Genomic DNA, 72,089 nt, shown 5'->3' on the forward strand with positions numbered 1-72,089 from the left:
CTAGTAAGTCCCTAATATAGTGCACCATGTGTGTCCTGGGCCTAAAAATAGAATGTTACTAGTGAGCCTACAGCACTAATTGTGCCACCCCCATGAATAGCCCTGTAACATGTCTCAGACCTGCCACTGCAGTGTCTATGTGTGTAGTTTCGAACTGGCATTTCAACCTGACAAGTGTACCCACTTGCCAGGCCCAAGGCTTCCATTTACTACATGTAAGTCAACCATGAGGTAGGCCCAAGGAACCCCCATGGGCAGGGTACAGTATATTTGAAAGGTAGGATATGTAGTGGTGCATTTTACATGTCATGATAGCAAAACAATGCTAAATTTGGTTTTTACTCTTGTAATGCCTATCTCTGCAATAGGATAACATGGGTATAGCCTTGAAATATATTTTAAGTGTAATTTCCCATTGGGAGTCAATAGATGTATTGAGTTTGGGGTCTCTTACCTCACAATTTAAAAATACATCTTTTGGTGAAGTTGTTTTTTTCAAATTTTACATTTGAAAATGCAACTAATAGAAATTGGGCATTTTCTTGCTTAACTACTCACAAAAAGGGAGCTGAGGTCTGCCCTACATATCCTGATGGGTCTTCCTGGGCTAGAGTGATGGGAGGAGCTGACACTTGCACCTGTATACACAAAGCAGTCTCCAACATCCTGAAGTGTGTCTAGGCCAGGCCAGGAAAGACAGGGTCTTGTGCACTTCATATACTTTCCTGAGTAGTTTGCCTACTTCAAAAGCAGAAATGAGTGTACGTATTGTACGTATGAGACCACCACTTTAGAACACTTCTGGAGGTAGGGCATTCTACCAGGAAGAAGAGCTGGATGCCGCAGGAGGGACTGCCAATTTGTATGTTGTTTTTTTGTGCTAGCCTGCTGCTTCTGTCTTAGGAGTGAAAAGACTATACTTTGCTTTCTACATCCTGCTTTCCAAGGTTGTCCAACGTCCTGTCCTGTTAGAAGTCTCAGGAACATCAAAGACTTCATCTGTCTGTGCCTGGACTCTTTTCCTGAGAGTCCTGACTTGCCAAGTAGTGCCAAATCCAGTCCCTGGGACCTTGTAAATGAAAACCAGTGTCCTGAGGAAGAAAATCTACCCATTGACGCGTCATGACTGAAAATCGACAAAATTCCTGGCTTGCGGCTGATGAATTGACACAGCGCCTTTAGGACCGATGCAGCATCTGTTCCATCGCGGCACCATCATCACAGCACATCTGGATTTTCCCACCCATTGTCCCCGACCATCACTCTCTCATCAACCCCACATCACAGCAAAGAACCAAGAGTGCGTAATTAGAAAGTGACGCATCACCTCTGTTGCCAGGAGAGAATTGATGCATCACCTCCCCTGCCAGTAAGGAACCGACACATCACCTCCCCTGCAAGTAAGGAACCAATGCATTATTTTGTTATTCCGGCACCGCACGGAGTGCAGCTCCTCTGTAATAGCAGAGGAGCATCACCCCTCTTTTCTATCAGGTAGTGACAAATAATTAGGACATGGCATGGAGGAGGAGTGATGGGCCCTTGTAAGTGCGCATGTCAGCTTGGCTGAACATCTGAGGCCGGCCAAACTGACAAGAGCTCTTACATTTTTTCAACCCGGCTGTGTTACACAGCCAGGTTGAAGAAATGGCACAGGCTCCCTATGCTTGAGCAAGCGTTAAACCAGCCTGCTCAGGCCAATCCTTGCACTGCTTTTATGTTTCCTTTAGCATGAGAGATAAGCTTGACTGTTTGAGCCCAGCTACTAATGGGGTGAGCAAGGACTAGAGTGAGGGTCCCTACTTGGACAGGGTGCAAACTACTACTAACTAGAGTCCCCATTTCTAACACAGATTTTTAAGGCACCACTTGCTCTACCCAAACAAGCCTACAAGGGCATTCACACCTGCATTGGGTCCTGTGAAGGTAATAGAGGGTAAAGAGCAATAGGATTTCCATTTGATAGAAGCAAGAGCTAGTCACTGTTTAAAACTGATGTTCTAATGACAAGCCCTAATACAATTTAAGCTGCATGGCTTTTATTGTATTTAAAAAGGCAGAGCATATGTATAAGTATTTTGGTCAGTGGGTTGAAAAATGGATGTCCCCATATTCTCTCCTATCATTATGCTGATTTATTTTTATCACCTAAGCATGTTGCCTCCCTTCCTAAATCAGATATCATGCAAGCCATTCATAGGTATATTTGAAGTGACACCCTGGCCTCTCAGTAACACTTATGTGTCAAAGGCATACACACATACAGAAGTGGCAGTCATTATTGACGACACCTGAGCAATACTGCATGGTGAACTCTTTGCAGGGAACATTTTGGCTGTGCTATTTACTGTTTGTCTCTTTCTTAGAAGAATAGACCCAAGGCAAATCACTGCCCATATTTCAGCCAGCATGTAGGTAACCAATCAGTAAACCTAGTCAGGACACCTGTATGCATCATAGTGATCTAGAAGGATCAAGTCCACCAACAAACCACTGTGATCATTTCCCATATATGGTCATCCGATACCAGGAAGGTTCCATGGTTCATGGTTCATGATCCATGGGTATGAATCTATCCTGCAGGAAAAATCCTGCCAGGACAGTGCCAATACCGTAATGGGTTTAACCAACATCTATGGTAACTTTAGTTTACAACTTTTCTAGGACCGTACAGGGTACGGTAACACACTTTGCATGGCTGGGCATGGTTTAGTAAATACAAAGTGTTGCCTTGCATCACTTTGTGTTAGGTAGGTGTTACATGAGTGGAGCATGGATGTCCCCATTCATCCACCAATGTATTTTGACACAAACCCACATGTGCAGAGACTTGTAAACCCCGGTTTACGCAAAACAAAAATCATGACTTAACCCACAAAGGCATAACAAGGAGAAATATTGTAATTTCTCCTTGTTAATTTCTCTTGCCGTGTGTGCTGCATTGTGCAGAACTCATGGAACGAAGAATATTCCCCTAAGGCAGATTGTCATGGTCTAGGGTCAGCTTCTGAAAAATAGGAGTGATTAAAACTAGTTTAATACCTATTGGAGTCACTGCCATTTAAAGACAGAAGCGTTTGATATGCAAAAGAACAAAGCCAAAAAATAGGACGAGAGTATTTAAAACCTTGACCTGGCAAGGGTTTCAGGCTTTTCCTGATTTAAATGATCATGTATGAATCTCCAGCTGCTCTCTGAAGTGGAAAGAGTAAATACACTTTCCGTGTCAAATGATTTGAATTTATTCTGTATGATAACATTGCCTGTAAAATAACCAATATATCAATTAATGTGCGAAGTAATTATCTCACAACGAGACACTGGGATTCATGAAGATAATTCTTATATGGAGGCCATTTTCTCATCATCACCAGACTGATTTCAATCCTTGACTGTGTTGGATGAGATTGGTCCAAGGTTATTCTGATACGTGTTCTTTCAGTGTGTTTATATTTGTTGACGTATTGCATAATCTTTTATTTTAGTTTGTGTTTGCTATGTTAATTGCTCCTTGTAATTTATGTTGTGCAAACAAGCGTATTTATAGAACTTGGCAAGCCATCTTGTGTTTTGTTTGTACATCTGCAAGTTGTTACTTGGGCAACAAAGGCCTGCTTAGAAATGCAGTAAATAAATACAAATATACATGGTGGTAACATTTTACCTTTGTTGTACATTCTGACGTTTCTCTTTTAAATCATATGACAGGTTGTGAGTCTTGCGAAGAAATATTTATTTCAATAATGTTTACACAGTGTTTCTCATCATTAGGAGACTGCTATAAAAGAAATGGTTCTTTAGTTTTCTTTATATTGGTTTGCCATTTCTGCCTCATACTCCAGTCATTTACATCTGTGTTTCTTCTCGTGATTTGTTTGTGTTGCAAAAACAGTGACCGTCCTTCTGCTCCAAACTTGATTGTATCCAACCTTCTCCTTTGCCCACGCACATAAACAGGCGACTGGTACACGGCAAGATGAGAAGCCTTCCCATCATGCATAGCTGTGCACAGCCATATACAAGGAGAGGCTGGCCTAGGTCTATCACAGACGTATTGCTATTGGCTCCTGGGGTAGAGAGAGTGGTTAAACACATTAAAAGTTACTTTATTCCACCCTCTGTGTACTGTTATTACTTCCTTTTCAGAACTGAAATTTTCAGCAGTACAGGCTCAAAACACAAAAGGTAAGGAACGTTAGGAGAGGAAAAGCTATTGGGTCTCAAAGAAGAAAGATGTTTGTTGAGGGAGCCTGACCCACTGCATAGGAAGTTCAAATCCTTGCAAGTCTTGGTCTGTCACCTGAGGCTAGTCATGATGACTTGTTCTCCAGACAGGCACCCCAATACTCTACAAATCCATGAGACAGAGCTGTGGGACCCAAACCTAAGGATACCGACATTCTTTAAAAGTCCTCTGAGAGATGTAGGAAATCTCAGGTCGAATTTGATTTTTCTTTCTTATATTTGATGCTATTTACGGGTGGGCAGAACCACACCCGACCAAGCATATATTTGATATGATCAAAGCCTAAGAGGCATATTTATACTTTTTGGTGCAAAACTCCACTAATGTAGTTTTCATCAAAAACCTTTGCACCGGCTTGCACCATTCTTAAGCGCCAGCCAGGCACCATATTTATGGAATGGTGCAAGCCGGTGCAAAGGGTAGGCTAGTGTAAAAAAAAATACAGTTAGCCGAGTGGGGCTGGCGGTATGGGAGAAGGGGGTTTTGCACCAACAAATGACGTTTGGCAGGTTAGAGTAAAGAAAAATGACTCTAACCAGCCTAGCATCATTTTCTGATGCAAAACCATCCATACCACATTAGTCCTGTCTTAGAAAAGACAGGAGTCATGCCCGCCACACCAAGGTCCCCTGGGCATGGCCATTGCACCCAGTGTCATGTAGGGGGCCCATTTCAGGGCCCCCAATGGCACTTAAAAAAATGCTTACATAACTTACCCAAGATGGTGGTCCCCCATCCTCCGCTGTCCCTCTGGTGTGGGCGGGGTGTCCCTAGGGCCTGGGGAGGGCACCTGTGGGCATATTCCATGGTGTTCCACCATGTAAATAGGCCCTTAGGTCCCCTAACGTCTGCCCTGACCAGGCGTTAAATAATGATGCAAAGCAAGCTTTGCTCCCCCAGTGCACTGGGGCTAAATATGGCGCTATGGCCGTAGAGTCATTTTTGCACTGGAACGCCTACCTTGCATCTTATTGACAAGGTAGGTTTCCATGTCCAAAAAATGACTTTAACTCCATAGGTTTGGTTCTAGACAGGTCTAGTGCCAAAGTATAAATATGCAGTTAGTTTTGCACTGAATTTGCGTCAGTAAAAATGACGCAAATTTGGTGCAAAACAAGTATAAATATGCCCCTAAATTCATGCACTGGATAAGGACTACCATTGGCTATGCTCTTACCCTATGGGGGATAGTCTTTCTTTTATGATGAAGCCACATTCAATTCATTAAAACAGATTGAAAGTCAGGCATGATTTGTGGAATTTTCACCTGAATTGCACTGAAAAGGGGGAAGAACTAGAAAGCAGTATAAAACATTGCAGATTGCTGGGTGTTGAGAAAGTACTGAAAAAGTTAAACACCTCGCAAAAAGCTAACCGGGACATCCTGTTTATCAAGAGCTGTACTTCCTGGATTGTATAACACAGGTTGAAAAGAAGACAGTTTACTAACCAGGATTTAGGACTACTGGCGTGTAGAAATATGGATCATTGTAAACTATAGGGAGACAGCCTTTACAACCCAGTCTTTTGTCACTCAATGTCTTTACCACAGGGGTAAGTACCACACAAGCTAGTATTTGTCCCTTCAACTGGAAGGTAAGTGATTGTTTTAAATAACAGAGATAACAGTTAAAGTGCAGGTAGGGAGAAAAGGAAGGTAAGGGCTATTTCAGGATTTAGTGGTAGGCAGTGATGAAGGGAGGAAAGGTTTATTTTAGGGTTATGGGGTGGGTAGTGGTAAAGGAAGGTCAGAAGTAAAATAAAAAATATAAATTAAGTTGTTTAAAAAATAAAATGATATATACTTACCTTACATAAAAGTAATTTTAGAGTTTAGGCCCGGGTTAAGGTAAAGGGACATAAGAGTAATTTTAGCATTTAGGAGAGGAAAGTGTAATTTTATAGGAAGTAATTTGGCAGGTAGGGGGTTAATTGTAAAGGGAGGTCACAAGTAAAATAGAAAATTTGGATGATTGGATAATTTAGGCTGTTTCAAAAATAAAAATTATATACACTTACCTCTAATATACTTACCATGCGTGGTAAAGGAATGGATGGTAATTGCTTTCATTGTAAAGTCATGCAAACTAAACCATGTAGTTTGCAGAGAAATGGAATTGCAAATTGCTTACCAGAACTGTTGCAAACTAAATTACAGTGGCCCGCTTTAAAAAATCATTACTTCCAACAATAAATGACAACTCATTTGATATGATCTTCATGCCGGGTATAGGGACTCATGGTACTGCAGTTATGCATTGTAACCAGAGGTTTGGAAGTATTGCTGGTATAAGGAAACTCTGTACAATGCGCACTGGGCAACATAAAATGGTACAGTAAGCCAAATATTTCCTGCATTAGTAGCTAAACAATTTCTGTTTGTGGTAAAGTATACAGGGGTGGCTCCTTTGTGATGGCCTCACCTGGAGCTGTATAATAAAACGATATGTAATGATTGTTTTATTTTACAGCTGCTGGCTCAGCCAGCAGCAAGTGCAGGGAGGGGTGGAGCTGGGCCACAGGATGGGGAGAGTGGAGGTGGAGTGGAGTCTGTGCACTTTAAGTGCGCATGTGTGTTTGGCTGGCTGTTTCAGGCTGGCCAAACTCGCATGTATACTTAGGTTTCTCTAACCTTGCTGTGTACAAAGCTGGGTTAGAGAAACTGCACAAACTCCCTTGCAGTGTCTGAGCATCAGGACAAGCCACTCAGGCCAATCCAATATTATTTGTTTAATTTCCTACCACCCCCCCAGCCCTCCTCTTGAGTTTTGTGGCCATCGCTGCTGTAAGTATACCGCATGACAGTGGAACTATCGTCATCCAAAAAGTATATTTCAGTGATAAGAGACAAAGAGGAAAATATCACAGAACATGGTCTGGGCTTTGTGAGCCAAAATATAATCAAAGTTTCCCCATGGTGGTGCTGGTTATAAGCTTGATCGTTTTTTTCAATTTCTTAAGCTTTTTTATTGAAGGACAATGGGGAATACATTATAAAAATCATACATGATGATTATATAAAGCTAGGACAGGAGGCAGATTAGCCATTATTGCATCAATCGAGAAAAATCACAATATATCAAAGTGGATTCTGTAAAACGGAAGGTACACCCTAAAGATAACAAAGGGAAAGAAACACACTAAAGCGTAGAAAAGGAACAGAGGCATCAAAGGAGAGTAGAAGAAAGGTGATATTCTGCTGTTGGTAATAAAAGCAAGGAAAAGAGAGGGTAATGACACCCGCAGATCTCATTGTTCACGGTAGTTTGATTTTTTTAGATAAAAGAGATGCAACGATTTGTTGCTGAAAGTACTGTTATACATTGTTACACCTGAATGCACACCAGGTACTCTGTGCTTGAAAGAGACATTTATTGCTTTTAAGAGACTAAAGACACTTTATATCATTTTTACCGTGATATCTCAACATATACTTATTGCATTTTAATTGTTTTGACCTGAATCTTATCAGATTAATATTATATATTTTTCTAAACACTGTGTGGTGTATTTTTGTGATGTTCTACTGTGTTATTGCATGATTTATTGCACAAATACTTTACACATTGCCTTCTAAGTTAAGCCTGACTGCTCAGTGCCAAGCTACCAGAGGGTGGGCACACGATAGTGTGAATTGTGTGTGACTTACCCTGACTAGAGTGAGAGTCCTTGTTTGGAAAGGGGGTAACCTGACTGCCTACCAAAGACCCCATTTCTAACATACGTAGGGCCTCATTACAACCTTTTGCCGATTGCACCGCCAACAGGCTGGCAGTGCAATCTTGGGAATTACAACCGTGGCAGAAGCGCCGCGGTCGCACCGCCGGGACCAGCGGTTATCCGCCACGTTGGTACTGGCGGATTCAATCCTCCAATGCAGCGCTGCTTGCAACACTGCTGAGGTGATTACGAGTCCCCCTCCTGCCAGCCTTTTCATGGCGGTTGGCTGGCGGAAAGGGGAGTCGCAGGGCCCCCTGGCACATCCCCATGAAGCTTTTCACTGTCTGCGTAGCAGACTGTGATAAGAGCAATGGGTGCAACTACACCCGTTGCACTGCCGCAACACCGCAGGCTCCATTTGGAGCCGGCTCCCATGTTGCAGCCGTCATCCCTGCTGGGCCGGCGGGCGGATACTCGGTTTCTGCCCTCTGGCCCAGCGGGGATGTCGAAATGGCCACTGCGCCCCGCCAAAGTTGTAATGAAGGCCATAATCTTGTAGGAGCTCCTAATAAAGCATACCCAAGCCCATTAAGTGCGATGTGAAATGTTGTTGTGATTTTTCCAGTTAGCTAAAATAGACTTGATCCCAATGGTGAGTAAGAGGTCCATAAGGTATAATTCCCAGGCATTCATAATTTGAGTAGATGTGCTGACAAATGGACTTAAGGAGACAATGTTATGGTTTAGTGTAATTACAATGTTAATTATTTTGTCATAGTCTCTTCTTTTTGCAACCAGAAGGTTTTGATGTATTTACAGAAAAAGAGTAAGTGATCCAAGTCACCTGGCGAGGTTCCATAATACTGGAAACAGTCTGAGTCTGTGTACCATAATTTGTATAGTCACATGAGTGATCAAAAGGACCTGTACAGTTCAATATTTACATTGGTATATAACAAGAGCTATTTTACATCTTAATAGTGAGTCCCGGATTTCATCCCAGGAATTTAGGGCAGTCTGCTGAATGGATCTGACAAAATTTCCTTATCTTCTAGAAGTTATAAAAGTCATATGGCTGTAGTCAGAATCTATCCATAAACATTCCGAAAGAGAGCAGGTTTTTATTATCACTAAGATCTCTAATATAGAGACTACTAAGTGCAGTCCAGACTTTCCAGAAGGTCTTGGTGAAATCAATTTTAAGGCGCGTGATGAACAGCAATGAAGCTAAGTCTGATCTCAGTATTTTATTGTTAAAGCTGGTATCCACATTTTTGATTGTTGATAGAGTGTCTTTAATAATCATAAAAGAGTGAGAAACTTTAGTATGATTTATTGTTAAAGTACTTATCAGGTAGAGGGGCTGACAAGGTGAACTTGAATGTAAACCCAGGAGAGGCAAGAAGGGGAGCCAGTGTTTAGCCACCAATTTGCTTGTCTAGCCAGGAAGACAGTTTGGTATCATGTAAAAATTGAGGAGGCCCAGGCATCCACCTTTCCTTGTTAAATTGTAGTCTATGTAATAAGATTCTCACATGTGTTTCTCTGAAAAAATAAAGGAAATGGTTATTAGGTTCACAGATTTGTGGAAAGTATCAAAGCATTTCAGCATTTCATAAGAAAAGTGCTTAGGATAAAATTAATTTGTGGAGCAATCATCTTGATCTTTATATTGACTAATAAGGTATCATCAGTGTTAGAAATGGGGTTTCTGGTTGGCTAGGGTATGCACCTCAGCCAGGCAGAACTTACCCACTCTAGTCAGGGCAAGGGAGTTACACGTCCAAGATAACCCCTGCTCACCCCCTTGGTAGCTTGGCACGAGCAGTCAGGCTTAACCCGGAGGCAATGCGTAAAGCGTTTGCACAACACACACATACATGTGACGCAATATTCCCACCACCAAGGAAACACAACACTAGATTATATGAAAATATCCTGTATTGTACACAACGTAATTATCAGACAAACATCACATAACAGTACTATCCTGCTACCTTAGCAGTTGTCAGAACGTTACACATTAGTTACTCTGCAAACTAGCAGTAGTCACACATAACACACAGGTTACTCAGTATTCTGCAACATAAGCAGTAGTCAGGAAACACGTTATCACATTAGCACACTTGTCATAAGAATATCATAAAACGCCCATAATAGGAACATTAGAAAATCTATGGCAAGTTAAGCAAACATATTAGCAAGTCATGCCCATAAAAGGAACATGTGCACACATATGTCAACACATCAAAGAACAGGTAGGCAATATAACAGAATGAATAAAGTCTGTAGAAAGAACTTTAAATTATCAGCATATTGGTCCATGTTAGACAGTACCTGTTCTGATGAAGCAGGCACCCTCCGTTCCTGAAGAAAAAGAAGAAAGGGGGGCCCCAGCGCTCCTCTGCGCAAAATGGGGGCCCCTGACAATGTGGGGAGCGAGGAGGGTAACACACACCTCCCCTTAACGAAAAACGGGCCCCTCGGGGGACCGTAAATGCTGGGGGCCCCCCCAGGCCTCCACCGGCCCTCTCGAGGGGGGCGCCCCGGTCAGGGAAACCTTTGAGGTTGGGAGGGGGGCGCCACGCACCCCCTCCGGTTGAGAAACGGGCCCCTCCGGGGACCCGCAAACTCCTGGGGTCTCCCGGGGCCTCCGTCGGCCCTTTCACCAAGGGAGACCCCTTTACTGAAAGGTTGGCCCTCGCAGGGGCCCTGAGGAATTCGGGGGCGCGGCGAGCCTTCGAGGAGGCTACTGCCCGCTCCCAAGACAACTGAAGCCGCCCGAGGCTTCTCCAGGGGAGGGAGAGGCGTCCTCCTCTCCTCTCACCCTCCGACGGCAACCGGCGACCGAAGCCTTCCGAGGCTTCTCCAGGGGAGGGAGAGGCGTCCTCCTCTCCTCTCGCCCTCCGGCTGCAACCGGCCCCAGGCAGGGCCTTCTGGTGCCCCGGGGGCGCTCCTCAGAGCGATCCCTACCCCGGGGGCACCGCTAGGAGCAGGTTTGCTCCTGATTCTTTCTTTGTGGATTTTCTCGTGCCCCGGGGGCACAGAGCTGAGCGCGATCCTCGCGCTCTGAAATAATAAAATAACCCGGCTGCGGCGGTGATCCGGGGGCTCCAAATAGAGCGCTTTTCACAGCGCTAGGAAAATTCTGCAGCCAGGGCTGCGGCGGTGATTCTTCCTTGGGCCAAAGAAAAGCGCTTTTCAAAGCGCTAGGAAACATTTAAAGCCTGGTGATTTCTCTGGGCAAAAGAAAAGATCGTTGCAGGGGTCAGGGGCCACAGCACCCTGCCCCTGGGAACAATAATCAAGGAAAAGGTACAGGGCTGGTGGGTCCAGCTACAGGCCAGCACAAGGGGTGCAGTTGGTGGCAGTTCCTCCTAGTGACCAGGCAGGTCACAGGTCAGCACAGCAGCAGCAGTCCATGGCGGTTTCCTGGTGAGTCCATTCATCAGCGTCCTGTGTCCAGTTTCAAGTTCCAAGAATGTTCAAATTGTGGGGAAAATTCCCCTGTACTTATAGTCAGTTCTTACAGTGTTTTACAGTGGTAGGGAGAGGAGGTTCTAGCCAGTTACAACTGGTTCTGGGAGTGCCCCCTCTCTCCTTTCAGCACAGGCTCCAAACATCAGTGGGGGGTTAACGACCCTATTGTGTGAGGCCAGGACACAGCCTTTACAAATGTAGGTGTGCCCCGCCTCTCCCTTCTCTCAGCCCAGGAAGACTATTCAGTATGTAGATGCACCTCAGTGACACCTCCACCCTCCCTGTGTACAGGCTGTCTGAAAAGTATGCACAAAGCCCCAACTGTCACTCTGCCCAGACGTGGATTGGAGTCAAGCTGCAAAACACCAGAATCATAAGCACAGATAAATGCGCACTTTCTAGAAGTGGCATTTCTGTGATAGTAATAAAAAATACACCCACACCAGTAAGCAGTATTTATTATCACCATCACAACCATACCAAACACGCCTACGCTAGCCCTCATAAATCAGACAATACCCCTACACATAAGGCAGGGCATTTCTAATGCAATCCTATGAGAAGGCAGCACTCACAGCAGTGAGACACCAAGTTAGGCTGTTTGTCACTACCAGGACAGGCCATGCAATATGGCACATGTCCTGCCTTTCTACATACATGGCACCCTGCCCACAGGGCGTACTTTAGGGGTGACTTACATGTAGTAAAAGGGGAGTTCTGGGCCTGGCAAGTAAATTTAGATGCCAGGTCCCTGTGGCAGAAAACTGCGCACACAGGCCCTGCGCTAGCAGGCCTGAGACAGGTTTGAAAGTCTACTTCAGTGGGTGGCGCAAGCAGCGCTGCAGGCCCACTAGTAGTATTTAATTTACAGGCCCTGGGTATAGAGATACCACTGTACAAGGGACTTATAGGTAAATTAAATATGCCAATCAGGTATAAGCCAATCATACCAACTTTAGATGGGAGAGCACCTGCACTTTAACACTGGTCAGCAGTGATAAAGTGCTCAGAGTCCTAGAGCCAACAGCGAAAGGTCAGAAAAACCAGGAGGAAGGAGGCAAAAAGACTAGGGATGACCATGCGTATGGCCAAAAGTCCAACACAACCCCCTACCAGCCAAAATCCAGGGGAGAACAATCAATACCTTGATGTACTTTCCTGATTGGGGCGATAGAACAAGGACCCAGGCCCACAACAGCAGGGGCATGTTCCAGTTCTACGCCTTCCTGACTCCACTGGGATCTCTCTGTCAATGCGTCCCAGGCAGCCTAGACCAACCCACGGGGATTCTCTAGCTGCCAATGGCCAGAACCAGGCCCCAGGCCATCTAGGAGCCTCTGGTCTCTGAAACCATAATGAGTGGGGGGCGGTAGCCCCAGGTGCAAAGCAACCTGTCTCCACTCCCTTTCCGATCAGTTCAGGGGCTCTACCCTGCCACTGATCCACCAACCTAGGGTCCGCACCCATAGGTTCTACAGGGGCTAGAGGCGAGGCTCTCCTCCCTCTACCCCTCCTTCTAGGATCCCGCCCTCCTCTCCTAGGAGGGGTATCACCAGAATCCACACTTGCCAGGGTGCTGGGTCCAGCAGCCCTGCACAACTTTCTCGCCAGCCCAGGATCACTACCTGGCGACTGACCACCCAACCTAGGGACGACACCCTTGAGTTGCATCGGGGTCCGGGGCGGGCTTCCCCCTCCCTGAACCCCACTTCCAGAGTCCTGCGTCTCCCCACCTCGGGAGAAGCCACCAGAAGTTTCACACAGGGAGGTGAGCGCACTAACCGCCCCCCCAACCAGGTCAGAGTTTACCCCCTGAACCTGTCTATCTAGTCCAGGGACGACACCCTTAGACTGGACCATTGCCCAGCGAACCAGGACTTCCTTGGGAGCACACCTACCCCCTACCAGATCAGAGCTTACCCCCTGAATCTGGCAATCCAACCCAGAGTCACTACCCTGCGGTTGAACCACTGCCTGGCGCACCAGGACTTCCTTGGGAGCACACGTACTCCCCATCAGGTCAGAGTTTACCCCCTGAACCTGATCATCCAACCCAGAGTCACCACCCTGCGGTTGAATCATTGCCTGGCGCACCAGGACTTCCTGGGGGGCACACCTACCCCCCATCAGGGAAACACTTTCCCCAAGGGCCACACAAGAGTCTGGCTGGCGCAGGTCTCCTGACCTCTGCCCATCGGACAGAGTCTGGATTCCTCCCAGCCCAGAAATGGTCTCACCAAGGTCATTCCTGGGGGGCTCTGCACTCAGAGCTGACCCCTGACCCTCCAGGTTCTCCACTGGGGCCCGCAGCCCCCTCTCAACCCTATGTCTGGATTTCCGCCTCCTCCGCTGTAGAGCGAGACTACCAGACACCAGGACCGGCGGAACGCTATCACCAGCCACCCGCCTAAATCCTAATGACAAAATGGGATCCTTCTGAACAGCTGGCCCTACGGCACAGGTTAGGCTCACCTCCTGGCGTTCACTCATGGAACCCCCCAGGACCTGGGACTGGAGCTCGGGTACCCTGGGCCTCAGCCCAACCCCATTCCCTCTCCTCTGAGACTGGACATGGGGTGCCTTACCCGCCCCAATACACTGGGACCTACCTGGGACACAAGCCTTTCCCACCACACCTGGTTGGGAAACACCTAGACCACTCTCATTAGGAACACCCCCTAATGTCACACCAGACCCTCTGGTACGCAACCAGAAGTCTGCCTCCTTTGCAAGCTCCCTGGGGTCAGAGAGCTCACACACTGACAAGTGTTGGCGTAACTCTGAAAAACAACAACGAAACAGGTGCTCTCTGAGAATCAGATTAAACAGCCCTTCAAAATTGTTTACTGTGCTACCCTTCACCCATCCATCTAGTGCAATGCAGCAAGCCTCCACAAACTCCTCCCAAGACTGGTGGGACAGTTTCTTACCACCCCTAAACCTTTTTCTGTATTCCTCAGGGGAGAAACCATACTTCACAATCAGTGCGTTCTTCACAGCGGAGTACCCCTCCCTGTCACTCTCTTCTAGAGTGAGTAGGGCATCCCTCCCCTCCTCAGGAATAAAACTCCCTAGGCCAGTTCCCCAATCCTTCTCAGGGATCCTGCGCTCTACCAGAGCCCTCTCATATTCCTTTAACCACTGACGTATGTCACCCCCCTCTTGGAACCTAGGTACCAGATCTATGGGTATGTGAGGAACCTCTTTGCCACAGCACTGTACATTGCTGCCACCACTGGACTCCACCTGCAACGCTGGTGAGTCCAGAACCTTCAGACTGCGCTCTAGAGCGAGTCTTTCTCTGGCAAAGGCCCTCTCTGCCTCTGCCATTCTCTCCTGTACTAAGGCCTTCTCTACCTCAGCCCTTCTCTCCTCAACAGCTAGGCGCGCTAACTGCAACTTCAGGTCCCTCTCTTCCCGCCTATCTCTTAGCTCATCAGGCGTCAAGGAATGAGAGGTAGCCCTGCTTCTTACACTGGACCCAGCAAGGGACTCCCTATCACTGGGGCCTTCCCTGTCAACTGGCGTCCCCAACCGGTCATTCTCACCCTCCTGATCAGTCTCTCTACCACTCTCTAGGGATGAGGTCTGGGAGCCCTCCCATTGGGAACCCTCGCTACACTCAGGATCCTCTGGGTACCCCCTACGCACACTCCCTCCCTGGGTAAATGTCACAAACCTTTCAAAGAAATTCAGAGATCTCCTGAGGTCCCCTTCTACAGGCAGCCCTCTCTCTCTACAGAACCCCTCTAATTCCCCCTGCGTGTAAAACGGCAGGTCCTCTAAATCAAAGGTAAGCCCCATCTTGAAAAGGTACAATTAACTCAACTGTGACAATCACAATACCCAAGCGTGAGAACTGAAAACAGGAAAAATGACCAAAGAGAGAAAGTTAAGAGAAGCCAAAGATGTGATGGTCTAAACGCAATCCTTGTAGTGAAATAATGAGTCACAATGGTATTGTGCAAGCGCAAGTCCTATCCTCACCGCTGACTTCCAATGTTAGAAATGGGGTTTCTGGTTGGCTAGGGTATGCACCTCAGCCAGGCAGAACTTACCCACTCTAGTCAGGGCAAGGGAGTTACACGTCCAAGATAACCCCTGCTCACCCCCTTGGTAGCTTGGCACGAGCAGTCAGGCTTAACCCGGAGGCAATGCGTAAAGCGTTTGCACAACACACACATACATGTGACGCAATATTCCCACCACCAAGGAAACACAACACTAGATTATATGAAAATATCCTGTATTGTACACAACGTAATTATCAGACAAACATCACATAACAGTACTATCCTGCTACCTTAGCAGTTGTCAGAACGTTACACATTAGTTACTCTGCAAACTAGCAGTAGTCACACATAACACACAGGTTACTCAGTATTCTGCAACATAAGCAGTAGTCAGGAAACACGTTATCACATTAGCACACTTGTCATAAGAATATCATAAAACGCCCATAATAGGAACATTAGAAAATCTATGGCAAGTTAAGCAAACATATTAGCAAGTCATGCCCATAAAAGGAACATGTGCACACTATGTCAACACATCAAAGAACAGGTAGGCAATATAACAGAATGAATAAAGTCTGTAGAAAGAACTTTAAATTATCAGCATATTGGTCCATGTTAGACAGTACCTGTTCTGATGAAGCAGGCACCCTCCGTTCCTGAAGAAAAAGAAGAAAGGGGGGCCCCAGCGCTCCTCTGCGCAAAATGGGGGCCCCTGACAATGTGGGGAGCGAGGAGGGTAACACACACCTCCCCTTAACGAAAAACGGGCCCCTCGGGGGACCGTAAATGCTGGGGGCCCCCCCAGGCCTCCACCGGCCCTCTCGAGGGGGGCGCCCCGGTCAGGGAAACCTTTGAGGTTGGGAGGGGGGCGCCACGCACCCCCTCCGGTTGAGAAACGGGCCCCTCCGGGGACCCGCAAACTCCTGGGGTCTCCCGGGGCCTCCGTCGGCCCTTTCACCAAGGGAGACCCCTTTACTGAAAGGTTGGCCCTCGCAGGGGCCCTGAGGAATTCGGGGGCGCGGCGAGCCTTCGAGGAGGCTACTGCCCGCTCCCAAGACAACTGAAGCCGCCCGAGGCTTCTCCAGGGGAGGGAGAGGCGTCCTCCTCTCCTCTCACCCTCCGACGGCAACCGGCGACCGAAGCCTTCCGAGGCTTCTCCAGGGGAGGGAGAGGCGTCCTCCTCTCCTCTCGCCCTCCGGCTGCAACCGGCCCCAGGCAGGGCCTTCTGGTGCCCCGGGGGCGCTCCTCGGAGCGATCCCTACCCCGGGGGCACCGCTAGGAGCAGGTTTGCTCCTGATTCTTTCTTTGTGGATTTTCTCGTGCCCCGGGGGCACAGAGCTGAGCGCGATCCTCGCGCTCTGAAATAATAAAATAACCCGGCTGCGGCGGTGATCCGGGGGCTCCAAATAGAGCGCTTTTCACAGCGCTAGGAAAATTCTGCAGCCAGGGCTGCGGCGGTGATTCTTCCTTGGGCCAAAGAAAAGCGCTTTTCAAAGCGCTAGGAAACATTTAAAGCCTGGTGATTTCTCTGGGCAAAAGAAAAGATCGTTGCAGGGGTCAGGGGCCACAGCACCATGCCCCTGGGAACAATAATCAAGGAAAAGGTACAGGGCTGGTGGGTCCAGCTACAGGCCAGCACAAGGGGTGCAGTTGGTGGCAGTTCCTCCTAGTGACCAGGCAGGTCACAGGTCAGCACAGCAGCAGCAGTCCATGGCGGTTTCCTGGTGAGTCCATTCATCAGCGTCCTGTGTCCAGTTTCAAGTTCCAAGAATGTTCAAATTGTGGGGAAAATTCCCCTGTACTTATAGTCAGTTCTTACAGTGTTTTACAGTGGTAGGGAGAGGAGGTTCCAGCCAGTTACAACTGGTTCTGGGAGTGCCCCCTCTCTCCTTTCAGCACAGGCTCCAAACATCAGTGGGGGGTTAACGACCCTATTGTGTGAGGCCAGGACACAGCCTTTACAAATGTAGGTGTGCCCCGCCTCTCCCTTCTCTCAGCCCAGGAAGACTATTCAGTATGTAGATGCACCTCAGTGACACCTCCACCCTCCCTGTGTACAGGCTGTCTGAAAAGTATGCACAAAGCCCCAACTGTCACTCTGCCCAGACGTGGATTGGAGTCAAGCTGCAAAACACCAGAATCATAAGCACAGATAAATGCGCACTTTCTAGAAGTGGCATTTCTGTGATAGTAATAAAAAATACACCCACACCAGTAAGCAGTATTTATTATCACCATCACAACCATACCAAACACGCCTACGCTAGCCCTCATAAATCAGACAATACCCCTACACATAAGGCAGGGCATTTCTAATGCAATCCTATGAGAAGGCAGCACTCACAGCAGTGAGACACCAAGTTAGGCTGTTTGTCACTACCAGGACAGGCCATGCAATATGGCACATGTCCTGCCTTTCTACATACATGGCACCCTGCCCACAGGGCGTACTTTAGGGGTGACTTACATGTAGTAAAAGGGGAGTTCTGGGCCTGGCAAGTAAATTTAGATGCCAGGTCCCTGTGGCAGAAAACTGCGCACACAGGCCCTGCGCTAGCAGGCCTGAGACAGGTTTGAAAGTCTACTTCAGTGGGTGGCGCAAGCAGCGCTGCAGGCCCACTAGTAGTATTTAATTTACAGGCCCTGGGTATAGAGATACCACTGTACAAGGGACTTATAGGTAAATTAAATATGCCAATCAGGTATAAGCCAATCATACCAACTTTAGATGGGAGAGCACCTGCACTTTAACACTGGTCAGCAGTGATAAAGTGCTCAGAGTCCTAGAGCCAACAGCGAAAGGTCAGAAAAACCAGGAGGAAGGAGGCAAAAAGACTAGGGATGACCATGCGTATGGCCAAAAGTCCAACAATCAGTAAGATTGCTGGTGTATTCAATCATAAATTCAATAATTTAGAATTTTAACTAGTGGACTGCTATTTTAGGTTGAATTGCGTGGTTATGTTTGAGAGACAAAGCATGTTGAGTAGAAAGATCTCAGTTTTTCCCTGTTTAGAGATTAGCCCGATAATGCGGCGCATTGACTGATTATTCAATTTTTTTAAATTGTATCAGCAACAAGACTTACAATAATATAAAAATGCACATCATAAAAGGCAAAAAATTCAAAATAGCCCAATAATCACAATTTAAAACATAATAGCAGCAATTCATAAAAAGTCACATATCCCCAAACAATTAAATATCAACAATTGATTTAAGAACGACTACCCCCATCCACATCTTGGGCGAGGGGCAGCCCTTTGTCAGTACCTGTCCTCTACTCGTGGGAGAACCCGGAGGCAAAGTGCTTGTGCTCACAGTATTTTATATTGGCAGTAATACCTCCCATAGCTACAGGGTCGTTTAGAGGGGAAAGAGGGGCCCTACCGTTAGCGCGGTGCAGACCATTATTGCATCATACCTCTATCGCCTAGGGCCCTATTAGATCTTGAAAAAATTTGAAAGTTTTAAAAATCAGCCACCCCTAGTTTGGCTGGCAATTCCCTTTGCCTGGGCCAAGTGGTCTATATGTATGAGGTGACCAGCCTTGCGCAAAGTGCGAGTGCAGTTTTGGTGGAAATTTCTCCACTAGCTTTAAAAAGAGGGAGAACTCACTGGTGGCTTGCCTCATCAAATTTCTTATAGGCCAGGGTGAAATGAGCCACATTATCCACCTCCCCAGGGGTGCAGTCACAAAGGTAGCCTCTTAAGGGCAGAACTTCCAGCCTGTATTTCACACAAAGAGTCAGCTTCAATTCTGGATGAAACATATGCAAGTAAGCCTGGGGAGCTGGGTCATAGACATGGGTAAAATAATAGTGCATGATTGAATCAGGACTGAGTTCCTAGTGCACCCTCATCTTACTGAGTTCCCGGTATCGATCGTTTATCAGGCCCACCGTGCCTTTGGTAGCTCTACTGAGATCCACCCATAAGTCCTTCAACCAAAGGTTCTCTAGAGTCTTTTAAACATAAGCTCCCCAGGAATACCCCCCAGAACCATCATACGAGATGACTTCCTCCAAAGTTTCTAAATACACTGCTGCCTTACGGTTGCGCACTACTTCGCCCAGTACAATATTGGCCTTATGGCTGCTAGTTCCGAAATCGGTGTCCAATTTAGTTCTGCATAGAGAGCTGTCATGGGGGTTCCTGGTCCCATCCCCACTAAAGTTCTCAGAAAGTTATTCTCAGCAGCCTGCAGCCCTCTAGCATTTAGAATCCCCAGAGTTCAGCTCCAAAGAGTCCAGCAGCCACTGCGTTTCTAGCATATATCTCCAGGATGATACTAACACTACGGCCTCCAGCCTTATACTTAAATCTCAATATTGTCCCAGTGGCTTGTTTAAGGGCTATGGCTGCCTTCCGAACTTGCCAGTCCCAACCTAAGTTCTCAGAGAACAGCACCCCTAGATAATCAAGGAGCTTGGTAACCCAATTGGGGCATGGTTAATCATAAGCTTCCTCCGTAGGCTAGGAGAGGGGCGCAAGGTAATTTCCAGGGTCATCATTGAATTATTGTTAATGATTTTCTGTTGCAGTATTTCACAAGGTGGGCAAGGAGCCTATGGACCACATTCTCAGTGCATGTCATAAGAACTGCATCATCCGCGAACAACAGTATTGGCACCCTCCTACCCTCAGTTGACTGATTATAGTAAAGACTTTAGGTAGAGCTGGGTTTACGTTGGTGAAAAAAATGAGGACATGTTCTGCATAGGCAGGCAATGTCTGGACTCTGCAGGCAAAGGGAATATCATTTATATAACTGTTGGTTCTTATAGCTTAGAGCAGTGTTTCTATTGCAAGAAAAAACAATAAAGGAGACAGCGGGCACTATTATCTTTTGCAAGAATAAATTCTTTGGACAATCGACCATTGAACTTAATGTGGCCTGAAGGGATAACAAAAGGACACTGCCATGTGGTGAAACCTTTCACCTAAGTTGAATTTTTGGAGCCTTATCAAACCACATATCTGTATCTAGGGCCACAGGGATGGAAAAGGGATCAGTTTTGCTTTTTATGGTGCATGGCAGAAAATAGGATATTATTTGCAACAAGTCTCCATTTTACAACACCAGTGTAGGAAGGGTGTATTTCTTATATTTATAAAATTTGGCATTGGCAGGGATACTGGGTGCATTAAAATCCTTAATTTTTGTCAAGTCTAAACAACGTGTCTGTTTCATTAAAAAAATATCATTTGAACAGGCTCTGAATACAGCTTCCTTTCTCCTTATTTGCCAATTTTTAACTCCCATACACTTTTTATGTCAATTGACTTCAGCCAATATTCATAGTGTTCTATAGCAAACTGGGAAACAAAGACATCAGAATAAATCACACTTCTGTATCAGTTAATAAGATATGTTGCATTTCCATAAAAACAATATGACTCAGCGTTTTTATCATTGTGCCCTGAAAAATATGCAAACGTTTCAGAATATGTTTTCGAACTCCCTGTTGGTGGATTTGGACATGTGACCCCATTGTGTGGAATTAAAAAATAGTCTTTGGGGTACTTGCTCTGTTAATGTAATGATGTCCATAATAATTGTAACAGAACATATCTTCATAATTGTCTTTAGATTGATAAACATATTCACTTTCAAATACAGTAAAATATTCCAATTCAGATATCATACAATCAACCATATTTACATCCCAATCATCAGAAACAACTCCAGGTGTTATTACATCATTCATGGAACGTTTAAATACATCTGGAATTTGAATAACCTCTGTAGGGCCATATCTATGAAAAGGCAGTTTATCCCAAACAATCCCATCAGGAATTGGTATGGCTGAAGTGTTCACTAGAGACAAGTCTCTTTAGACCTTATAGGAGGAAAAATGTGGTTTTAGGACTTCATCCACCAGATCAACAGTAGAGAGTTCAGGAAGGTAATAACCATGTATTAATAGGAAAAAGACGATGACAAATCCAATCCAAAGAAGGAAGTACAAATAATAAAAGCCACTAAGATAGTTAGTTCCATGGAAGAATGAAATATTTAATTTTGAGGCAATTTATCAGCTTACATGCTCTTGACAGTTTTGTTGTGGATGAGGCTGATGATTTGGAAAAAGTGCCATTGACATCAGCAAATATCCAGAAGCAGTTTGTGCAAAAACTGGAGCTGTGTTTGGCAGATGAGAACCAGCAGAACTCTCCCTTGGTGGTTCATAGTAGACTATTCCATCAATTTGAGTTGAATTTGAGTAAAAAAATCTCTCAAGATTGTTGCCATTGCTTGCTGTAGAAGAAGTTAATGGGACTAGTGAAAGATAATTTTCCACCCTCCCCAAGCTCGAAGAAGCTTTAGCATTGCTGCTCAAAACCCATGAAGGAACATCCTAGTCTGAACTGAAAGGGAGTAGGGGACTACCCAGAAGTCCCCTAGGTCTGCTGTGCATGATCAGCCATATGGTGTAGCTTGATATTGTCGATGGAGACAAAATGGTTTTCCTTAGAACCAGGCAGCGGTGGTAAAATAACAGTTCTTGCACTGTGTATTCCCTGGACTGGAACCGGGCATGATAGCAATCTTCACACACACTATACCAAGATCTGGAACATACATTTGTGCCTTGAACAGGCATTCATATGGATAATGCCCTCCCAGAGACCTTCTGGCCAGATTATTAAATGCTCTCTGTACTCCATACAGGTGATTAAGCCAACTACAACCTGTGCCTAATACTCTAGCTGTTGAGGATTCATTTAAATCCCGGTTTCTTCACTCCACAATACTGTTTACCTGTTTCACTGTTTCCCTCTGGATGATATGGAGACGAATAATACAGTTGGACCCTTAACAAAGCCATGGAGTCCCTGAATGCGCATGATGCGAAAGCAGGGCCCTGGACTGAGTGGAAAGGCGCAACTGCATATGTGCTGATAAAGACTTGCAAATCTTTAATAACAGTTCGAGCGTCAGGTTAGCGTTGTGGCCATACCCATAGAAATATGGAGTATGAGTTAATAGCGACTAGGATGTATTTGTATGCACCATCAGTTGTCAGGGGATGGCAATGGTCCAGGTACACATATTGTATTGGTTTGTTGGAAATTAAGAGGGGTATTGGCGGTGGGCGTTTGACAGTGGACCCTTTTATCAGCTGACAGATCTCACAGCGAAGGACATACTGCTTGGTCTGTTTGTATAGACCTATTCAGAAATAACATGCTTGTAATAGTGAAATAGTTGCTGCCACACCAGCATGGGCAGAAACAACTACCTCATGCACTGCTTTAATCAACTCAGGTCTTCGATTTTGGTTAGGAAACACACGATCACACACTCCTGGTATTGTTACTTTGGTAGTATTGAGGCTAAATATGAGGTAGGAATATTTGGTAGGAAATGCCTTCAGCTGAAGTTTTCACAGCATCCATTCTTTCATCATCCAATCTTGTCTGTGAACAAGTTGTTGCAGCAACAGAAGTCATAGACACTGCTGACTTGGCTGCTTCATCAGCCAAGGTATTGCCAGCAACCTTTATTTCAACACATTGATGTCCCACTGTATGAACTACTTGAACATTGGGTGGAGTTTCTCTCAGATCCGCTACTTTCCCCCACAGTAGTCTGTGTTTGATGGTGTTGCCTTTTCAATCTCTGAACCCATTCTGGCACCAGTAATGCAGATATTCATTGAAGGACTGGGCACAGTAGTTCGAATCACCGACGATTAATGTTTATTTTCCTGGATCATTGTGTTCCAGTGCCATCAACAGAGCCTTGATCTCTGCTAGTTGTGTAGTGCAGTGTGTTGTGGATGGAATTCACCATCGTTCATGTAACCACTCACGACCAAGCATCTGACAGATACCATTGTATTTTGTAAGTTTGCACCGATTTTGCATCAAAAAACAACGCAAATGTGGCACTAATAAAGTATAAATATGGGCCATAGTGCCTACTGCAGGTTGGGCTGAGCCATCATCATACTGACTTGTTTGATACTGTTCAATAGGCAATGTGTTTGCTGGAACTCGGTATTGTAGTTCATATTGTAGGAGTTCTTGAGTTTGTAACTTTAGGTCAAAAACATAGTCAATATCAGTAGCTGTCAGAGACATTGCCCATTGAATCCATCGTGGGTATAATGCCTTAGCATTAGGAATGCTGGCTTTAGAAACAGCCTCAAGGCCTGGGATTTGAGATACAACAATGATACGTTTCCCCAGAGCCAGAGGTCTCTCTTTAATGACAGCCGTCTGAAAAGCAGTCAGAATTATTTTCTGTGGGACCAAAGAGTTGTTCAGCTGTGGAATGCAAATGTGATTTGTATGCAATAGGGACGGTATCACCCTCATAGAACGTTACATAGGTGAAACCAATGGCACCAGCAATTACTCTGATGCCAAATGTATTTTGTTATCTCTTGTGGGGAAGTGTTTAGCTGCAAGTATGTCTTCTTACAATGCTCTGAGAATGCGTATGTGTTCGGCTGTCCAATAGTTACTTGAAAAGTCAAGACATATTAAATCATATAATGGTTTAATGCATAATCTTGTGGTACTGAAAATTCTGGACCCGTGTTATAAACATCGTCGTATCACAATGATTTTGGTATCAGCAGACCGAGAATGATTAGAATTGTATGCACAAGCATTGTATTCATATTCGGGTGACGAAATCACCCGAATATCAGAGTTTCCGTCCTGAACCCTCGGGTTCCATTTAAACGACAGCCATTTTGTGATTGCCCTCACATAGGCCAATGACTAATGCCGAAAACGAGTCTGACGGACACGTACATCTTTGCTGACTCCTCTGTGACCTGGGCAAGCTGACTCCACTGCCTGAAGCCAAACCTGTTCGGCCAGTTTCTTTCCCAGTGGCCGAATTAGATTAGTATCAAGGCACAACACATCATAAAGCCTTTCATCACACACAAACCATGCCTAATCTTACACGCACCTGTCCCTGTTTCTTTCTTTATGACTTGCTTTACAAGGAGGAGGTACCTGTTTATATTGGGGGTCCGTTGATATCTGATGAAAGTACTGAGCCTTGCCGGGTAATTGATTGAGGGCTGGACAAACTGAAATATGGGCTTGTCATCATAACCCTGCTATTTCTTTGTAGTGAAAATATGTGAATGGTCAACTGTAAAATAAGGAATGTTTGCCCAAAGCATAATATTTTGTTTAAAAGAGAAGGTTAGCTTTGCAAGAGGAGCAGTCTCCTAAGAATATACACTGTGTTGTACTTCTAGGATACCTGTTACTGGCTGCAGCCAATAAACAAGATCTTTGACTTCACCAAGAAGACTCTGTGTTTCTGTAGTCTGAAACAGGAAGTCCCAGGGTGTGTTCCCTGGCACCACTGGGTTCTGAAAAACCCAGTACTTCAGTTGGCGACCAGCGTGGGGCGATTTCAGCGGTACCAGTCCAAGCCAGAGGTTCGTGAGGAGCTTCGTGTGAAAATTCTGGAGGGAGGCCGCCACTTCATCGACCCCTGTATGTCTTTGCTGCGAGGTTCCCTGCTTCCCGACGGCTACGAAGGACTGCTGCCCTGACTATCGCCCTGTTTTGGACCCTTGATGATTTGGTAGAGCGAAACGATAAACGAGTCTTCTGGTGACGTCATCGATACCTCAGTTAAGTATAAGTGGAGCGTCTCCCAGTCCTTAGTTTGGTTCTTAGTTTGGTATCCCCTTGGGATCTTTGATTTTGAACTTGCAAGTACCAAAGCCGAGGGATTCGTGTATTCACGAGACTATCGTATTCGATAATCCTTTGAAGTTTGAAGCTAGACTAGAGAGCGAAGATGCCTGGTCTTAGCAGACATGGAAATTTGTTTTGTATTGGTTATAATAGGGATTCCCGATTGGAGGACTCGTGTCCAGTTCCTCCGATTGGAACTCCAAACTATGAACTATATGTGAAACATGGCATAGGCCCCCTCACATATAATGAAGTATGGATCCGATACACCAGGAAAGATGGTGTTTTAAAATGGCCCCAATATGGTAGTTTTGACACAGAGATTCTGAATAATCTGGAGGTTAAACTTTTCAAGAAGAAAGCCCGGCCGGCGATGTTTGACTGTTTCCGCCTATGGCGTAAGGAAGCCAAACAGAAGGAAATTAAATTAGCAAAGAGAAATAAGAGGGAAGAGGGTATCTCGATAATGCAAGCTGCCATGCAGTTTAAAGATGATGAAGAAGAACAGATGAATGAGCAGTTGCACAAGCAACGTAAATTGGTGACCGATAAATGTTATCCAGTTTTTCCGCTTCTTCAGCAAGATGCAGCAAAAGAAGTTGAGAAAGATCCTTTAATGTCTCACTTGTTGAGTTCGCCACCCCCTTATGCGCAGAATGCTACAGCACCTTCGCAACCTTTAGCTGTGCAACCTCCGGTTATTGTGCCTCAGGTTCTTCCACAGCCGCCAGCTCCTCTTCAGTTGGCTACTATTACTATGGCGCAGCCCCTTCAAGGGCTGCCGACTTCGCTACCTGCTCCATCTGTACCTCCTGCGACTTTATGTACTACATCGACTGCCTCTTCTGGTGTTCTTCCTGATACTGCCTCTGCGTCTGCTTCTGCGTCTGCCTTGCCTCCCTCTGTTTTTCCTCCTGTTCTTTCACCAACTTCTCCTTCTGTCCGACAGAGAATGACAGATACTGTTGCCAGCCTTATATTTCCTCTCTTTGGGTTGTCTGGTGTGACCCCAGCTTCGGAGCGTAAACAGTCGCGTAGTCAACTGCCTAATTCTCAAGAGAGAGAAATGTTTGACCGTATGGCGCGTAAATGGGTTGTTTACCCTTTAAGATACGATGTAGAGTCTGTTATGGATGTCTTCCGTCAATGGGGAGCACCGAAACAAAGATACGTTTTTGAGAAAATGTGTGCATTCCTTTGTGAGGAATTGGAGGTAATGATTTGGAAACAAATCCGCCTGATTTGTGCCGTGTACGGTTTGAGTTTGAAAAAGGCACGATTGTGGGTCCCGATGTTGAGAAAGCAGTTGCGACGTTGTTGTCCTTTAGGAATAAGGATCCTTCTCAGTCATTGTTCCAACATGACTCCTCTGTTAAAAAAAAAGGTGCGACAGTACCCAATGAGAGAAGTCCCTCCGGTATGGAAGGACGCCATTGCGGCTGATGTTGCTAATCAAATTGATGCTGTCTCAGCTCATTTTCAGCATGTTTGGGTACATGTTCCGTGGAAGCGAGCTGAAGTTTTAGCCCTTAAGCAGACTTTGCCTGATCCCCGTAAAAACCCTGCAGGGTATTATAAGGAATTATCACAGACTGCAGACTCATGCATTAGGAATTTAGCCGACATAGACATGTTATTTGGGAATGTTGTTCCACAGCCTTTGTGGGGATTGATTCGCCATACAGATCATGCACAAGAGTTAGGTGACTCATGGGCTAATATTAGTGCTGCAAATGATAGACAAGTTGGTGGTGCCAAGCCTGTGCCTTTGGTAGCAGAACTGCCTGCTAGGATCATTACTTACATGAAGACTTTAATGCCTGCGATGCGTGTGAATTGGGATAAATTGTCTGCGTGTAAGCAGAAGAAAGATGAAACAGTGTCTGATTTCTTCACCAGGTTTGAGGAAACGTTTATCGACCACAGTGGTCAAGATATGAGTACAGAAGGTGGTCAACGGTTGTTCGTCGACAAGTTTGTGCACAATTTGCTTGCCGAGCTGTATAAGAAATTGAAGGATTCAGAGAGTTCTTGGGCCGTTTCCTCTTCAGCACAAATATTGGCTACTGCACAGTACTACGAAAATAGGGATAAAGATGAGAAGGATAGAGCAGACAAGAAAACTAAAGAATTAAAGACGAAGGTTCTTTTACAACAGGCGTATCCGCCACGTGGTGGTCAGAGTAACTATCAGCAACCTCAACAGTTCCAGAGAAACTCACAAAGGTTCGAGTTTTCTCAACCACGAGTTCCTGTAGGCCCCAATCAGTGTTCATATTGTAAAGAAGAGGGTCATTTCAAGTATAGTTGTCCTATTTTGTTACAGCGTACGAATGGTGCTTCTGGCGCAAGGGGTCGAGTTGTTCAACAAGCTCCTAGAGGTAGAGGACGTGGAAGTTTTCCCCAGAACACGCGTTCCTTTCTGTCTCAAAACTCAATGAATAGTTTTGACCAGCAACATAACGCGTCTGGTAGGACGGCTCAGTACTATGCTGACGACTACTATGCAGAAGATGAGAACTTGGAAGGTAATAATTGCTAGGACAGCCATAGACGAAGAGAGGGAGTTTTTTTAGTTCCAGTGGATCAGAATGGACCTTATGTTAAGGTGATTACATCAGGTGTGTTGGAGCCTTTTCTGTTGGATACTGGTGCTACAAAGAGTTCTATTATGCACTCAAAACTCCCTGGCGCACCTTTGTCTGGCGAGATGAATGTTTCAGTAGGTTTTTCTGGCGCCCCGGTTAGGAACCCGATTTCTAGTCCTATGTCCCTTTCTGTTGGACCTTGTGAATTGGAAGCACCCCTTATTCTGACGACAGGTTGTGGTGAAAACTTGTTAGGATTGGATTTGTTGAAAAGATTGTATGCGACATTATATTGTTCTCCTTCGGGAGTACAACTTACACTGGGTAGGAAAACGGTCTCTCCAATGTATTTGTCGAAGGATAAACGTCCGACCGAATTGTCGTTTCTTCCTGATACCATTTGGGCTACTGGTCCTAATGACGTGGGTCTTTTGGAAATACCGCCTTATATTGTGACATTGAAAGCCAATGTTAAATTACCACGCATTCAACAATACAAGATCTCTAGTGAAGGTGACAAGGCGTTGCTAGCGATCATTTATGATTTAATTGAAAAAGATGTAATTGAAGAGACAAGAGGCAACGTTTGTAATAGTCCTGTTCTGCCTGTCTTGAAACGTACTGACCCCTCTAAGCCACCTGTTGACAGGCTCGTGATTGATCATAGAGAAGTAAATAAAATAGTTGTGCCACAGTTTCCAGTTGTTCCTAATATCACTGCCCTACAGTATTGACTATGATTCCAGCTTCCGCCACCTGGTTCTCGGTGATTGACTTAAAGAATGCTTTCTTCAGCATCCCGATTGCAGAGGAGAGCAGGGATATTTTTGGCTTTAGTTTAGGAGGCCGAAGTTTCCGCTTCAAACGCGCTCCACAAGGCTACTGTGAAAGTCCATCAATATATAATCAGGCTTTAAAAACACAGCTTGATGCAATTGTTTTACCTGACGGCGCTACCCTTATTTAGTACGTCGATGATTTGCTAGTCGCTACAGATACTGAAGAGATTTGTAAAGAAGCCACCTTGTTGTTGTTGCGTCATTTGTCTGATTTACATCACAAGGTGTCCCTTTCAAAACTGCAATATTGTCGACAAGAAGTGACCTACTTAGGTCATCTCTTATCGAAGGAGGGAAGGAAACTGACCTCAGAAAGAATTCAGGCAATTGCAAAATTGAGTGTGCCAAGGACACAGAGAGAAGTACGTGCTTTCTTGGGCATTACATCATACTGCAGACAATGGATACCAAATTTTTCTTTGCTGGCCAAGCCTTTGGTAGCATTGACCTATAAAGATACACAGAACCCCGTTCCGTGGTCTGAAGATTGTCAGAAAAGTTTTTCCGAATTGCGTAATGCATTGTGTTCGGCTCCTGTGTTGGGTACCACCGACTACAGTAAGCCCTTTACACTGTATGTCCATGAGAAAGAGGGTTGTGCATTGTCAATGCTGACACAGTCTTTTGGAGACAAGCAGCGCCCATGCGCATATTTGTTGTCAACTTTGGATCCGGTAGCTAAAGCATTGCCGAGTTGCTTGAGAGCCACAGCGGCAGCAGCTGTTTCTATTCGACAGTCTGCTGGGTTAGTGATGAATAATATGTTGATTGTGATAGTTCCACATGCAGTGGACACGTTGTTAAATAGGACCAAGATAAAGCATTTAAATAGTGCTCGATTGTCAGGTTACGAGTTGACACTGTTAGCGAGTCATGTGCACATAAAGAGATGCAATACGTTGAATCCAGCCACGTTATTGCCGATTTCAGTAGAGACAGATGATGTTGAACAACATGATTGTTTCCTTAGGACAGAAGAAGAAACGAAAGGGAGAGTAGATCTTAAAGATACTCCTCTTGTAAAGTGTGATGGTACCTTAAGGGTGGATGGTTCATGCTTCAAGCTTCCGAATGGTGATACGACTGCAGCATATGCTGTCACAACTTTGCATACGATTGTTGAAGCTGCACGTATACCACATAATTCAGCTCAAGCAGCAGAGCTGATTGCACTGTTATCGAAAGGAATGAAAGTGACCATATATACCGACAGCCAGTATGCGTTTGGTGTGGCCCATAGTTTTGGACGATTGTGGAAAGAACGTGGGTTCCTGACTTCGCATGGAGCTAAAATTCAGCATGGTCAGTTGGTGAATGAGCTTCTTGAGTCACTGACCTTGCCATTACAAGTTGCGATTGTGAAATGCAGTGCACACAAGAAGGTTACTGATGATGTCGGTCGTGGCAATGCATTTGCTGACGAAATCGCAAAAGATGTGATGAATCGAATGTATGTTGCAGGCCCCGCAAGATGGGTTGGTGACGTTGGAATATGTGAAGATACGATAGAGGGTGTGAAGTCTCTTCAAGCTGAAGCTTCAGAGAAAGAGTTGAGTGTGTGGAAAGAAATTACGGGTAAATTGGATGAAAATGGTTGTTGGGTTGACTTGTCAGAACATCAGCGATGGTTGTTACCCGATGCGTATGTGCTTGCAGTGGTGACAATGGCTCATGGAATGGCCCATATCAGTGTGAAAGGGATTTGTAAGTTGTTGGCTCCAGTATGGCAAAATGCTGGAATTCCTAAAATGTGCAGAGAATGTGGTCAAGAATTGCATGGTGTGTCTGAAATACAATCCTGGTACGGGAACCCCAACTCCAGCTGGTCATTTTGCGCCTCCAACGTATCCGTTCGAGGTTTTGCAGCTAGATTTCATCCACATGGAAAGGTGCAACAATCTGAAATACATACTCGTTGTTGTTTGTGCTTTTTCAAGATGGGTAGAAGCATATCCCTTAAAAGACAACACTGCCTTATCCACAGCTAAAGCCCTTGCCAAAGAATTCTTCCCTAGGTTTGGAATGCCGAGAATGGTCTGGAGTGATAATGGGAGTGAATTTGTGGGTCGAGTGATGAAAAAAGTATGTGAGGGGCTAGGTATCCAGCAAAACTTCCACGCTGCAAATCACCCCCAATCAGCTGGACTAGTAGAGTGCTATAATGGCACGCTAAAACTGAAGTTGGCAAAGATACAAGCGAGCTCTGGTCTTAAATGGCCTGACACTCTGCCTCTAGCACTCCTATCAACAAGAATGACTGTGCATTCGCGAGTGGGACTTAGTCCCAATGAAATTGTGTTCGGCCGCCCGGCCAACATATGGGGACTGCCAAGACCAACAAAATTCAGTGAGATCGAACACCCTGTACTGCTTGATTATTTGTATGAATTGACGGCTAAATTGCGTGTTCTACACCAACAGGTTCACAATACTCTGCCTCAGGTCTCTGAAGCTCCAGGACATCTTATCGATCCTGGATCATGGGTGCTGGTCAAGAACTTCCAGCGGACAAAGAATGACCAGCCCCGTTGGACCGGCCCCCACCTCGTCCTTCTCTCAACAAGATCAGCTGTTCGAGTGGAAGGGAAAAAGAACTGGATCCACGGCGTACACTGCAAGAGGGTCTACCGTACGACCGGTGGGTCCAGGAGGGGATCGCTGACTATGAGACTGAGACTGTGCCTCGTTTTTTGCCATTTAGCGATGCACGTGTAAAAGGAACAATTTCTGAACGAGAAAGTGACAATAATTTGCAAGAAGCTGTGCCACTGTCAATTCGATTGAACACTACAGAGCCTGAACTCTTGTTCCAGAACCAGACAGTACCTGGAAAAAGCCGTTATAATTTGAGACCAAGAACTAAGGACAAATAATTTTTTTCCCGTTCCTTTGCTATTTTTTTTTAAAGGTGCGGCTCTCTCATCTGAGAAACTTTATTATTTTTGTTTTTTTCTTTTCGAACCGCCATCCGGGTTCAGCTGTAGGGTCGTGGTTGCCCAAGTCTTTGGAGTGCAGCTGAAGACGTTAGGTCGACAGTTCTGGTCGGTCTAAGGGAGTTGCCCTGGACTGACAGAAGCATTCCCTAGCATAGAACACCCTACCACCACGAGCAGCAATTAGAGAGGATGGAGTTTTTCAAGAATGAGAGACCTGCCAGACAGATGGACTTTAAAGCCAGAATGTGTATAATAATGACAAAGAAACGATTTTTGATATTATGTATTTTCATGTTGCTTAGTGTAATGACGTTTTTAATAGGATATGTTTTATTCTCTTTTCAAGTGACATTTGCACCCATTACACAGCCCATACCTCCTTCTACTGTTTCCTCGCATTCTTTTCACCCCCTGCCTGAACACGAGTCTGCCAGAAGATTAGAATTTGTCAACAATTCATTCATTCAGCTTCTACACCAACACCAATTAGTAGTGAACACAACTAACTGTTGGGTGTGTGGTCTTATGCCTCATACTACTGATAAAGGTATCCCTTATATGGTCCTGCCTTTCAGGCATAATGGTTCTGTATGGGCATATAGAACGGTGTTCATATACGCGTATGAAGCCAACCCCCTACGTTCTGTGAAAGATAATCCTAAAAATAGTGCTCCAGCTAAGGGTATAGTAGATATGATTAGGGAAGATATTTCCTATGAGACTATCCCGAGAGATGAGACACTAGCATATATTGGATGGAACATAACAGGATATGGAGTTACTCTGAGTGGGTACCAGCGAGCAAAGAGATCCTCCCCGATTTGGATTGTACCCCATCAGGGTCACCTATGTATGCAAGGTAATGGCAAGAATCCCAGAGCTCAGTTAGGGAAAAGTATCTGCACTGAAACATATGTTTTTGCGTCTCAGACTTCTCATTCGTTCTTAGCAGCTAAGGGTACCTATTTCATCTGCCATAATAGAGCCTATACATGGTTGCCCCCTGACTTCTCAGGCACATGCTTTGTTTCGTTCCTGTTACCTCCCACCTACACGGCCGCGGCAGATTACGATAAGACAAGGATAGTTAGAGGTGTCATAAGTAAAGAAGACACTACAGGACAAGAATTTGGAGATTTCGTAAAGGGTATTCTGCCGTTTTGGGGTCCTATGGTTAACAGCAGGAACATAAGGAAATTGACAAAGGTGGTTGAATCCACGGTAGTTGAAACCGCCGATGCCCTTGGTAATTTGACTGCTGAGCTCCAGTCGGATCGCCTTATGACTCTTCAGAACAGGGTCGCATTGGACGTCATACTTGCAGACCGAGATGGGGTATGTAAAGTGATCCAATCAAGTTGCTGTGTTTTCATCCCAGATAACGCTCCGACAGTCTACCAGGCCATTTCCAAACTGCATAAGATCTCCGAGTCTATTCACGTGGATAAAGGAGATTCGTCATTGATGGGGTGGTTCTGGGAGCTGTTATCAGCCTGGGGATGGAAGACTCTGGTAGTCATTGGGATGATCTTAGACATTCTTTTCCTGTCCTGTCTGTGTGTACAGTGTGCTCCTGCAATATGTGGCCTCTGTGCTACATCGTGTGTAAGGAAACCTGTATCAAGGGACGAGCTAGGTAATAGGATGATGCTACAGCAACATCTCAACGATTTTATGAATATAGACCTGGACTCAGATTAGCGTGAGTATAGGTTATTGCCTATGTAAGGGCAAAAGGAGGGTCTGTGGTACTGAAAATTCTGGACCCGTGTTATAAACATCGTCGTATCACAACGATTTTGGTATCAGCAAACCGAGAATGATTAGAATAGTATGCACAAGTATTGTATTCATATTCGGGTGACGAAATCACCCGAATATCAGAGTTTCCGTCCTGAACCCTCGGGTTCCATTTAAACGACAGCCATTTTGTGATTGCCCTCACATAGGCCAATGACTAATGCCGAAAACGAGTCTGAAGGAGACGTACATCTTTGCTGACTCCTCTGTGACCTGGGCAAGCTGACTCCACTGCCTGAAGCCAAACCTGTTCGGCCAGTTTCTTTCCCAGTGGCCGAATGAGATTAGTATCAAGGCACAACACATCATAAAACCTTTCATCACACACAAACCATGCCTAATCTTACACGCACCTGTCCCTGTTTCTTTCTTTATGACTTGCTTTACAAGGAGGAGGTGCCTGTTTATATTGGGGGTCCGTTGATATCTGATGAAAGTACTGAGCCTTGCCGGGTAATTGATTGAGGGCTGGACAAACTGAAATATGGGCTTGTCATCATAACCCTGCTATTTCTTTGTAGTGAAAATATGTGAATGGTCAACTGTAAAATAAGGAATGTTTGCCCAAAGCATAATATTTTGTATAAAAGAGAAGGTTAGCTTTGCAAGAGGAGCAGTCTCCTGAGAATATACACCGTGTTGTACTTCTAGGATACCTGTTACTGGCTGCAGCCAATAAACAAGATCTTTGACTTCACCAAGAAGACTCTGTGTTTCTGTAGTCTGAAACAGGAAGGACTCGAAGTCTTAGGGTGTGTTCCCTGGCACCACTGGGTTCTGAAAAACCCAGTACTTCAATCTGGAATGTAAGTTCTGCCAAAGTTTAAAAAGCCCATCATTGATTGGAGTTTTTTGATAGTGGTTGTAATTGTGTGCATTTTTCTAAAAACTGGGGCACTAGGCTCTTGCCTTCATCTGATAGTTCGGATCCCAAATATAGGACAGTAAGGAACGCTATTTTTGTATTTTTTAATTGAATTAATAGTCTAATTTGGCAAATCCCGTAACAATGCAGCTGACTCGTCTTACATGTTTAACAAGATCATCGTCCATAAGGTAGATGTGGTTGATGTAGGAAAATACCTCAGGGTCAATGTTGTGTAAAATTGATGTAATAAAAGCTGAAAAAAAATCCTGGACTGTTTTTATTTCCTAAGCTCAGCATGTTGGTAGCTCAGGGGCCTTAAGACTTAAGACCAGATGCCTTGGCTTTTCATAAGTGTGGGAGTTTCTTGATGAGATCCTATGCACCCCCTCAATATCAACATCTTTTTTAAGTTAGTCATGATGGATATAGGCTATGAGAAAGGCCACAAAAGAATGGGCTTCATTTTCTTCTTTCTCACGCAGGCCAAAGATTTGTAGAATACCCTTCCTATATCTATCTTATAGTTCGGTTATTGTTTATTGCAAAGATCCGCTATTCCATGACATTCTGACTGTCTTCTGTTTAATTATTCCTTGACTCCGCTTCTTCTAAATTATTTGCCAGTGCCTTGACATTTTGTAACAGACCAGACATTTCCATTTGTAGACAGTCTGTCTTCATTTTTGTGTTTGGTGAAAAATCATTCAATGAGTTGAGACATTGTAGGATGATGTCCATATTGCTGAGTGCTTCTAGTTTACCTTTAACAGGAGGCTCTGGGTGTGATGTGTCCATTTTGGGGCATTTTTGACGAACCTTTAGATCTATTGGTCCCTTTGCTTCGTTTTTTTCTTTCTGATCTTTGTATTTGAAGTAAGCCATTTTGGCAGTACAGTGAACAGATTGTTACAGGCCCAGACTTGTGCAGGGGAATTAGTGACACAGACTAAGCACCTCAAAGATTTTAACTCCCAAAAGCGCTGGTTTGTGGCGAAATAATGATACTCCCCAAGCACAGGTGAGTAAGAGGAGAGAGGTAATCCTATTTTGACCATTTCAAAGAGAGAGAAAGTTGTAGTCAGATGCTTATCCAGAATGCAGTGCCCCCTGAGTCTTATATGGTCACCACAAGATGAGACGGAGAGAAGTGAGACAACCTTCCATTGTGTCAAACAGCTGTAAACAGTTTTGTGTTAGTGCCAAAAATGTCCTTAGAACTTTGTTTATATCTTTAGGTATTGTAAACATTGTTCTTACATTCTCATGCAGAGATGTGACATATACAAAGTTTATGTACAGTAATAGTTGGCAGGATGGTACAATGCTCTCACCAATGCATGTTTAGTGGTGTGTGTTTTAAAAAGCAGCAAGGAAGGTTTAGGAAATGTGGCCAATTGGCTGCAATATTGGAAGTAGGGGAAAGGTTTGTATAAATTACTGGGAGAAGCGGATCTTTTTGCTAAGGTGTTTCTTCATGCACAGCGCTGTCTTGGGACTCTAAACACGAGTGGGCCAAAATACAGGTGAATGTAGTGAAAGTTCTCGGATGGTGCCAGCATTTGTTTTCTTCGTGTATCCGTTGCCTCAGGGTCCCGTTGTTTGATTTAATGGTCATCATAGTAGATTGTTTCCCATTTCTTGAGCGTGCAGTGTAGCTTCTCTCTCAAGCGGCCATTCTTGTTGGGCTTTAGCCACACTCCCCCAATCTTAATCCATTTTCTTTAATGATGATGGGGGATTTTATTTTAGATTATGAATTCTATTTGTATTGGACATCAGTTATTCTATAAGGGAATTTGTTGGTGGGAATGCATTTACTGTACTTGCACTCTAACGTTATGGATTTTACTACCAGGTGCTAATTTTTCCTTTTGTCAGGGGTGGTATTTACCATTGGAGATGATAGATGAGTTTCAGCTTTGTCTCCACAGCTACATGTTTTCCTATACCCATGCTATCTATGACATTCTACATAAATTATCCTTGTAACTGTTATCTCATCTTTCTCATCATCATATAACTTAACTTGCTCTTTCAAAAAACATTAAAGTTTATAAAAAACATCATTACCATACAACAAACAGAACATCAGCAAAATAAACCAACACTGCAAAACAGAATCAATGTGCTATAATGAATAACAGATACAAAATAGAACATTCAGGTCATTAGTTAAATCGATTCGAATCTACACTGTACACATTAAAATCAAATCAAACTTACTCTTATATTAAACAATCAGATTTAAAAATGATTCACTCAAAACCTGATCAATGCAATTCATCCATGAGCTGAAACCCCTTGAAACAATGTCATAGGAACATTTACATGCGGTAAACTTCATAGCTTACCGAATCAAACCAGCCTGAGAGCTGTAGTACTTCAGATACAATGAGATATAATGCTATAGATCAGGTAGCCTTTGGTCACCAAATCACTGTACTGTATTTGGTCTCTGGCACAGGGCTGGTACCTTTAGGGACGAGGCATGACATTAGAAGCTCACATCCAGTCTCCACATCAAACAGCTTTCTCGGCCTTAAAGATGAAGACAAAAAGTAAGCAATAGTGTAAGATAAACAAAAATCAGAGAGTAATTGAAGATGCTTAAGAGCAGACTTAACTTCTACAAAATTCAAGGATATCAACAAAGGAATCAGGAAGATCTTACAGGGAACATCCTAAAAATCACATAAAAAAACCAATAAAATGTACGCGGTCCTGGGCAGAAAAATGATCACAGGTACAGGGCCCCAACTGTCCAGAACCTTTAGTAGGCCTGGGAAAGGCCAGCAACAGATGAGGTTGATTAAACTGGAATATGGTAAGAAGAAATCGAAGGTGACCATTCTGTATACCAACCAGATAAGGTTTAGTGACTGCCCTTTCAGAATCGGAGCATGTGTTAGCACCAAAGTTTCTCAAGTTCTAGGCCTTCCCCCTTATTACTTCCTGCCATAACACAAAATTCTTCCTTGTCCAGGAAATATCTGCTTCACAATAGAGAATCAAACAGACCTGCTCTTCCTAATTTATCAAACTTATCCCGTAAATAGACTAGCCATTTAATTGATCTATAACCATGGAGCTGCAAACAGCTTGTAAATATCTCCCTGTTAAAATGACTCTGAGCAAAGGATGCAGTGTAATGAGGTCAGACAAGTAGGGCAAACCCCGCTCCTTATGCACTATAAATACTGGAGTATATGTTGAGACTTTGATGAAACGTCTACAAAAACCATTCTCCTCTATGTGGAACTTAGAAACATCTATATAACCCCAGACATCACAGCCATATGTGGCTGCCAACACCGATTTACACTGATATACCTTGATTAAAGCACCTGGGCCCTGATTTATACTTTTTTGCGCCGCATTAGCATCATGTTTTGACACAAAAGCACCGCAGATTTACAACATACAAAGACAAAGTTCCGCCCACCATTTTATGACATGGCAATCCGGCACCTATTCCGGGGTGGTATCCAACACCATCACAAGACTGGTGGAAACAGAGCTCAGAAGTCAAAGGACTCACCATTGGAGACACAGGGAAGAACCATGCCGCCATGGAACCAGAAGTGCAAGTCTTTCAGATGATCTTCTATGATATGCTCCACCACGAACACCAACGTCCACGAAGACGACAACGGTGAGTACAGTCACCTAGCACACAAGGGAGAGTGGGAGGAAAATGAGATTGACACATACACGCATAACACACATCCCACACACACACACCATACAAACAACCAGCTGCACAAGAAAACAATTTATCCCCAAAAATTGGCTGAATAATGCAAGGACATCAGGAATTGACCAAAGTGACTGTAAGAAGATCAACATTAAAAATAATAAGTCGGTGTGGCAATGCAACAGATATGTACAAATGTACAAAAAAGGGACACTGCCCAGTCCTCAGTTCCCAGGGGCCACAGGGCAAAGTTCGAGGCCATACTCGATCCTTGCACCAATATGGAGAGAACACTGCAGGGGCATCAGTTGGCAAATAGACAGGCACCTCAGGGGGATAGGGGCCCCCTCAGCCGGATGCAGAAACAAGACCACTGGTTCTGGAGGGGCAACATGCCCTGTGCTTGGTCCTGGGGAGTGTAAGGCCACAGTCTCTTGAGTGGGTGACTTGCCCACTGGTTCTGGAGGGGGGTAACATGCCCTGTGCTTGGTCCTGGGGAGTGCAAGGCCACCGTCTCTCAATTGTGTGGTCATGGGGAGTGCAAGGCCACAGTCTCTCAATTGTGTGACTTGCCCACTGGTTCTGGAGGGGGCAACATGCCCTGTGCCTGGTCCTGGGGAGTGCAAGCCACAGTCTCTCAAGTAGGTGACTTGCCCACTGGTTTTGGAGGGGGCAACATGCCCTGTGCTTGGTCCTGGGGAGTGCAAGGCCAGCAGTCTCTCAAGCGGGTGACTTGCCCACTGGCTCTGGAGGGGACAACATGCCCTGTGCTTGGTCCTGGGGAGTGCAAGGTTACAGTCTCTCAAGTGGGTAACTTGCCTACTGGTTCTAGAGGGGGCAACATTTATCCCTTATTAGGGAAATGTAGTAATATTCTAGCAGCCTAGTCTGATAAAGGTAGCTATAGCAGAGCAGCTTAGGCTGAACTAGGAGACATGCAAAGCTCATGTAATACCACTTATAGTTACACAGTACTTTTACACAAGTAAAGACAAAACTTAGTGTTAACAAAAATAAACGTAGTTTATTTGGGTGATACAGTACCAAAAATATCTTAGAGGCAATACTCCTTCTAGCGGTAAGCATTATACACAATACATACACTAGACATCAAAATTAGACAAGTAAATAGTCATAGAACAATGCAAACAATAGGAATTGCTATAGATTGCAAAGGGAGAAAATAGTCATGGGGCAACACAAACCATATACTAAGAAAGTGGAATGTGAATCACAAATTTCCCCCTAGGCAAGAGTTGTGTGTGGTGAATCGCTGGGAGAGTAAGAATACAGTAAAGGTAAGTTCATCACCCCACCCCAGAGCCCAGAAAAGGAGGAATAAAGTACTGCAAGTTTCATTAGGACACACTACAAGTTGTGATTAGACTCATTGCAAGAAACATCTATTCTGCAAACAACAAATGGTGGATTCCTGGACCTCAAGACCTGCAAAAGAAGGAGACCAAGTCCAGAAGTTGAAAGGAGTTCCAGGGAGGTCAGGAGCCCATGCCAACCCAGAAGAGGGTGCAAAAGAAGAGACCCCAGTTGGACGAAGACTGCAGAAATGCACCCAAGGAAAATGTCAGCGGGTCCCTGCATGATGCACTGAATGTCCCACATTGTGAAGTTGGATGTAGGTGAGTTCTGGCGCTAGATTCCTCCAACAAACCTCGGTCCCGGCAAAGTCGCGTTTTGCATCAAGTTGGCTCTCTCTGGACCCAGGAGAGACCTGGGGGCCACAACTCTGTGTGAGGAGGAAGAGGGGGCTCTCAGCACTTCAGGGAGCCCTCAGAACACCAGATAGCACTGACGGGAGTCCCAGGACATGGGGACAAAGGACGTGCAAAATACAGTTGGTGCAGCACTACAAAGGAAGGTCCCATGCCACCGGAGAACAACTGAGTGAGTTGAGCATTGCAGGATAGAGTGCTGGGAACCTGGGTCAGGCTGTGCATGAAGGGATGTTACATATGCACAGAGGCCTCAGGAGGTGAAGAAGACGCAGTTCACAAGTGTACTGTCATTCTGGGGGAAGGCAAGGTCTTACCTCCTCCAAATTGTGACAGCAGGACCTCAGGACAGTCTGTGTCAATGGGGTCCACTCTCTGTGTTCCAAGGAGCACGCTTGTCACTGTGAGAGGAGTCCAAGAGAACCGGTTGTTGACTTAGAAGGTGCCTTTGTGAGCAGGAGAGTGACTCTGTCAACCCACAGGAGATTTCTTCAGTCCTTCTGGTGCAGGGTGAAGACAGGGAGTCCTCAGAGCATGCACACTATGGAAACTGTTGCAGTTGCTGGCTGGAGCTGAAGTTGCAGAGGAAAAGTATCCCTTCTGGAGACTTTGTTGCTGTTACAGTGGTTTCTGGAGCAGGCTGCGGTTGATCCGAGGTCAGAGGATGAAGTAGTAGTTGTAGAGGATTCCTGCTGGAAACTTGCAAGTAGAATCTGAAGAGAACCCACATGAGAGACACTAAGTAGCCCTGATAGGGGGATTGGCTATCTTATCAGGTAAGGACCTATCAGGAGGAGTCTTTGACGTCACGTGCTGGCACTGGCCACTCAGAGCCATCCAGAGTGCCCCCTCACCTTGCAAAGCAAGATAGTTGAAGTCTGGGACACACTGGAGGAGCTCTGGGCACCACCCCTTGGGTGGTGATAGACAGGGAAGTTGTCACTCTGCTTTCTATTGTCAGATTTCACGCCAGAGCAGGGACAAGGGGTCCCTGAACCGCTGTAGACTGGCTTATGCAAGAAAGGCACAATCTGTGCCCTTCAAAGCATTTCCAGATGCTGGGGAGGCTACCCCTCCCCAGCCTGTAAGATCTATTTCCAAAGGGAGAGGGTGTAACACCCTGCTCCCAAAGGAAATGCTTTGTTCTGCCTTCCTGGGACTGAGCCGCTCAGACCCCAGGAGGGCAGAACCCTGTCTGTGAGGTGGCAGCAGCTGTAGCTGCAGTGCAAGCCTCAGAGAGCTGGTTTGGCAGTACCGGGGTCCACAGTGGAGCCCCCAGGATGCATGGCATTGGCTCTCCAATACCAGATTTGGAATAGGGGACAATTCCATGATCTTATACACCTTACATGGCCATATTCGGAGTTACCATTGTGAAGCTACATATAGGTATTGACCTATATGTAGTGCACATGTGTAATGGCGTCCCCGCACTCACAAAGTCCCGGGAATTGGCCCTGAACTATGTGGGGGCACCTTTGCTAGTGCCAGGGTGCCCTCACACTTAGTAACTTTGCAAATAACCTTCAGCAACTGAGGGTTAGACATATAGGTGACCTATAAGTTACTTAAGTGCAGTGAAAATGGCTGTGAAATAGTGTGTGCACTATTTCACGCAGGCTGCAATGGCAGGCCGGTGGAAGGGTTTGTCTGAGCTCCTTATGGGTGGCAAAAGAAATGCAGCAGCCCATAAGGATCTCCTGGAACCCCAATGCCCTGGGTACCTAGGTACCATGTACTAGGGACTTATAAGGGGGTTCAAATTGGTAAATGAAGTCACTAGCCTATATTGATAAATTTAAAAGCAGAGAAAGCACAAGCACTGAGGTTCTGATTAGCAGAGCCTCAGTGACACAGTCAAACATTATACACACCACACACATTAGGCCATAGACTATGTTATACAGGTAAGAATGGGGGTAACATGCCAAGAAAGATGGTACTTTCCTACACCTTGGGAGTGCAAGGCCATAGTCTCTCGAGTGGGTGACATGCCCACTGGTTCTGGTGGTGGTAGGCCGCACAGCAGCCCATAACAACAAAACTGGCAACACTGACCAACGAATATGTGCACATTCCTATAAATTCCTATGTGTGTGGTAAATAAATCAGGTGCTCATACACTAATGTACATTTTTGCTAAAATGTACATGCTGGAATCTCATGAGAGAATCCAGTGAATACATAAATTTACTGAATAGTGGAGCACACCATATGTAACATAAAGCACATGTAACTTGTTATCAAACTAAATATTTTACATCTAACTAAATAACATTCATAAATCCATTGTAAATGGGATAATAGATCAAGAAAAATAAATAATAGGTGATCATTCTTCTATCTTTCTAAACAGCAGAACGACTCTCTTGTTAGTACAAAACTAGAATTTGTATTTTACCATATAAAAATAGAAATATAGAAAGTCATACAGACTTAAACCACACGTAATAAAAATAAACAAAACAATGAGAACAACATAACCACATAAGACAAAATGTATATACAGTTCTCTTGTGGTCCCAAATGTTTTAGAAGAAGGGCCAAATAACATATAATTCGACCCCTTTGTAGAACGTCAGCCTAGTTGAGCTTCAGCCGACACGTGTTTCGTCCACAAATAGACTTTTTCAAGGCTGATAAATCACAATGAGAAAACATTATGGGGGTGATTCTAACCCTGGCGGTCGGTGATAAAGCAGCGGCCAACCCGCCAACAGGCTGGCGGTCCAAAAAATGGAATTCTGACCCTGGCGGGAACCGCCAACACAGGCCGTCACATTAACACTCCGACCGCCACGGCGGGACGACAAACAGCGCGGCGGTCACCGCCAACAGACAGGCGGCAGACAATGTACCGCCCACACTATCATGACCGGCCAATCCGCCACCTTTTCCGGGGCGGGAGCACCGCCGATAAAAACACAGCAGAAACAGACTACGAACGGGAAAACGCGCACCTCTACGCACTCCATGAGGAAGGAGGACAGCATGGAACCCGAATTAAACATCCTACCTGCTCTCGTCTACCTGCTCATCTACCACGAGTACGAACGCCGGCGCAGACGACAACGGTGAGTACTGCACCTACGACACACAGGAGGGGGGAGGACAAAAGGTTACGTGCACACACATACGCGATACACCCACCCCCCCAAACCATGTACACTCCAATGCAGAGCAACAAGTCACAGTGAAACCACCCAAACCCCCGTAAAAAAAGCAAGGACATAATTAAATTGTGACTCGAAATTTATGGGAAATAAAAACCACTGATAAGTCACGGTCAAATAGCAATAACAATTCAAAAATACCAATTCAATATCCAGTGCATACGATAAACCGAGGCAATAAGTCCTGCACATCTAACGAGATTCCAAGTGTCCGTGGGCCAAAGTGTAGCAACACAAGGGCAAAGCCCACACAGGAGACCTGAGTCCTTTGGAGAGAACACTGCAGGGGCATCTGATGAAAAAACCACAGGCACGTCAGGGGGAAGGGAAGGGGGGGGCACCACAGCCACATGAGTCCACGACGCCAGATCCACGAAGGGGCCACCATGCCCACTGTGCCATCCTGGGGAGTGCAAAGCCACAGTCTCTCAAGTCTCTACAGTGGGTGGCTTGCCCACTCGGCCATCCTGGGGAGTGCAAAGCCACAGTCTCTCAAGTCTCTACAGTGGGTGGCTTGGCCACTCAGCCATCCTGGGGAGTGCAAAGCCACAGTTTCTCAAGTCTCTACAGTGGGTGGCTTGGCCACTCGGCCATCCTGGGGAGTACAAAGCCACAGTCTCTCAAGTCTCTACAGTGGGTGGCTTGGCCACTCGGCCATCCTGGGGAGTGCAAAGCCACAGTCTCTCAAGTCTCTACAGTGGGTGGCTTGCCCACTCGGCCATCCTGGGGATTGCAAAGCCACAGTCCATTAGGTGGATAACAGTCTCCACCGGTCAAGGAGGAGGCATGGTGGGCACAGTGAACTGTGAACAGTAGCTCGAGACAGATCCGGCACTGTCATTGTGCCAGTGGTGCTTGAGATGGCGGGGCCCAGCGGAGCGGTGCTTGAGACGGCGGGGCCCAGCGGAGCGGTGCTTGAGATGAAGGGCCCAGCGGAGCGGTGCTTGAGACAGCGGGGCCCAGCGGAGCGGTGCTTGAGATGAAGGGCCCAGCGGAGCGGTGCTTGAGATGAAGGGCCCAGCGGAGCGGTGCTTGAGACGGCGGGGCCCAGCGGAGCGGTGCTTGAGATGAAGGGCCCAGCGGAGCGGTGCTTGAGATGGCGGGGCCCTGTTCAGCGGTGCTCTTCTGCACGGCGGGGCCCTGTTCAGCGGTGCTCCTCTCCACGGCGGGGCCCTGTTCAGTGGTGCTCTTCTGCACGGCGGGGCCCTGTTCAGCGGTGCTCCTCTGCACGGCGGGGCCCTGTTCAGCGGTGCTCCTCTCCACGGCGGGGCCCTGTTCAGCGGTGCTCTTCTGCACGGCGGGGCCCTGTTCAGCGGTGCTCTTCTGCACGGCGGGGCCCTGTTCAGCGGTGCTCTCTCCACGGCGGGGCCCTGTTCAGCGGTGCTCCTCTCCACGGCGGGGCCCTGTTCAGCGGTGCTCTTCTGCACGGCGGGGCCCTGTTCAGCGGTGCTCTTCTGCATGGCGGGGCCCAGTTCAGCGGTGCTCCTCTCCACGGCGGGGCCCTGTTCAGCGGTGCTCCTCTCCACGGCGGGGCCCTGTTCAGCGGTGCTCTTCTCCACGGCGGGGCCCTGTTCAGCGGTGCTCTTCTGCACGGCGGGGCCCTGTTCAGCGGTGCTCTTCTCCACGGCGGGGCCCTGTTCAGCCGTGCTCGTCCAGTAGGTCAAGGGAGCCAGACCTGGCCTGGACTCCCTGCTCAGTCGCCCTCCGACCGTGCTGTTGCTGGACCCTTCTGTGACGGAGTCCTGGGCCCTTTGGTGTCCTTCCTAACACCCAGGATGGGGCTTGTGGGCCCCTCCTGCTCCGCGCTCCTGCTGGCTGACTTTTCCACCCTGCTGCCCTTTCGCTCCTTAGATGGGGCTCTCGGGCCCTTGCCTCCCCTAGATGTTGTGGCTGGTGAAGTGGGCGAACTTTGCTCCTTGGGGGCAGCCGTGTCAGTCCTCTCACGGCGGCCCTTTAGCTTCCTGGTCTTCTTGCCTGGTGGGGGGCTGGCTGTCCCCTTGCTGCTGATTGAAGTGTCACTGCTGGCAAAGGGTGGGCTCCAGAACCCATGCACCACAGTGACACTCGAAGCTGGGCTGGTAGTGGCTGAGGTGCTCTTGGGACTCTTTGCAGATGGAGGGGGTGGGTCAGTGGAGGGAAAGAGGTCAAGATTAGCAAGGAAAACTTTCTTAGGACCAAGGTAAAAGGTAGGAGAAGTGGTGATGGAAGTGGAGGAAGAGGATGTGGTTGTAGGAGAGTCAGGTGTGCTGTCTTTGGGTGCAGGTGCTTGTGCTGGAGGCTGTCGTGAGGTGGATGGCTGTTGGATGGGTGTCTGCCTGCGTTTGTGTGTCTTGGAAGAGGAGGTGACAGACACAGTGGGAGAGGACACAGGGGACGTGTAAATGGTAGTGGGGGTGGTGACTGCACGTGTGCGGACTGGACTGGAGGGTGTGCTGGTGATGGAAGCACTGGCTGATGGTGGTGTGCATGCAGGTGTGAGTGTAGACGTCACAGGGAGGGAGGAGGGAGACGAGGAGGAGGGGGACACAGAGGTGGTAGTGACGGTTGGAATGTCTGCATCTGGGTGTTGCTTGCGTGAATGCTTGTGGGTTCTGTGGTGCTTGTGTCTGGATGAGCTGCCCTTGGGTGTTGAGGTGTGTGCAGGCTGGTCTGATGGTGTGGATGGGATAGGCTGAGGAACAGGAGACAGAGACATGCTGGAGGCAGTCAGAAGAGGGAGGCTGGAAACAGGGACAATGGCTGCCGTCAGTGCTGAGGCCAGAGCATTGAACGATCGTTGATGGGCAGCCTGACCAGAATGAATGCCCTCCAGGTAGGCATTGCTCCGACGCACCTCCCTTTCTACCCCCTGGATGGCATTCAAAAGGGTAGTCTGCCCAACAATGATGGTCCGCAGGAGGTCAATGACCTCCTCACTGAGGGCAGCAGGGGTAACAGGGGCAGGGGCTGAGGTGCCTGGGGCGAAGGAGACGCCTGCCTTCCTGGGCGAGCGGGCACGGAGCGTAGGCTGAGGGGCTGCTGGGAGGGCGGGGCTGGTGCGCTGGGTGGCGGCTGTACCTGTAGAGGCGGGGGGCCCGGATGTTGCCGCCACCGCTAGGGAGCTCCCATCCGAGGACGTGTCGCTGTCGCTGGTGTCACCACCGGTCCCCGTTGTGGTGCTCCCCTCGCCCTCCGGATCACTGGTGCCCTTGGTGTCTGTTCCTGGTCCATCCGGGGCCTTGTGACTTGCAGCTCCCTCGTGCTCCGATGCCAATTCTCCTGCGCCTGATGATGCTAATGCACAGATGCACAAGAAGACGAAGAAGAAGGGTGGGGGGAGAAAAACGAAGACCAGGTTGAGTGCATGCAATGTCAACACCGTTGGCGGAGAGGACAGACACAGGAGCCTCATGCACTAAGCCGCGCATTCGGGGTACACTACTCAGTACTTCGGACTAGGACAACAGGTCTAGAGACGACAAAGGCGCACATGTGTGATGCTGGACCATCGATAGCTGTACTTGTCACCCTACAGAGGTGGGGGCCGGGAGCACAGGGCCTTGCCTAAAGGAGAGGACTACACTACAGAAAGCGCCCTGGCCTAATGTCACCCCCAACCCTCCTCCCCCACCCAGACGCCTCCACTGCGCAGAGAGATAGCAGAATGTGCTGATCCTCACCCCCTTGTGTCTGCTGTGATGTCCTCAAGCGCCCATCCAAATCAGGGTAGGCCACCGCCAGGATCCGGGACATCAGGGGGGTCAGGGTACGACTGGCACCCCTCCTAGGTTGGGAGGCCATCCCCAGCAGTGACTCGGCAGTCTTCCTGGTCCCGCGGCGGATGTCCTCCCACCTCTTGCGGCAGTGGGTGCCCCATCTGACGTGGACCCCCAGGGCCCGGACTTCCTTGGCGATGGCACGCCAAATGTCCACTTTCTGATGGGCGCTGACCTATTTGACATGTACAGGGTGGGAAGGAAAAATCATCAATTTTCTGCATGTTAGATGCGATTGGCCCCCCCTCCCCAACCTTGCCATATGGCACATGCTCTCATCTGTTGTGCGTTGCACTCCTCATTCGCCCCCCACCCCACCAACTTAGCATCCACCCCACTCCACACAGGCATAGCCCATTCAATGTGCACCCAGTGTACTTACCTGTTGGTCTGGAGGACCGTAGAGTAACGCATACTGGGGGAGGACCCCATCCACAAGTTTCTCCAACTCCTCAGACGTGAAGGCAGGGGCCCTTTCCCCAGTCGCAGCAGCCATTGTCACTTCCAGACCGAGGTCACAGCAGCACTTGCAGTATAGGTCCTTTCCTGTGGATGATCAGGTCTCGAGTGATTAAGCAGATAGAAAATGGCGGTCATGCCCGCGGCGGTGCGTACCGCGGCGGTGCGTACCGCCAGCGCACCTCGTCATTGGCTCCTAAAACCCATAGGCCTCAATGTTAGCCAATGCGGCTTCGTATAGCGGTCTTCGACCGCCTACCGCCACGGTGTGCCACGCCAGCGCATTGACCTCACATCCCATTGTCCCACTTCACAGGTCAGGCAGCCGCCATTTCAAGGGCCCACATGGCATTATTTGTACTGCGTCACACAGGCCTAGGCCTTGCATTGCCACACATACACGCCTTTCAATACATAGATAATCGTGTGCTATGCATGCAGTGGTGAACGTACCTGTGATTTGCTTGACTCTGTGCGGCATGTTGTCCTTCCTACGCACCGTCCGCTGGGACTTGCGAGGAGAAGGATGAATACTCGCGTGTACCGACCGCTGGTGGACCTGTCGACAATGGAAGAACGCCACATCAGACTACGATACCGACTTGACCGAGCCACTATACATGAACTGTGTGCCCAGCTGGAGCCAGCCCTGATGTCCCCCATCCGCCAACCCACAGGAATTCCCCCTCTAGTGCAGGTTCTGCCAGTCCTCCATTTTTTGGCAAGTGGCTCATTCCAGACAACAGTGGCCATGTCATCTGGAATGTCTCAGCCTATGTTTTCAAAAATCTTGTCTAGAGTGTTGTCTGCCCTGACGAAACACATGCGGTGCTACATTGTATTCCCTGAGGAGGTTGATTTGGCCACTGTGAAGGGTGATTTTTATGCCCTTGGACATATCCCCAACATAATTGGTGCCATTGATGGGACCCATGTGGCTTTAGTACGATGAGCAGGTGTACAGAAACAGGAAAAGTTACCATTCGATGAACGTCCAGGTGGTCTGTTTGGCTGACCAGTACATCTCCCATGTGAATGCCATGTTCCCTGGGTCAGTGCATGACGCGTATGTGATGCGAAATAGCAGCATCCCTTATGTGATGGAACAGCTACAGAGACAACGTGTGTGGCTAATTGGTGACTCTGGTTACCCCAACCTGCCTTGGCTATTGACCCCAGTGAGGAATCCCCGGACCAGGGCAGAGGAACGGTACAATGAGGCTCATGGGCGAACTAGGAGGATCATTGAAAGAACCTTTGGCCTCCTGAAGGCCAGGTTTAGGTGCCTGCATATGACAGGGGGATCCCTGATGTACTCACCAAAGAAGGTGTGCCAGATCATCGTGGCCTGCTGTATGCTTCACAATCTGGCATTGCGACGTCAGGTGCCCTTCCTGCAGGAGGATGGTCCAGATGGTGGTGTTGAAGCAGCTGTGGAGCCTGCGGAGAGTGAAGAGGAGGAAGACGAAGAGGATGACCCAGACAACAGGGACAGAGTTATCCAACAGTATTTTCAGTAGCACACAGGTAGGAATCACCCACGCCATTTAACATTTACTGAATGCCCCCTGCATCTTTACTTTGTGTATTTCCCCCCAGTTCTTTTAAACTGAAGTTTGCTTTTCCCTTCCCTTTTCAGTGCTGTATGACCCACTGCGTGACTTCTGCTTGGTTAGCCCATGGACTAATGCTTATTGACATCGGTATGTTGTCCACACATAAATAACAGAACATTATTGATAAGTAATGCGTTATACATTTGTAAATAATACAGGCTGACTCCAGAATGATTTCTGTGCAATGAGTGATTTATTTTTAGTGCTATATATTGGTACATGATATTAAAACGGTGATGGGTGAGGGTGGAGTTATGTCCATGGCAGAGTCCAGTTCTCGGTCGCACAGGTGCATTGTTCATATGGCTGTGGAAGGATGGAGCAGGGGCAGTTCAAGGTTGGACAGGATTGACACTGTGGGACAGTGGAATGACATCCGGGGGGATCTTAGGCTGGCGGGGGTCTTGGCATCCTACTCTGTCTTCCTTTGAGATCTCAGGTTCCTCTTGCGGGGTGGTTGTTCTTCAGCAGGAGGTGGGGTTCTGGTGGCCCGTCGTTCTGTGGGGGCCTCCTGACCACTAGCGCCGGCGGAGGTGGTAGGCTGTTCCTGGCTAGTGACAGGGGCCCTTTGCGGTGCCACATGGTCCCGCAATGTGGTTTCTATCCGGTTGAGGGCCTGGACTATGGTCCCCATAGCGGTAGCGATGTTCCGGAGTTCATTGCTGAACCCCATGTACCGTTCCTCCTGCTGTGCCTGGATCTCGGTGAACCTGGCCAGTACCGTCGCCATCGTCTCCTGGGAGTGATGATAGGCTCCCATGATGGTGGTGAGGGCCTCTTGGAGAGTCGGTTCCCTGGGCCTGTCCTCCCCCCCCTGTCGCACAGCAGCCCTCCCAGTTGCCCTGTTTCCCCGGGCCTCTGTCCCCTGGACGGTGTGCCCACTACCACTGCCCCCAGGTCCCTGTTGTTGTTGGGGTGTTGGGTCAGCCTGGGTGCCCTGTAGTGGCGGACACACCGCTGATTGACGCGTCCGCGAGACAGAGGCATGGGCCCGCTGGGTGGGAGCTGTGCTGGTGTTCCCAGAGGGGTTTGGGTCTGCTGTGGCCTGTGTCTGTGTGTGGGGAACCGTCTGTCCAGAGGTCCCCGATGGTCCGGGCTGGTCGTCAGGTTCTAGGTCGACAGAGCTGCTGTCCTCGCTGGGGGCCTGTTCTGGGGGTGGGATGGACAAATCTGGACCCTCCGTGGCGGTGTGTTGGCGTTCGGGCCCTGCAGGGGTAAAGGAGTATGGTTATTGTTTCTGTGTGTGCCATGGCGTGCATTTTGAGTGCCCTTGTCCCCCAGTGCTGGCATTCCCTTGTGGGAGGTGTTGTGAGGGTTTGGGGGGGGGGTGTATGGGTATGTGCAATGGTCATGCTTTGGTGGTGGCTGTCTATGGTTTGTGTTGGCATTCAGGGGTTGGTGTTGTTTAGGGTGGGTTGTGCTGGTGAGACATTGGCAGGGAGTTTGTGTGCTGGGGGGTTGAGATTGGGGGTGAGGGGGGGGGTTGGCATGCTGGTGGTTGGAGGGGGGTGAAGTAGTTGAGATTCGACTTACCAGAGTCCATTCCTCCGTGTACTCCAGCGAGGCCATCAGAATGCAGGATGTTTACCACCTCTTGCTCCCATGCTGTGAATTGGGGTGGAGTGGGTAGGGGTCCGCGGCCAGTCTTCTGCACAGCGATGTTGTGCCTGGAGATCATCGAGCGCACCTTCCCCCGTAGGTCGTTCCATCGCTTTCTGATATCTTCCCGATTTCTGGGATGCTGTCCCACAGCGTTGACCCTGTCTACGATCCTTTGCCATAGCTCAGCCTTTCTTGCTATGGTGGTGTGCTGCACCTGTGTGCCGAAGAGCTGGGGCTCACCCCTCATGATTTCCTCCACCATGACCCGGAGTTCTTGGTCCGAAAACCTTGGGTGTCTTTGGGGTGCCATGGGGTGGTGTGGATGAGGTGTGGGGTGGTGTTTGTGGTGATGTGCGTGGTGATATGTGGTGATGTGTGCGTAGATGTGGTGTGGGTGATGAAGTTGGGTTCCTGTGTGTGTTGGGGTTTTCTATTGCTGTGCTCGCTCTCTCTATCTCTATCTCTCTCGCTCTCGCCTTCGCTCCGATTTCCAACTAGTGGGGGTTTGTGGGTGATGTGGGTGTGTGTTTTATAGTTGATTGGATGTGTGGGTGTGTTGTTAGTATGTGTCTCAGGTGTGCGTATTTCAAAATGTCCAATGTGGCAGTGTTTTGGAGCTGGGTGTGTATTTTGACCGCGGCGGTGTGTACCGCCAATGGAATACCGCGGTTGAAAGACCGCCGCGTGGATTCGTGGGTCAGAATGGCATGGGCGTGTTTGTGTTGGCGTGACGGTGGAGGTTTGGTCATCTCCAGTTTTCCGCGGCCCGCTGATGTGGCGGCCTTCCTTGGATGTCGGATTTTTGGCGGTTTCACAGTTGGTGGTCAGAATGACCGTGGCGGTTTACCGCGGCCGCGGCGGTAGAATGGCGGACTTCTGACCGGCGGTAAGGGCCTTTTACCGCCGAGGTCAGAATGACCCCCTATTATATTACTTACAACCATCTACATAATACATATTTCCTCTCCATTTTTTTTATTTCATTGTTATGACCCATTTGCCGTAATAAAGGTCTTCAAAGGTATAACCTTATGACAAAATCACGAAGCGTTAAAAGAAAGACCACCCAATAACCATACCAAGTCACAACTCACACTGTGTATAATATGTGGTTCACAACCCATAAAGTCTTGTGACAAAACATGCACCCAAAGTGTGTGAAAAAAACAAATTTGTGGGAAGCAAAACATGCACAAATATGTTCCCAAAGATTTTTTTGAGAACAGACCTCCAATAGTATAATAGTAGACAAAGCCCCAAAAAACCAGGGTGGTTGTACCCTGAAGGCCGTGCATAATGAGTACCTTGTATATTGTAACTGACCTTAATTCATGAGAAGAGATCTAAAATGTATAAAAGCATATTTAAAATCACTGCTGCAACCATGGCTAATATTGTTCCAAATAGTAACCAAATTCTACATACTGTTCTTTCCCAGAACGTCCTCTAATTAATTAATGGCAGCCCATGGAGGCTGGATCATATGTTATCCGCTTGCGGTGATGACTGCACTGTGGTGGTGGCACTGGGAGGCTCCTGCTCAGCCCACGCACCCTCCAATGGCTTCACTCTGGTGGTGGTCATAGGAGGCACCTGCTCAGCCCCTGCAATCACTGATTCGCTGATGGCGGCACAACCATGGCTGGCGGTGGGGGCTCTGTGACAGCTACTGGTGCAGGATCCTTCCCCTTCTTGTTGGCTGGTGCAGGCTCCTTCCCCTTCTTGCTGGCTGGTGCAGGCTCCTTCCCCTTCTTGCTGGCTGGTGCAGACTCCTTCCCCTTCAGTATTTGTGGCCTATATTCCTTTCCACCACGAGTAGGTGCTGATGTATTTGGGCCTGTGGACTGTTTGGCTGAGGTGCTTGGCTGGGTCCTTGATACCCTGGCCATACGTGCAGCATGGAAGAGGGGCAGGGAAGAGGTCAAACTGGGAAAGGTAAAGCTTTTTAGGGACATTGGGGTGGGAAGAGGGAGAAGTAATGGGAGTGGAGGATGAGAAAGTGGTTGTTGGTGTTGTCTGTCTGCTGGATTTGGGTGCAGGTGCATGGGTTGTATGCTGTTGTGAGGTGGATGGCTGTTGGGTGTCTGAGTGCTTGTGTTTGGTACTTTAGGAAGGGGGGACAGACACGGTAGGAGAGGGCACATGGGACGTGTGCATGGATGTTATAGAGGTGTCTGCCAGTGAGGTGTGTGTGTTCTGCTTGGTGTGGTGATGCTGATAGTGGATGTAGATGTAGTGCATGCAGGTGTGAGTGTGGACGTGACTGAAAGGGAGGTGGAGGAGGATGAGGAGGGGGAGACAGTGGAAATAGTGGATGTTGTTGTGTCTACAAATGAACAGTGTTTTTGTGAGTGCCTGTGGGATGATGTGTGGTGCTTGTGTTTGCCGGTGACACTCTTGGGTGTTGTCTTGTGTGCATGCTCGTCTGGCTGAGTGCTTGGAATGGATTGGGGTTGAGGAGAATGGGACTGGGAAGTGGTAGTTGGAGGGGGGATGGTTGAAACAGGGACAATGGCTGCTGTCAAAGAGGAGGACAGAGCCTGGATCAATCTCTGTTGGGCCATCAATCCACTGTGAATGCCCTCCAGGAATGCATTAGATTGTTGCATCTGGGCTGCCAGCCCCTGGATGGTATTCCCAATGGTTGATTGGCCTACAGAGATGGATCTCAGTAGGTCAATAGTCTTCTCACTCTGGGCAGCAGGGCTCACTGGGGCAGGGCCTGAGGTGCCTGGGGCAAAGGAGATGCCCACCCTCCTGGGTGAGCAGGTACGGGCAACTCGCTGAGGGGCTGCTGGGAGGGTGGTGCTGGTACAGGGTGGCGGCTGTACTTGTAGCTGGGCTGGGCACAGAGGTGTCTGCCACCACCGGGTAGCTCACATCGGAGGAGGTATCAGAGTTTGTATTGTCCCCTCCAGTCTCCGCCGTGGTGCTTCCCTTGCCCTCCGTCCCACTGGTGTCCTCAGCGTCGGTGAACTCTGTCTCCAAGGTCCTGTGGGATGCAGCTCCCTCTCTCGCTGGTGCCTCTGCTCCTCCACCAGATGATGCTAAGGCACATAAAGACAGGATGACAAAACAAGAAAGGGGGGAAAGAGACAAAGGATACACTGGGTCAATGACTGCACCAACACCAGCGTTGGTGTACACAGCACCCTCACACACAGGGAACGCGCACTATGCATTGCACTACAAGTCATATTGCTAGCCACGAAGGCATGAGGAGGGAATTCACAATGGTTGACTGCCCTACTGAGATGGATCTCAGGAGGTCAATAGCCCCTTCCGTGAGGGCAGCAAGGCTCACTGGGGCAGGGCCTGAGGTGCCTGGGGCAAAGAAGATGCCCACCCTCCTGGGTGAGCGGGCACAGGCAACTCGCTGAGGGGCTGCTGGGAGGGAGGTGCTGGTAGGGGGGATGGCAGCTCTAACTGTAGCTGGTTTGGTCACAGAGGTGTCCACCACCACCAGGGAGCTTCCATCAGAGGAGGTATCAGAGTTTGTATTTTCCCCTCCAGTCCCTGCTGTGGTGCTCCCCTCACCCTCCGTCCACTGGTGCCTTCAGCATCCATGGACTCTGCCGCTTGGGTCGTGTGGGATGCAGCTCCCTCTGTCGCTGGTGCCTCTGCTCCTCCGTCAGATGATGCTAATGCACAGAACGACAGCATGACAAAACAAGAAGGGGGGGAGGGAGACAAAGGATACACTGGGTCAATGACTGCACCAACTCCACCGTTGGCATACACAGCATCCTCACACACAGGGTACAGGCCTACGCCCTATGCATTGCATTACCAATGATATGGCTAGTCACCAAGGCATGAGGAGGAGCACACACCGCCAACTGCAGCACACCTCGGACCCACACAGCCCAGACCAGTAGTGGATGCTTACAAACTAGGTAGGCAGTATTTACCCTTCAGACCCTTAGCCACCAGAGGACCTATGCTGCTATGTCAGGCCTGGCCTAGGGGCACCCACTGATACACATCCACCATCCAGATACCACCCGACCAGGCGTGTGTTGTAATGATGGGCACTGTACGCACCCCCTTGTGGCTGCTGTGATGCCCTCGAGCGCCCATCCAGTTCTGGATAGGCCACCCCCAGTATGAAGGCCATCAGGGGGGTCAGGGTTCGACAGGTACCCCTTCCTCATTGGGAGGCTATCCCCAGCTGGGCATCCATGGTCTTCCGTCCCCAAAGTCTTTGGTCCTCCCACTGTTTCTAACAGTGGGTGCTCTGCCTGCCATAGACCCCCAGGATCCACACCTCCTTGGTGATGACACACCATATATCCTTCTTTTGATGGGCACTGACCTGCAGAGGCAATACAGACAGGAGAACACCATGAGATAAACAGTCCAGCCTGTAACACGAATGACCTACCATACCCGTTTCCATCACCATTGGCACACACATATCCCAGCACTCAACGTGTACCCAGCCAAGAGGATATCCCTTCCCCCTTACATGATGCCTTCACACACATCTCCATACATTCATGCCACATGCATCGTGCCCACAGTGTACTCACCTGTTGGTCTGGAGGCCCATACAGCAGTCTGTACTCGGGTAGGACCCCATCCACCAATCACCCCAGTTCCTCTGAAGTTCCCTGGTCACACGGGCCATGGTAGGTTCCAGACACAGGTCACAGCAGCACATTCAGTGTAGGTCCTCTCCTATGGAAACAAGTGATGAATATGATAGAAAATGGCTGTCACGTCCGCGACGGTGCATACCGTCACCGGAGACGTAGATCATCATTGGCCACTGTACCCCATAGGGCCCAATATTAAACAATGAGGATTTGCATGGCAGTTCATGACCGCCTCCCGAAACGGCACACAACGTCAGCGGCATTACCTCACTTCCACCTGTCTCTCCACACAGGACAGGCGGATGCCTTTTCAGGGGGGGCAGACCTATGGGATAATGCTGCATCACAGGAGAAATAGGCACATACTTGACAAAACACACTGTCCCATTACATGTTTACAGATTGCAGACTACTGTTGTGGCTCCATTGTTCAGTTTGTGACAGCCTCCTCACTCTTTTGTCCCTTATGTACCTACTGCTGTGGATGAATAGGAGATGGAGACATACCCCCGTGTACAGACCCCTGGTGGACTTGGCTACACTGGAGGACAGGCACTTCATGCTCACCTCTAGACTGGACAGGGCAACAATCACAAAGCTGTGTGCCCAATGGGAGCCTGACCTGATATCTGCTATCCATCATCCCACTGGGATCCCCACTCTTGTGCAAGTGCTATCACTTCTCCATTTCCTGGCAACTGGTTTGTTCCAAGTGACAGTGGGCTTGACAGCAGGAATGTCACAGCCAATGTTCTCAATCATGCTGACAAGAGTTTTGTCTGCTCTGATTAAACACATGTGCAGCTACATTGCATTCCCCCAGGTTTAGGATTTGGCCACTGTGAAGGCCGGATTTTATGCAATGGAACAAATTCCCAATGTAATAGGGGCATTTGACGGAACACATATTGCACAAGTGTTCAGGAATCGTAAGAGTTTCCACTCTATGAATGTGCAGATGGTGTACTTGGCAGACCAGTATATCTCCTACGTCAATGCTAAGTATCCTGGGTCGGTGCATGAGTCCTTTGTCCTAAGGAATAGCAGCATCCCAAATGTGATGGCCCAACTACAGAGGCACAGGGTGTGGCTAATAGGTTAGCCCTGGTTTTCACCCAGAATATGTTGGTGTATGCCTATGGTGTTGGCCATATGGGATAGTGTGTGGCTCAGTGTTGACCCTCAATATTTGCAGGTGACTCTGGTTACCCAAACCTATCATGGCTGCTGACCCCTGTGAGGAATGCTAGGATAAGTGCAGAAGAACGTTATAATGAGGCACATGGGCAACCCCAGAGGATCATTGAAAGTAACTTTGGCCTCCTAAAGGCCAGGTTCCAGTGCCTCTATCTAACAGGTGGATCCCTGTGCTACTCACCCAAGAAGGTCTGCCAGATTTTGGTGGCATGCTGCATGTTGCACAACCTGGCCCTCAGACACCATGTCCCATTTCTGCAGGAAGAGGCGACTGGAGATTCCCCTGTCGCAGCAGTGGACCCTGTGGACAGTGAGGATGAGGAGGCAGAGGATGAGGAAGTGGATAACAGAACATCTGTAATCCGTCAGTACTTTTAATGACACACAGGTGAGACAGTGCAACATTACATTTCAATGACTTTGGTTGTATTCTGTGTGGCAGTGGCATGCTGGTATTTCCCACTTCTATGCCCACTTACTGTTCTCTCTGGCTGTTCAATTTGCATATGTTGGTGATTTGACAAATACTCCTGGTGTGATCATAACAGACAGCTACAGGTCATTAATTCTATGCTCATTCTATATACAGTTCATTTGCAAAGGTTGTACCTGTTTCAATCAACACATATTTGAAATACATGACATACTCGAATTTGATTTATACCAAAGGGTGTTTATTGTAGTGCTAATATATGGAGGGGAATCTACAGTGGGGTGGGGTGATGATGGAGGAAAGTCCAGGGTATTGTTCCAGTCTGTTTGTAGCACAGGTGCATTGTCCATGGGGACATAAGAAGGGGAGCAATGGTAGTTCAAGATGGACAGGGTGACTGAATGGGACACAAGGGGGACATTTCCTGGCGGGGGTCTTGGCAAGTGTCTCTGGCTTCTGTCTGGATCACAGGGAACGTTTGTGGGGTGGTTTACCTTCTGCAGGGGGAGGGGTGCTGGTGGCTTGTGAGTCCTGTGGTGGGGCCTCTTGGCCACTAGCAGCAGCGGAAGTGGAAGGCTGTTCAGATGACTGGCTAGTATCAGGGGACACTGCCTCCCTCATAATGTTGGCCATGTCTGCTAGCACCCCTGCTACGGAGATCAGGGTGTTGTTGATTGCCTGCAAGTCCTCCCTGATCCCCTGGTACTGTCCCTCCTGCAGCCGCCTGTTCTCCTGCATGTTGTCTAGGATCTGGCCCATCGTGTCCTGGGAATGTTGATAGGCTCCCAGTATCTCAGAGAGCGCCTCCTGGAGAGTCGGTTCCCTGGGCCTGTCCTCTCCCTAGCGCACACCCGTCCTCCCAGTGTCCCTTATGGCCTGTGGCTCTGTCCCCTGAACCGTGTGCCCACTGCCACTGACCCCAGATCCCTGATTGTCTTGTGTGCGAGGTGTGGCCTGGGGTCCATGTACAGGTGGACACACTGCTGATTGACAGGTCCTGGGGACAAAGGTTTGGGGATGATGGGTGGGTGCTGTAATGTTGGTTCCTGATGGGGGGGCTCTGTGGTGGTCTGCGACTGCACTTGGGTAACCGGCTGCCCAGTGGTCCCTGATGGGCCAGGTAGATCATCCAGATCCTGAAGACCAGAGTTACTGCCATCACTGTGGGCCTCTTAATTTTGGAGACTCGATAGTGCTGGTACCTCCTCTCCGGCGACATTGGCTGGGGTACCTCAGGGGATGTAAATGATGTGTTATGTTTAATGTGTATGACATATTGTACATCCCTGGCTTCCCCTCGATGGTTGGTGTTGCCCTGCCAGCTTTTACTTGTGTATGTTGGTATAAGGTGCGATTGTTAGTTCTCTATGCTGTGCATGCCTTAAGGATGAGTGTCCATGCAGGGCTGTGAGGGGTGTCCATGCATTGGTACAGCATGCAGGGTTTGGCATTGGGATTGAAGAGATGTGATGGTTGAGTGTGTGGGAAGTAGTGGAGTGATGGCAATGAGGGTGAGGGTATGTGATGGCATGCAGGTGGGGGGGTTGAAAATTGTTGAAAGTTAACTTACCAGAGTCCAGTCCTCCTCCGACTCTGGCCAGGCCATAAGGATGGAGTATTGCCAAGACTTGCTCCTGAGGAGGAGGGGATCCACCGCCAGTCCTCTGGATAGCAAGCTGGTGTCTTACTGCTATGGAACGTATCGTCCCCTTTAGGTCGTTCCACCTCTTCCTGATGTTGTCCCTTGTTCTGGGGTGCCGTCCCAAAGCGTTGACCATGTCCACAATTATCTGTCACAGCTCCATCTTCCTGGCTATTGATATCTGCTGCATCTGTGCTCCAAAGAGCTATTGCTCTACCCTGACAATTTCATCCACCATGAACCTTAACTCCTCCTCAGTGAAATGGGGGTGCCTTTGTGGTGCCATGGGTGTTATGTGATGTGTGTTGGTGAGGGTGTGTTTGCTAATGTGTTGGGGTGTGTGAAGTGGGGTGCGTGACGGATGTATGAGTGTATGTGGTTTGTGTATGTAGTTGTAGCAGTGGTCTTGATGTCAGTATCATGCCAATGATTTGTATTCATAAGGTTTTGTGGGTAATGTGGGTGTGTGTTTTATAGTGGTGTGGATGTGGTGTGTGTATGGGTGTCAGGTGTGTGTTGTTTGAATTGTCCAATGTGGTCTTATTATGTCTTTGGGGGTCCATTGTGAGCATGGCAGTATGTACCGCCAATGGTTTACCGCTGTTGAATGTCCGTTGTGGTGATTCATGGGTCATAATGTGGTGGGCTTTGTTCTGTTGGCATAACAGTGTGGATTTTGATACCACCACTTTCTCACTGACCTTTGGTCTGGCGGATTTGTGTCTGTGGCTGAACTCTGTCTGTTTGGTGTGTGTGTGTCATAATATGGTGAACGGATATCTGCCGCCGGGGCGGTAAGTTGTCAGCCGTCAGCATGAGGGTCAGCGGGATTTACCACCAGGGTCATAATTAGGGCCAATGTCTTTGTCCATTTTCCTGTCCAGCAAGATGGTGCACACCTTGGACTTTTTCATTCTGTCAAAGGCAGAGGACAGGTCCATAAATGCAATAAACAAGGATGCAAATCTTGCCACAGAATACTTGTTAGTGAGCAAAAAAAAAGGATTAAACACTGATCAAAGGTACCGAGGCCCGGTCAAAACCAAACTGAGAGAATTGAACCTCTTCAGTCCATGACATAACTCTCTCCAAGATGACACTGCCCATCACCTTGGCCACAGAATCTATCAGAGAGATAATCCTATAGCAACTTGGTAGGTCTCTCTTGTCCTTCCTGCATACAGTGATGATAATTGACTGGGACCAGGAGTCCGGGAGATCCATATATATTGTCAAGTTAAACATATGGGTTAAAATCAGAGGCCAGAATTCTGGTTTCACATTAAGTAAGTCAGCAGGGATTCCATCCGGACCACTGGTCTAACATGTGGTCATATTACCTACAGTCAAGTGAACATCCTCAATGGTAAAAGTTAGTTTACTTTGAGAGGTGGACAAGAGAGAAGGCTCAGTTTGTCTCTTGTTAAACAGGCTTTTTGGATTCCTTTTAAGTGCTCAATCCAACACTATGGGAGGATAGGTGATGTAGTGCAATGAGCCTCTTCCTCATTAAATAAAGGGTGTTTAACCACCTCTTAGAATTTGGTGTTGTCAGTCCAGAGTGAGGCCTCTAAAGCAGGTCTCCCCTAGCTTCTTCTCTGAGAGCTCTCTCCCTCATGTCTAGCACCTTCTTCTACACAATACGCCTGCTAGCAATTAAGCAAAATTCTTTAGGCAAAGTTTTGAGAGGACCAATTAACAATTTGTGGGCTGTTCAGCAATCTTTATTAAACCATTCTGGGTTAAGGTTTGTTGTCATTTGGGAGGTAGTAGTAACTTGAGCTTAATTTCCCTCCCACTCTTTGAGTATGCATTTAGAAAAGCAGTATTGTTGCATGAGTCCTCCAGACATTTTTCAAATTATCCTCACTTAGGGCAATGTTTATACTTTTTGATGTAAAACTGCGCCGACGCAGTTTTGCGTCAAAAAGTTTAACGCCGGCTAACGCCAATTCTTAGCGCCACCGGGCATCAAATTTATACTTTGATGCTCTGTGGGGTAAACCACAGGTTAGAGTAATTTTTTTTTTACTCAAACCATTGCGCTATGTCGTAAAGAAAAACAACGTTAAAGATGCGAAAATTGCTTTTATCCGGTTTACGACATTGCAAACCGGAAACACGCCTTTTTTGCAGCAATAGTGTCAAAAAAGCAGCGCAAGCACAGCAAAATGTGCAAAGGAGCCCCAAAATGGATCCCAGAAGCCATGAGAGACCCCAGGAAGTCTACAACCAACCAGGAACCAGCCAGGAGGAACCAGATAAGACCCAGGAGAGGGATAAGAAGAAAAGGAAGTGCCGGTTCAGTGCAGAGGAGCAGGAAATACTGGTGAAAGAGGTGACGGAACACCAGCATCAACTTTTTGTCACCTCAAAATTGCCAATTGGGAGGAGAAAGGAAATTTGACACCAAATTGTCGATAAGATCAACAGTGTGGCAGATGTATGGAGAACAGTCACTGAGTGCAAGAAATGCTGGCATGACTGCAAGCGCAGGACCAAGGAAAAGATGGCAAGGAACAGGAAAACAGCACTGCAGACTGCAGGTGGGAGTCCAGCACTGCAGAAGGCCCTGGACCAGATGGAGGAGATGGTGGCAGCCATCATCCCTGAGGAGATCGTCACAGGAAATCAAGGACAGGACAGCACAGACTACCAGGATACAACACAGATGCAGAGTAAGTGGCATGGGGGACAAAAATGCCTAATTGTTAACTGCAAGCAGGGGGGGGCATATCTACTACACAATGCATGTCAGCCATGATAATCAGTTAGTGGAAAGGGCAAAGGGGGACGGCATGGGTGCATGGGCTGTGCTGGGAAAACCTGGGGCATAGCACAACACTACACCAACAACCTTTGCATGGGGGTACTCTGCCATGCCAAGGTTGCTGGAAAGGCAAAGCCAGTCCAGGATGGTTGGGTACAACGTAGAACTGGCCTGCTGTCACACAACAGCTGGCATTGTCGCTACATGAACTAAGGCTCAATTTCCAGTCTCAGGAAATATCTGCAAGTGGTATTTACCATTGACAACAGTTGCCACTACCACTTGTGCTGTGTGTGCAGGTCAAGTAGCCAATGGCAGTTATGTGCCCATGGATCAACCACACCCAAAATAGAGGGTTCAGGATGGCGACTTTATCAATCCCCTGTAATCACTAACAATGTACAAATCCTGTCAAATGCTCATGGCTGTATGTGCTATAAACATCAGGTATTGTTATTAACATTATGAGGTACACAGCTGTAATGTCATACCCATGCTGCACATTTCAGGATCTATCCTGTGCCTGTGTTACAATAGCTGCAATGCCACCATGCAACATCTCAAGTGTCATAGTGCTAAGACAACAGCATTGAGGGGAGGACATATGTGTCTGGCTAGTGAAACACACCCTCACGGTCATGAGAGGAAATGGAATACTGCTAGGTCCATCAGTGCAATCCAATGTAGCACACATTCACCAACATCAGCAGTACACACTACCAATGCTGACACCTTTATCGTGCCATGCCAGTGCTATAAGTAGTATATGCTAGGTCTCAGCAACATATCAGAGACTGGGTCAGTTCCAGATTGTTAAGTGTGGTGCAAGTGCCATCAGAACACCGACAGCCAGTGCAAGGCCACACCATAATAATGGAAGTAGACATAGGGTTGAGTAGTACAAGAAGGTGTCAACATACAATTTGGACAGAACCTACACTTAGAGGATGTGACGCACACAATTCCCCATAATGCCCACACTACATGTGACATGCAGGTGGGGCATAGGCCTGTGAGACTGCTAATCGTAATGACAGGAACAATGAACAAGAACCAAGATCACAATGTTCAACTAATAGGAAGTCAGGAACGTCACATTACACATGCCACAACACCGACACACTAATTGAACAATATCTCATTGCAGAGGATGAAGGCTCTCCTGGGGATATGCCTGTCCTGGACTTCCCTGATGACATGGGTGACGACCTGACAAACATTAGCCAGCAGACCCTCCAAGATGTCCTTGGAACCCTCCAGACCCCACCTTCAGTCGCAAGGAGGAGCACAGAAGTAGCATCCATCACAGAGGACCCACCCACCACCCCAATAGTATGACCTGCAAGCTCCAACCCAGCTTAAGACTCTGAGGACACTGGTACCAACTTTGAAAGGACTTTATTTGGAGTACAGCGGGAACTGGCCAAGGAGGTGCGGGTGGGGATGCAAAATATGGCAGCGAGCCTTGAGGGGTTGCGTTCATGCATGATGTCATCTGCAGAACAGGCAGCAGCCATGCAAGCACTAACATCCATCCTGCTAGGACTACAACAAAGTGTAAGGGAATTCACCACTCCATTAAGGGAGTTGCCACAATACCTGGCACCCCAAACCTTTCACTGCGTGCATGAATGCAATCATGACCCCCTCAGGACCGACCTGGTTTCCTACCACAGTGATGTAGCTGCTATACTCAAGAACCAGCAGCTCCTCCTTGCTGCAGTAATGCCCTTAATAGCCCCACTGTTGGTAGCTACCGGGATTTCTGACTCCACGTCTTCAAACACTGAAGTGTGTGTTGTCCCATCAAACCCACCACCACCAAGGGCAGAGGAGACGACACACACATCAGAAGATAAAGACATGAAACAGATCACCTTCACCCGTAGGAGTACCCGGTAGCACAAGTCCATGCCACATGGGCACTGATATCCTAGGTCCTGTGCTTGTTAACATACCAGTCTTGCAACAGTTGGTCACATGCACTATTCTCCAGCACACTGTTTACCTTGACACTATGCTCTGTGATTGTCTCCCACTACCTCATTGGCAATTCATGTTCCTCTGCACTGTATGACACTTCACCCCAGCATGTCCAATGACATGTCCCATTGCACTTGTGTAGCATCACAATAGAAGGTGTCACACTAATGGACTCACAATCCTGGAATATGTCATTATTGCACTATAGTACTTTCAAATAAATAGCACTTACACAACCACTTTGTCTCTGTGTAATGTGACACATCAACTGTGTAGGAAATTTGTGATGTATGTCAAGTGTCAATGGCCATTGAATGTCAATACAACTGCGTTGAAATATTGTGGTCTGATAACTATGCACTGGGGTCTGGATAGTATCATCATCTGTGCTTCCTGAGGCTTATTTCTGAAGTAAATTGAAAACTATCAGTATAATGCTGTGTTTGACTGAAAAAAGTCTGCTTCAATGTATCTATAAGCTGAAAACCAATGTGACCAACATTCCCTTCAAGACAATATTGATGTATGTGACATCTGACTATAAACTTTCCTCACACACACACACACCATACAGCAGGAATGGATGTGCACGAGTGTATGGACAATTATGTAACCTGGGAGTACAATGTAAGAACTGATAGGAGTAAGTTATGTATACAATACTACATAAGATTATAACATCATTCAGCTTATCAGGGATCACATGAACATCAGGCTGCAGGCAGACGTAACACAGTGACCAAGATTTCAAATCAGTTCTCAAACGATGACAGATTTAAAAACGCATCCAAACTTAACAACACATTGGGAACCATAGTAACCTTGAGTGGTGGGTGCAATGGATGGCAGATGCATTGAGAAGTAGCTTTGGTGTAGCTGCCAATGTGACTGCACATTAGGAATTGTGAATAACCATGTCATTAATGGGATTCGGATGGAGGATGGAACACAAATGCCGATACTAAATTGACACTGTTCACTCATGCCAAGGCCCTGATTCCCAAACATATGACACATACTGTAAAGAAGTAACTAAATAATTATTTAACAGTAAAAAGGGATAATAAAACTAGGGGAAACACCTTAACTAACCTAACCTATCCTAACTACACATTACCCACAACTGGCCCTAACTACCCTATTCTAAACGTATCTATCACATTTAACTAAACACTCTAAACATCAACCCTCCATCCCCCTTATATGAGGGGACACATGTAGGACAACATTTACTAACCTAAATACATACTATCTTATCCTAAACAAATATATATATATATATTTTTGGTATTTATATTGTTTATATTTTTATAGATATATATTTTTTTAGTTTTATTTTATACACATAAACCCCAACATCATCCCCCACCCACCCACCCACAAAAAAACACATGTAATAATATAACCTCCTCCCCCTCCAAACCACATTATACTAACTAAACTAACAGCCTACTCTAACCTAACACTAAGCCCCCTAAACCCACTAAAGATAAGAACCAAGAAAGAGGAGAGAGGGGAGGGAATCATGGCTGAGGTTCCAAAAGTCACACATTTTCCCTCCGCTAGATCTTCAATATACCCCACAGTCTCCTGCTGTTGTGGGACACCTCCTGCTGCAGCCTGTCCATCCTGCGCAACATCCGTTGCATGTCACATCTCATAGACTGAAATTCAGCATTGTCTATCACTGCAGCTGGGGTTGTCTGTGTGCCACTAGTGGATGGCACTGCTGGTGCCGTGCTTGGAGGGGGAGGTGCAGGAGCTGCTGTCTGTGGGCCTGGAGTTGATGAGGTTGACGGACCAGCAAGAGTGGCTGTCATGCTTTGGGCGGATGTGGTCTGAGCGGTTGTGCTGGTGGTGGTGGCTGTTGTGGGCAAGGATGCCCCCCCTTGGGCAAATGCCCTCCAGACCCCTATGGCTCTCTCATGGCGATAACGCCATGCCATATTGTGGAACCCAAACTCCCCATCTAGTATGTGGCGGTAACGCATTGCCTGCCTCTGGAATTTTCTGATTTCATGGGCATTCATGTTGGCAGCTGTTAAAATAGAGAAAGCCAAACATTAGTGACATCATTCTGTGATACATCTACAGATGATATTGTAACACTTCCTCAAAAAGAAGCTGAAACAGTCCAAATCACAGTACATATCATAGAAGGTCCCTGAGGAATGATAGGCCAATGCAGCCTACACATCTACTATCTAACAGCACAGCAATGCTCAAAAAGGTGTGTACCTACTTAAGTGATCTGTGCATCATTGTATTGCCATTAGTCACATAACAAATGCTGCAAGTACTCCACATGTGACAGGCCAACTAATTTCGATCTTCTGGATGACAATCAAGGCCCACAAGATCTGTGATTTGTAAATGGAATTGCCTGGATGGTATGCCGTTGCTAATCATGAGGGGGTATCCTAGGTTGGAACAAATGACTGTTGAAATTACATGTCTGTCTTCTACACTGGGATCCTCACACCTAGGTACACATATTTCATAACCCTAACCCTGTGCCTCAGGGGGTGATGGACATGCAACACATACTTTCAAACATCAAGGACAGCCAGGAAGCTTTGGACTGCTGTCCATGGGTTTAGTCAGTTCACCACAGGTAAGGAGGGCTGCCAACTAGGATTGACTCAAACATTTGTCAATCACATCCACATTTATGCTCCTAATTGCGGACAATTGTCAACATCATTTGATCTCACTAATACCTTTCCAAAAACAAGCACATAGATGCAAGCACCCATCTAGGCTTCAGCTGCATGCACACCTATGACATTCTACTCAAGTGCCACATAAACGTAGCACAACATGTGGAGCTAGATGCTGCTAGGAAGTCAAATATATAGTCCTACATGTTCATTAGTTAACAGGGAGGCTCAAGTCTGTGGGTAAGACTTCGGCATCACTGGTCTGTGTGAATCATGGTATGACTTGCTGACTAAATCATGAAAATGGCCACCTCCAAATTTATCATTGGCATACATGTAGCAACAAATATCACCCTGTTCACCTGCCCATGCCTATAGCACAGCACTAGAATCCCAAAATATGACTCTGCCACTGATTGTCCTACTCAAACATGGAACAAAATGTAAAACTCCAGCCAAGTCACATATCCGATCATGTGCCAGCACATCATACCTTGCAATGTGTCCAACACAGAGGAGTCAATCACACAACAGCTACAAACACGACACAGAACTAACATATCAATACTTACTGGATATGCCTGGGTCAGCAAATCGAGCCACTTGTCCAATTTTTTAGCAGGCTGGTCCACCTGTAAGACATGGAATGGTGAAATGTGCCCAATGTCTGCTCACTGTACAAAACGTGGAACAACAAATCACTCTGTGTGACATTTTATCAGAGCAGCACCTCAGGCATGTACACACCCCAACAGACATACTACTGCAAACATGTATTGACCATGTCACTCTAGTGAGTGGTAGACACATATGCACACATGCACTGGCCCTAACAATCATGTGGTACCTAACATGATTACTCAGTTTTGTGCAGAATTATTTCTAGAGGGTACTCCATTTCTTCATTTGTTGTTATGAGAGACATGCAAAGCCCCATTCCTGGTGCACTGCAATACAAGTCACTCAGGTATTGTGGCTTGTGCATCAAGGGACAATGAGTTACTGTGTGATGCTCATGTGGGTTGAGTTTAGTTCAGGAATTATTGTGCTTTCTATGGTCCTTTATAAGTGTGACTGTGTTGTATGTAGTTTACAAATGCCACATTGGCAGTGTACCCAGAGCCGTATATGACCCCTATGACACCATGATGGTAGGGATCCTGTGTGTTACTTCATGACAATGTTACGTTAAACATGGATTGGCCATTTATCTAAATCAAAACAACAAAGAAATATATGCTGACAGTGTCTAATTTGATCATCCGTGACAGAATGCATGGGTACAGGTGTAGTCATTGCACCTGAAATGTGTTACTCAGGGCCCGGTGTACCTACATCAGGTATTGTAGATCACAGTTAGCCACATTCATTATCTTACATTTACCAAGTTGGGTGATCAGTGGGCATACAACATACTGACACTGTCCCCTAATTGAAACATGGTTTACCAAATGTCCTACTTTGGCAATCTTAATGAGGTAGGTCTCAATTTGTATGCACCTTCGGAATGGCAGCACTCACAGGGATGCCATTGCTGATCTTAGCATACACCCACTATCTGTGATAGCCTTCATACTGAGAGCTTAACAATTGTACATATGCTGCACTAGATCAGCAGGGGTGTACCAAATGTAAACTAGCAAACTATTTTGCCACTTTAAATGTACGATGGAAACAGTCAGGGGTCCCTTGCACAACATCATGCAAATAAATAATTTGTGACCATGCATTCATGGGATCCCATGATGACCCATTAACTTTAGAAAATTGTTTGGCTATTAAGAAACACAGATGGCTAATGCATCAGCTCTGCACCAGCAATTGTGCCCAAGGCAAAATAAAACACACAGGAACAATGAACTTAGGGCCAGATCTTTTATTTTTATGTGTAGCATTTGCTTCATTTTCTTATGCTGCAGCTATGGAAAGTAGCACAAAACATTTAGATATTAGCAAGTGTGCATTACTTTGGCATCCATAATTAATGTAAATGCTGCACAAACCAAGTCAAAATATCAGCCTAAGATATTACCAGAGTTTATGAAGATCTTTGTACGTATGGCCATGAATACAGTTCAGACATGCATTCAAAATAATTGGGGACTACATTCGTTCCTTGCATTAGCATGTGTAATACATCTCATTCCGGGAACACTCACAGGACATGAATAATACTTTTGTTTGTGCCGCATTACCATCATCTATTGACGTTAAAGCAGCACTAATTTACAAGGTCAAATTGTCTTTTTTAAGTTTGAGCAGCTTTTGCGTCAACAAATGACGGTAATGTGTAGCAAATATTGTATAAATCAGGGCCACTGTATGTTCAACTTGCATTCCATATGTCCACAAACATTGCATGCAGCATGTCAAAAAATCTGCTACTGTCACTACAGAGCAATTCAACATATGTAATAGCATGTGAAAAACAATAGTGAGGCCCTTTGGTTTGGCTAGGTGACAATGTACAACACATCTCTATAAGTTGGCAGCACTGAAGTGTTCACAATTGACAATGCACAAATATCCCATGTGTGACAAGTTCTAGGCAAACCTATTTTTGTGCCCTCACTGAGTTGGCTCATGTGCAAACGTGTACATACAGCACTGAACCTGCTCCTGGTAACTTGGTTGTGGGGGTGAAGGTTTAAGTGTCAGAAGGTCCATGTCCCTCATTACAACATTGGGGGCATGGATACCGCCGTGCAGAAGACTGCCAACACATCGTTGCGGTGGCAGAATTCCGCTGCAGCTGTTACGACCCACAGCTCGGAATCCGCCAAAATCCAGACACCCACACAAGTCCGCCACACCAAAGGTCAGTGGTAAACTGGTGATAACAAAACCTACACGGTCATGCCAACAGGAATACACCCACACTATCACGACCCACGAATCCACGCGGCGGTCTTTGAACCACAGTATTCCATCGGCGGTACACACCGCTGCGCTTAAAATACACACACATTTACAAAACACAACCACATTGGACAAATCGAAATACACACACCTGATACACATACACACACCACTCCCACACACCCAATCCAATATAAAATACACGCCCACGCCCACATCCACATCACCCACAAACCCTTACTACCAAAGACCAGAGAGAGACACCACCAGAAACAACACTAGCATCCACAGGCACACAACACCATCACTCACACACCATCCACGCACCTCAGACAACACACACAAACACATCCCCTCACACATCACAACCAAAACCACCTCACACATCACCCACACCACATCATGGCACCTCAACGACACCCCAGGTTGTCTGCGGAGGAGCTCAGGGTCATGGTGGAGGTAATCGTCTGGGTAGAGCCACAGCTATTCGGACCACAGGTGCAGCACACCTCCATTGCTAAGAAGAATCGTCAACAGGGTCAACGCAGTGGGACAGCATTCAAGAACACGGGATGACATCAGGAAGAGGTGGAATGACCTATGGGGGAAGGTGCTTTCTGTGGTTTCCAGACACCAGATTGCAGTACAGAGGACTGGCGACGGACCCCCACCTCCTCCCCCAGAACTAACAACATGGGAGGAGCAAGTCTTGGCTATACTGCATCCTGAGGGCCTCGCAGGAGTAGCAGGAGGAATGGACTCTGGTGAGTCAACTCTTAACTATTACATCCCCCACCCTACCTGCATGCTATCACATACCCCCACCCTCACCCTCACCCCATCACTCCAACACCTCACAAATATCACACTACCACAACCCACCCATCCCAACACCAAGCCCTGCATGCATCATCAAAGCATGGACACCCATCACCAAAGCATGTCCACAACAGATACCCACACAGACCCCAAACCAATTATCACACAAGGTCCTAGACAAGAATGCAAACACTGGAGTACAGGGTCACTCACCCATTGCACACGATGGCACACACAGATGCCATAATCATGCCTTTACACCCCTGCAGGACCCCTACCCAACGTCACAGGACAGGAGGTTCCAGACATGTCCAGTCCCCCCACTGAAGAGGCCCACTTTGATGACAGCAGCTGTGTCCAACTGGATCAAGATCCCCTGACACTGGCACATGCCACCACAGAGCCTCATCCGTCAGGAAACACCAGCACAGCACCCACCCAGCGGGCCCATCCCTCTGTCCCCAGGACACGTCAAGCCGCAGTGTGTCCACCACTACAGGGAACCCAGGCAAACCCACCACCCCAAGAAAATCAAGGACCTGTGTGCAGTGGCAGTGGGCACACGGTTCAGGGGACAGAAGCACAGGAAAACATGGGAACTGGTAGGACAGCTGTGCGACAGGGGGAGGAAGAGCCCAGGGAACCCACTCTCCACGAGGCACTCTCCAACATCATGGGAGCATACCATCATTCCCAGGAGACAATGTCAACTGTACTGGCCAACTTTCAGGAGACCCAGCGGCTGCAGGAGGAACACTATCTGGGGATCAGGGAGGAACTCAAGTCCATCAACACCACCCTGGTCATCATTGTAGGGGTGCTGAAGGACCTTGTCAACACCAGGAGGGACACTGTGGCACAACAAGGGGCCCTGACACTAGCCTGGATGATGAACAGTCCACCACCTCTGCCGGCGCTAGTGGACAGGAGGCACCGCCACAGGACCATAACACCAGCACCCCACCCCCTGCAGATGGAGAACCACCCCGCAAACGGTCCCTAAGTTCCAGGAACAAGACAGAGAACAATGCAAAGACCCCCACCAGGAAATGAGACCCCCCTGAATGTCATCCTTCTGTCCCACTTTGTCACCCTGTCCATCCTTAAACTGCCCTAGCTCCACTTCCTATGCCCCTTTGGACAATACACCTGTGAAACAAATAGACTGGACTTTGCCATGGACATTCCTCCACCATCACCCCTGCCCGTTTTACAACCCCCTCTACTTATTTGCACAGAAATAAACACCCTTGAATCACAAAACAATCTGGAGACAGTCTGTGCTTTCACAAATGTGTATTTGCAATAACTATGGAATATAGCAATGTCAATTATATTGTCAACATACCGATGTAACACAGCTCTAGTCCATGAGGTAATATAGTAGAGGTCACACAGTGGGACCCACATCTGTTAAATGGAAAGGCAAAGTGACAAGTCAGGATCCATACACTGGGTGAAAGTGACAGACTTATGATAGGTCAAACAATTGTATGAGATGTGTGAGGCAGTGATATCTTCTTACCTGTGTCTCACTGGAAGTATTGCTGGATAAGGTTGTTTCTGTTGTCGATATACTCTTCTTCTGCCTCCTCTTCTTCACTGTCCATGGGCTCCACAGCTGCCACAAGACCTCCATCTGGACCATCCTCCTGTAGAAAAGGCACCTGTTGTCGCAAAGCCAGGTTGTGCAGCATACAGCAGGCCACAATGATCTGGCACACCTTCTTTGGTGAGTAGTAGAGAGAACCACCTGTAATATGGAGGCACCGGAACCTGGCCTTCAGGAGGCCGAAGGTCTAATCGATCACCCTCCTAGTTCGCCCATGTGCCTCATTGTAGCGTTCCTCTGCCCTTGACCTGGGATTTCTCACTGGAGTCAGTAGCCATGACAGGTTGGGGTAGCCAGAGTCACCTGCAAATGTCGAGGGACAAATGTTAGACACACACTAACGCGTGGGGACAACCCCAGACCCAGACAACTATTCACAGGGTATAGGTTCCTTGTCCTCACCTATTAGCCACACACGGTGCCTCTGGAGTTGCCTCATCACATAAGGGATGCTGCTATTCCTCAGAATGTAAGCGTCATGCACTGAGCCAGGAAACGTGGCATTCACATGAGAGATGTACTGGTCGGACAAACACACCATCTGCACATTCATCGAATGGTAGCTCTACCAGTTTCTGAACACATGTTCACTCCTGCAGGGGTACCAAGGCCACATGTGCCCCATCAATGGTACCTATGATGTTGGGGATATGTCCCAGGCCATAGAAGTCACCTTTCACTGTAGCCAATTCCTCCACCTGAGAGAAAACGATGTAGCTGCGCATGTGTTTCAGCAGGGCAGACAACACTCCGGAACATTGGCTGGGTCATCCCTGATGCAATGGCCACTGTAGTTTGAAAAGACTCACTGGCCAGGAAATAGAGTACTGATAAGACCTGCACTATAGGGGGTATCCCTGTGGGGCGGTGGATTGCTGACATCGGGTCTGGCTCCAACTGGGCACACAGTTCATGGATTGTTGCACGATCAAGTCCGTAGGTGACTATTACGTGTCTCTCTTCCATTGTCGACAGGTCTGCCAGCGGTCTGTACACCGGAGGATGCAGCCATCTCATCACCTGCCCCAGTGGACGTGCCCTATGGATGAGAACAGCGATCAGAGAGTCAGCCAGCACTGAGGTATTACAAAATGTCATTTGCACACATTTGTTAATCCGCAATGTGCCTGTTTCTGTGTGTATGCAAGGCCTAGATAGGTGTGATGCAGTTATTATTAATGCCATGTGGCCCCCTGAAATGGCGGCTGCCTGACCTGTAAGGTGGGACAAGGGGATATGAGGTAACTGCGCTGGCGTTCTACACCGTCGCGGTAGGCGGTCGAAGACCGCTGCGTAATCCTGCATTGGTTAATATTGGACCCTACAGGTCCCAGGAGCCAATGACGATGTACGCCGGCGATGACGGTATG

Source organism: Pleurodeles waltl, chromosome 2_1 (assembly GCF_031143425.1).
Source record: "Pleurodeles waltl isolate 20211129_DDA chromosome 2_1, aPleWal1.hap1.20221129, whole genome shotgun sequence".
Classification (NCBI taxonomy): Eukaryota; Metazoa; Chordata; class Amphibia; order Caudata; family Salamandridae; genus Pleurodeles; species Pleurodeles waltl.